At 37.8% G+C, this 72089-nt stretch overlaps 4 protein-coding genes and 1 long non-coding RNA gene across 6 annotated transcripts; 4 read left to right on the plus strand and 1 right to left on the minus strand.

Moving 5' to 3' along the window:
* Positions 1-917: 917 nt before the first annotated feature.
* LOC121654956 (four and a half LIM domains protein 1-like) lies at positions 918-14119 on the plus strand. The gene is made up of 6 exons (XM_042009339.1): positions 918-1045; positions 11229-11405; positions 11517-11691; positions 11924-12093; positions 12286-12472; positions 13485-14119. The coding sequence occupies exons 2-6, from the start codon at positions 11250-11252 to the stop codon at positions 13637-13639; spliced, it is 843 nt and encodes a 280-aa protein (XP_041865273.1). The 5' UTR covers positions 918-1045; positions 11229-11249; the 3' UTR covers positions 13640-14119.
* A 1936-nt stretch (positions 14120-16055) lies between these two features.
* On the plus strand, positions 16056-19924 carry LOC121654619. The gene is made up of 6 exons (XM_042008834.1): positions 16056-16263; positions 16393-16677; positions 17393-17510; positions 19272-19426; positions 19512-19712; positions 19797-19924. The coding sequence occupies exons 1-6, from the start codon at positions 16056-16058 to the stop codon at positions 19922-19924; spliced, it is 1095 nt and encodes a 364-aa protein (XP_041864768.1).
* A 1242-nt stretch (positions 19925-21166) lies between these two features.
* LOC121654418 (adhesion G-protein coupled receptor G4-like) lies at positions 21167-29903 on the plus strand. Of its 2 annotated transcripts, none has more exons than XM_042008548.1 (19): positions 21167-21274; positions 21722-21744; positions 21947-22092; positions 22190-22319; positions 23196-23296; positions 23817-24021; positions 24090-24255; positions 24428-24574; positions 24681-24806; positions 24927-24963; positions 25050-25153; positions 26005-26126; positions 26339-26607; positions 26710-26824; positions 27051-27129; positions 27450-27651; positions 28507-28608; positions 28712-28876; positions 29417-29903. In XM_042008548.1, exons 3-19 carry the CDS (start codon positions 21975-21977, stop codon positions 29545-29547), a joined length of 2319 nt encoding a protein of 772 aa, XP_041864482.1. In that variant the 5' UTR covers positions 21167-21274; positions 21722-21744; positions 21947-21974; the 3' UTR covers positions 29548-29903. The 2 variants fall into 2 exon arrangements, with proteins under 2 accessions (XP_041864482.1, XP_041864481.1); XM_042008547.1 differs by having other exon boundaries at positions 21966-22092.
* Positions 29904-31362: 1459 nt separating this feature from the next.
* On the minus strand, positions 31363-43292 carry adad2 (adenosine deaminase domain containing 2). The gene is made up of 11 exons (XM_042007482.1): positions 43189-43292; positions 39403-39571; positions 37104-37248; positions 36670-36802; positions 35870-35998; positions 34907-35057; positions 34536-34700; positions 33963-34174; positions 33455-33689; positions 31740-31872; positions 31363-31660 (listed from the first exon to the last, which is right to left on the minus strand). Exons 2-11 carry the CDS (start codon positions 39555-39557, stop codon positions 31550-31552), a joined length of 1569 nt encoding a protein of 522 aa, XP_041863416.1. The 5' UTR covers positions 39558-39571; positions 43189-43292; the 3' UTR covers positions 31363-31549.
* LOC121653820 lies at positions 43255-46221 on the plus strand. The gene is made up of 3 exons (XR_006012872.1): positions 43255-43342; positions 44020-44124; positions 44843-46221. It is a non-coding gene; the product is annotated as an uncharacterized LOC121653820 (long non-coding RNA).
* The last annotated feature ends 25868 nt before the right edge of the window (positions 46222-72089 follow it).

The raw sequence follows: 72089 nt of genomic DNA on the forward strand, positions 1-72089 counted from the left end.
AATCCAAAAGGCAAAAATAAAAAAGGAATTACATTAATTATTCCAGAGATACATTTCTGTAAAAGATGACAAAACTTAGATTAATATCTATTTTCACAGTTTTGTCCAGGTGTTTTAATTAATTACTACACTTTTTTTTTTTTTTTTTTGCCAATGGTTGTGGGCATTATTTTTGAGTTTGAAGGTCTATTTGTAAAATCATCCCTAACCACTCAAGAATCCTTTTTTAAAATTTCCTGGGTCCAGGTGAGCCAGATCACCCCCAAAATCTAATCACTCGTTCTTTATTCCATTTTCTGTCCATAACATTTTGAGTTATATTTCTAACAGACAGACAGACAAAACAACTCCGCCGAATACGTGATCTCCACCCTGGCGGATGTAATAAGCATCACATCTCCTTTCCTGTTAGAAGGTTTCTCTTCTGGAGCGTCACATCTGGTGTTATGTCGAGAACTGCATGCCTGCCGAGAAACAGGCGGAAACTCCTTGTCAGTGATCCCTGCATCACAGGAATGCACTGAGTGCACTGAGTAAAACTGTTACTGTATTTAATCACTTGACTTAGAAATTTAAAGGATTAACTTTTTTTAAAAAATGTAATCTGTGGTTTTTGGCATAGTTTTCAGCCGTTTATGGGCAACTTGCTCGCAAGACTCCACAGCTGTGACTTCACGGCAGAGTGTCGCTGATAAATTCTGTTTAATAAGCTTAAATGTAAGTTACTAAGCTCACACTCATAGGTCACAACAAGCTAATACTGACGTACAAAACACGTTTTACTCTCATGTGTCTGTATTTCAACACAAGAAGGGGGCTGCATTATTTGACCCTTCTAATTCTAACATTTAAATAGATTCCACTCGAGAAGCTGTGCGCGTTCTCGCGATAGGCACGCTCGGTTGTAATTCCATTATTCGACATAACACCGGCTGCTTGGGCTGGGTTTTTGCTACAGATGACTGTATTTATAACGTGTGGCGGTGCTGGTAAAGTGGAGTTTCACCGCCTCCAGACTGCCGCTCATCCGCCGCTGCAGACACCGGTAAGCAGACTGAAAAGAACCGCCGTTTCGCTGCGGTTCTGGTCCTCCTCTGCTTTAGCTCGTTTAACAGAACTGGCCACTTGGTGTTTTGCACAGGGGTATGAGTGTTTTTTCAATCTACGTGATGCACTTATTGACTTTTCTTTAATTTGAAGTTGATAGTGATGTGAAGTCACTGATGTAGCCTATATTGTTTTTGTTTTTCTTTCCCCAAATTATTTTATTTATTTATTCATTTTGACCAGAAAGCCCGATTAGAGTCAGAACAACTTATTTGTAGTAAACTCAGTCTGTACTTGTTCTAATTTCAGACACACTTGATTCGCACTGCAGGGTTTTGATATCCAGAGAGGAACTATAAAGCCTTGAACTTGTCTGGGGCGTTGGTTGTCTGTCATTCTTTGTAAGTGTGTGAAAGTGTGTGAAAGCTACAGTTACATGCTGACATATGGAAGCCTGGGCTGCTCCTGAAATCTGGTTCCAGTTAGTCTCTCCTGTTGTTTTTTCATCCAATGATGGAACCACTGAGGCCAAAAAATGCTTCACACAGGTCAATTAAAATTCCTGTACTGCTATTTTTCATCGTTTTCGTGTGTGTGTATTCATATCCATGTGCATGTAAGTGAAGCACATGGCTTCAGAGTAGAATCTCCAATCTGAATTCAGGATTTCTATCATTTAATAGATCACACTTTACACACTATACAAACATAAATACAACCCAGTGTTCTAAAGGTGAAACTAAGTATCAATATATAAAATAAAAAAGCTGAATAGTGAGATAATTTTACTAGTAAATTACAGACTAAAACATAATATTTGGCATTGTCAGATGACACTTAAGAGAAGTGTGGTGACACAGTGAAGCAAGTCTGACCTTTAACAGACAAAACACACTCGAAGGCTGCAGGGACTTTCTGTAGAAGTCAAGTTGTAGCCAGAGTCTGCATGTTAAAGAAATCACTATGAGCTCAGTCCTATAAAAGACAACAGCCTCATAAAACTTTATACAACTGGGCTGACTTCATGCTGTCTTGTTTCGCCAGTTGTTATTTTACACAATGTAAATATAACACAAACACTGGTTTTTTTCCAGTTGGATATCACAGCATCAAAGGACATGTTGTAGACTGACAACATGAAGGCTTTCTCTGAGAAACTTGACAGTTTGCTGTCTTTTTTCTTCATCCATTTAAATTGATGGTGATGCATTTGGGTGTGCTCACGTTAATAATGTGTTGTGTAACTCTTATTGCACTTTGTGTATTGCAAAAGCAAGGAAAAGATAGCTGAAAGGAGTTGAGATCAAAAGAGGAACTTGCTGTTTTACACATCATATGACTGTATGTCAAATTGAATTATGCTGTTTAGAGTTGGATAACAAATATGATAAATAAAAAAAAACTATAGCAGCCTGACATTAATTGGCATATCATAAAGACTAGATTCAGGTCGACTGACTGTGTAATGTTGAATCTCTATGTGACTTTTCCAAGGAAAGTTTCAAAGGGCTTTACAAAATTGCAGTTCTTAAAATGATTAAAATGATTTAGATAAATCTCTGTATGTTGGAGATGATACTTTAGACTTTAAATCTGACACACAAATATACAAATAACATCTCACATATGTTTTAGCATTTCCATTTGTAGAGAAAGTACTTTTTCTTTCTTCATTGATGACATCATGATGATGTTATGACTAATTGATTTTCATTGGCCCCACAAGTCAACTTCAAAATTCATCTGAAGTGCCCATCCCTTCTTCATACTTAAGAGACACAGACATAGACTCAGTCCAGCCAACTTTCTAAAAAGTTTTTATATTTCTAACTGAGAAAAATCAGATGCGTGTAAAACGAATGCTACAGTAAGTGGAGTGGAAAAACTTAAAAACACTGGTTAAGGGACATGCATAGGATCAAAACTTGATAAAGGAAGGGATTGTGTTCTCAAAGATGGTGGTTTCACCCCCTGAGGAATGAAAATCTGTGATGTAGTTTCTTGGCAACTCACCATGACGCTTAATTTTACTTTAATCATTAACCCATCTGTGAGTTCATTCAGCCTTGTGCTTTATGTTCCCATCAACCCTTAAATACCCTTTATATATGGACATGTCATTTCCATACAGACACGTTTTATATAGGTCTGGGCTTTATAGTAAAAATCTGGAAAAATGATTAGATAACTGAGATTTGCAGGGAGTTTTTGGTCGGAGATGTAGGAGGGAAAACTGGAACAATGTGGAATCAAATGAGCCCCTGAGACATCAAGAAAAGGTTTTACACAATTTTTTTACCATCAGTTCTGAATCTTCAAAAATCTTCCAACCTGGACTGCTCTGGTTTCAGTGTGGACAGGATCTAACTGAAAATGTCACAGACACCCATGGAAACTGGTTTTACATTAAGTTTTGTCAGCTGTTCCACTCTGAAATACATCCCAGTTACTGAATGGGAAAATCCTGTAAGTGCAGAAGAGGTGTGTAATTTCAGACAAAGAAATATGGGTTAAGTACAGCTTACCATCAGGTTCTGGTAAAGCCATTATGTCTGTCCTGTTGTAGCAGGACATGCTCTGTTTCTTTGCCTTTGGTTTATACAGCTGATCTGTGGTATCAGCTTTATTCTGCTGTCTGGAATGTGCTTCGCCAGAGCCAAATAAAACAATTATTCAGCCTCTCACTGAAAGGCTGATATGGTGCACAAATGTTTAGATGAACTTGCTGCTGAATTTTGAACATTAATGTGTATTTATATTTTTGTTAGCATGATTGGAATCAGGGTTGGGAACATTTTTCTTGATGATTTTAGGTGGATAAGGTAATGCTGCAAACTGTTAAGGGTTCTTTGTGTTTTAGCTCATTATTTTTAAACTTTCAGCGAGAAAGGCTTGTTTCACATGTCTGGTAACTTCAGAGCATCAGAAAACAGTGAGACGAGGCTCTTTAGTTTGGAGTGAGCACAGTGGAGATGGACATTGTTCAAAGGAATTTAAAAAGAATTAATATTGTTGTAACTTTTGAGACACATCAGTACCTGCAGTAGATGTTATTTTCCACTTGGGGATCATAACATGGGAACATTTTTTATTGTTTCTAATGTTAAGGTCCTTCTCTTTTTTCATAATAGTGAACGGATAACTATTTCCCATTAGTAAAAAAATAAAAAAATAAACATTGGATTGATATCAGCAGCCTGTAGCAGTACTTAAAAACCTTGTAATAAAATCTGCACTTGGTTATTTACCATTTGAAGCCAATCTTTCAGCTAATGTTGTTGAATGTAGGACCATATGCAAGTAAAACTGCATTTATAATCTGACTGGAAAATAATGCTACAGTACCTGAAACACAGTCATAGCCAGTGTGTTGTTTTGGCCAGTTGTATACCGTAAAGTTTTTGTAACCTTTTGTTTTGTGCTACACAAGTTGTAGGTTTTGAAACATTGGTAAACCTGAAAGGAAAATGTGTTTGTGACAGTGTGTGGAGATGAGGACCCATATGCCGGGTAAAGTGGCAGTAGACAATGCCTAATGATAATAACTGAGGGTAACAAGCCTGGAAAAACTAAAACAGAGACTGTGAGTCTGCTGATGAATAAATGGTAAATAAACAGAAAAAAAGAAGGGGATAAACCTACATATAAAACAGAAAACTGGACAGGACCGGGACAATGAAAAGCAAAAAGACAGCAGACAAACCAAAAACCCACAGATCATGTCAGTGTTAGCATGTCCATCTCTATTGCATTAAGAAGGTACTGTGTATCAACTTCACATGTTACAAAAACACCTAGCCAAATTATGAGTCTTACTTCCTGTAAGACGTCAAATGCTGTTTTTATATAGAAGCTGTGTTATTTTCTCAGTAGCGGCTGCTGTGAGTCCAGCGTGTATGATTGGTAACTATGGCACTATATTGACATCATTATTTGCAGCCGCCATAACCACCTTATCAAGCATAATTAGCACCTAAAGTTAGGAGGCAAACACAACCAACAAAAAGAAAAAAGCCAACAGCCCCTGCTTTATTTTACATCTGCTAGCGATGAAAAGAGCACCACAAAGGCCGGGAAAAAGGCAAAAAACCTCTGTCCAGTTTGCTGAAGCGGCCTAGTTTTAGATTTCCAACAATAGTGCAAAGGACCCTTAACCTGTAGCAAGTTTAGAGAAAATCTAAGTTATTTAAAATCACTGTTTTAATAAGAGCACAATGCAAACTCTAAAATATCATTACCAGTACTAACAAAGTCATTTTTTGTCACATATTTAACATGCTTCTTTTGTTTTCACCCGGATTTTAAACATTTCATCACAACATCATGGCTTTGTGCCTTCTTAAAAACTAAAGTACTGTTAGTTACTTAAAAAAAGCATCACACTGATGTGTCACAAGAACACATATGTGGATTATTTTACCTTTACTTGTAAAGCTTGCAAGATCAATTACCAAATTACGACCACAAACCTCCAGACTCAAACAGTTTAAGTCAACTATTATTTCATATCTAGATATTTAAACAATAAGCCACTCCTTATGATTGCTGACTTCATGAAGCACAATGATAAGGTATTAACATTAGAATAGTTTTAAAAATCAACACAGCTCTGAGTTGGTTTGCACCTGGAGGTTTAGATAAGATTAATTTTCTTTACTTTCAAGTTGGAAGCCCTTTACTGTTTGTAAATCACCAGGAAATCTGAGATTAAAGATTATCTACACAGAGCACTCAGCACTGAGGTTACACCTGCAGCATAGACTGAACGGTCCAAGTTCAGTCAGGTTTCCAGCTACGTGAAGCTGCATTAATGACACCTGGATGCAAACTGTAGGAACCAGCATGTTAAACAGTTTACTGTGTGTGTGTGTGTGCGTGTGTGTGTGTGGCTGGACTGTACCAGCTTCACAGTTCCGACTTCCTGTTTCTCAGTTTTCCACAACATTCTTCAGCGATAAGCTCATGCCAACACACACACACACACACACACACACACACACACACACACACACACACACACACAGACTGCATTTACTAATCGTGCACACACACAAACACGCAGAATTGATAAATGCTGTTAGTCCACTTGTGTTTGTTTATTTTTCTGTCGTGTGTGCCACTTTTAAAAATGTACACTTCACTCACATGATATGGTGTCACATCTCTGCACTTTGACTTTCACTAACACACACACACACACACACACACACACACACACACACACACACACACACACACACACACACACACACACACACACACACACACACACACACTTAGTTTATCATCTAAGGACTTAACCCAACGTTAAAGGATAAGGTTGATCATTACTTATTTTTCACAAATGCCACAAAAAAACACTAAAACTTACAATGAATCCTCTGAATCCTGATGTTTTTTATTCCTCAGGACCTCAAAACATCAAAAACGACATGATGTGTTTTAGAAACCACACAGTAACAGCAATGTGGGCAGAGCAGAGTCACACACCGATGTTTAGAAAAACAATGGGATGACATAAGCTTTCACCACTGCTGCTATACCCAAAGTCTTACCCATAAAATGCAAAGTTTACACTGCGTGGGTTAAAATAATGGGAGCTTCTGGACATATTCATGAGTTTTCTTTGGCTGCAGCATTGCCATCGGCTCATTCTGTGCAGCACAGCTTAATGTTTAACTTCACTGTTTCCATGGTGAGCAAACACAGAGCTGTGTATCGGCAGGTTGGATGGAAGGAAATGATGTAAACGTGTCACTGTGCCATTACATGGCAAGCATATTTATTACTAAAGACATGCAGCGACAGCCCTCGTAGAGTTGCCTGACGTCAGCGAGACTTTATTTTGTACCAAGTTGAGTTGATACTGGCGGGCTTCCTGGCAGCCATTGTTCAGCTCCCATCAGATAACATCTTCATGGTGCTGATAGCGAACTTTTATTTCTGCTCCACCTGCAGGATTTCAAACTACACAGTGCTTCATAGAGCTCTAGTACCTCCTCTCTTTCATACTGTTTTGGGCTTAAACTGAAAAAAAGAGTGCAGAAAGAAGAAATAATTTAAAATAAATTATTACTCAAAGCAGGAAGCAAATAGCAAAATGTAGAGTGAAAAGAGAAGAAAAGCAAATACAGGATGTGGCTTCTAGCTAATCTGAAGCTGGAAGGATGTGCTGTTTTCCAGTGGAGATGGATGAGTAGCCTCACCCAGTCAACAAATAATCCCCCTGCTTATTTTTACCATTAATAAGTAATGACTAAACAGCTGAAAGGAAGATTTATGTCCACTACCCAAAATGTCAGTGTCAGTTTATCTCTAAAGGAGTTGAGAACACAAAAGAAGGTATTTAACTTCCTCCACATACTCCTGTCAAACAGCTCTCTGGGCAACTAACTGAAAACTGGGTGGACTGGTAAGATCTGGCTAAGGGGATGTTGTATTGCCAGCTACACACATTACGTTGTGCCCTCCCTGACCACAGCTAAATGTTGTTTTCTGCTATTATGTGATTATATCAGAGTTTGATGATGCTGAATAGAAAAAAAAAGATTAAAGTGGTAATTTGGTGATGGCTCCATCCACATATACTTTGATAAAAGTATGAAGGGCATGCCTACAAAAGTTACAAAAACACATTGTTTAACAAAAATGTTGCCAATCCCTCAATGTTAACACTCAGCTAAAAGCATGACAGGACAGCAATAAACTCTCTTCTATTTATTTTCTGCAAAAGCTACCTGATGTGGCTTACAGTCTAATACTTCAGTTACAAAAGTATGACTTTTATTTATTTATGTGTTTTATTGGAATGTAGTTAGGATGCTTTTTGTTGCTATAAAAGTAAAGGATTTCTTTTCCAGTAGTCCAGTAGTTTTAAAATGCCTTTAAATGATCAATCATACATTAAAATCTCATTGAACCACCTGAAAGACAGTAAACAATGTCCACCAGCTGCTGGAAAAGATAAAAATGAATTTGCATCCTAGTCGTTTTAGGAGCGTATTATAAGTTACTCACTTACAAACCACCGTCTGTCAGTCCCTAAACCTATAAACCAATTCCTAAATCCATCTTAGTATTTCTCTGAAAAGGAGAAAGAGCTGGTTTTAGTGTTGGTCAATGTGGTCCAAATGTCCTCAAACTTCCTCATGAATCTGCTGACATGCCGCTCCATGCAGGAGAACTCTGTAGTTTGTGGTTTGTAAGGGAGTGGTTCGTTTAAGATGTGAAGTATGTGCATGAAGGCTGTGTCAAAGAAATGTCAGCATTCCAGATCTCACCACATTTGTCATGCCAGGCATTCCTCGATGCGTTCACCATGCTGTGCCGACACTCACACAGCTCACCCTCAGCGGCCTGGGAGAACTCGTAGTCAGCCAGTGTGAACTGGTTGCAGGAAATAACTAAGTGAACTGGTTGCAGCCGATCACTTCCTCCACATTCCTGTTACTGTGACTGATTTTTGCCATAATGCTTTGTTTTTATTTGTGCTTTTTATTCACCATCTCAAATCCGATCCTGTAATCACAGCTCTGTGATTTAAGTTATGGTGCCCAACATGGTGATTTTGGTTCTGTTTATAGAAAGTTTATACGCACTTTTTTTAAAGACATATCAATTATTGCACTTAAAATAACTTGTCTTGATTTTAAACGCCACCGGGAGAAGTAAAAATAAATAAAATCATGAGAATATTTCAGTTTCTCATAGTATGAAACAGGAGGACATGAGTAAAAAAAAGACTGACCATTTGGAGAAAAAATGAAGGACAAGACAGAATCACACAGTAAACAAATAAACCAAACATGAAATTATACGAGGGTGATGATACCCCTTCTTCTCTTACTTGGAGGGGCTTGAAAGACATTATTTAAGTGTTTCGACTGTGATAGTGACTGTCAAACTACTCCACAGTATTGTGGATGCAAAGAAAATGAAAAGCAGTGATTGGTGAGCAGGACGGAGGGGCTGTGGCGTTTAATGCAAACCAGTCAGGGCTTTAAAAACTTCAAGCACCTTAACAATAGATCTGTACTTTGCTGACAGTCATGAATAGAAGCCAGTAAAAATATGGCAGCACATATGGTTTAAAATTTCAAGTGTTTCTTGGAAATAAGGCAGTCCAAATTCAATAAATAATCCTTAAAATCCATTTATGTTATTCTTAGGTAAATAAAAAACCTAGAAGCGAAGACAAATTTTACAAAAAACAGGCCTTAATCCTTAATCCTTAGGGATTAAAACTGGTTTCTTTGCAGGATTTCTTTACCAATGCCAGTAAATTAGGTCTAAAATCCAAAACAAGGTGCAGGTGCCCTAAATTTGATGATTACGCACAAAACAACTACAGACAGTGCTGAAGCAAACTATAACCAGATCCTTTTATTAGGACCATGTTGCACTACATGAAGTGATTCAACGAACTACTACCAGGAAAAAGACAGCAAGTAACAAACAAAGAGGATAGTGAACAAAAACAGAGCTGGGTGCTATGCTTTTAATGATAGACGATCAGTGTCTACAATCAGCTGTTTGGGTTAAAGCTTTGGGCAACAGAATTAGGTGATTGACATTACTTTTAAGGTTTAAGTAAGTAATTTACGACAGGAAAATTTTGTAACATGTATTACAGCAGTAAAGAAATCACTGGTAAATAGTCCACTATCCGCTTCAGGAGCTTATATTTTATCTCATAATCCCATCCGGCTACATCTGATCATAGGGCACAAAGCTGTCCTACTGGCCATTTATGTGACTGTCACATCATCCAGAAACATTATTGTCAGCTTATATGAGTCTCATTATCAAGAAAAGAAGCTGCATGAAAGCTAGCAAAACTCAGACAGAGCTGAAAAGCACACTGACATGAAAGCTGTGTGCATAAACACTGATATGAACATCTGCGTTTGTGTTTTACTTGATACTTTTCTTGTGAGCTAGAATCAGAGTAATGAAAGACGCCACATCTGCAAACTGCTTGGAAAGCTTCTTCTCCCACATCAGCTGTAAAGTGTATCAACAGCACCCCCATGTGGTGTTCTAAGGTAACTACAACTGGAAGCAGTGGTGGAGCTAGACTTCTGTACATGGGATGGTAAGAGAGTGGGGAAGATTTTGTGATAACTGTAGCCACATTAGAATTAAAACATATTTTCATTACTAATCTGGATCACCAAATGGAAATATTAGCAACAAGTAAATCAAGTTCATAAATGTTTATAGAAAGGTTAGTTGGTTGTTTTGGGGGTGCAGGTTGTGTCAGTTTATGTAGTAATAGGAGGATCATGGTAAATGTACTTGTATAGCACTTTAACACTCACTTTCATCCATTCACACACACACACTCTACAAAGTGCTTTTCCTCTCACACACATTAATGATGAGCATCAGTGTGGGATTCAGTACATCGGTTCAGTATCCTACCAAGGATACTTCAACATGTAGCCCCGGGAAGCCGGGATCGACCCACAAATCTTTGTGGGACAGCCGCTCTTCACCCGAGCCACAGTCGCGCCTCAGTAGCTGTTCTGGCTTACTGTCTGGTGGTGGCAGTGCTAGACTGGACCCTTGTGTAGCTAGCTCCATGTATGAAGCTGTCTGGCTGCTGATAGTGGGTCTGGGGTCTGTCTGGGCCTGATCTGTGTCCTTCATCTCAAGTCAGAAATATCTCCCCTTCGCTTCATTCTTTTATCTTCTTATATAAAATCAGACTGGTTACAGGCTTTTTAGTCAACATTTTCATGCTGTAGCCTATACTTCAAAATCAGCTGCTAGCCTTCCTAGCCTTACATTTAGATAAAATAATATTTACTTTATTAAACCCAGTTGAGAAATTTGCCTCTGCATTTGACTCTAGATCTCTAGATTCATTAGAAAGCAGTGGGCTGCCATGTTTAGCTTAGTCAGGACTAACTTGTATACTGAGGTACTCTTTGAGCATCTTTATAGTTCATTTTCAGCTCCAATGTGAAAATCTTGATTATCTAAGTTGATATGTAGTCTCTAAATGCACTCACTGAAAACAAATATGATGTGGTTTCCCCACATCATGTTAAAACTAATCTAGTGCTAACATATAACTACATTAGCACTGATAAGAAGCTTCATGCTAACTTCTTTGATCTCACGATGTTAATCTAATGATAGCATGATTTAACTTCACCTGTTTTCTTGCTCCTTAGTGAGTCTATGTTGATGTGACGATGGCAGACAGCTCACACTGTTTCTACTGTCGTGAGGACCTTGGGGGGAAGAGGTTCGTTCGTAGTGAGGGTAAACCAGTGTGTGTTCGCTGCCACACCAAGTTCTGCGCCAACTCCTGTGCAGAGTGCCATCGACCCATCTCTGTGGAGACAAAGGTGTGTTCTCAAGCAACATTTCTGGGTTTGTGCTCAGAACAAGTGTGGCATATGAGGTATGTATTTCCTGTCTTCCACATACCTCTGAGGAATCCTTTCTTTCTTTATTAGGAGCTCAGCCACAAAGGCCGCTACTGGCATGAAGAGTGCTTTCGTTGTGCAAAGTGTTACAAGCCTTTGGCCAAGGAACCATTCAGCACCAAGGATGACCGCATCATGTGTGGGAAGTGTTGCTCCAGAGAGGTTGCTCCACGCTGCCATGGCTGCTACAAACCCATACTGGCTGGTATGACCTAAGTTTTATATAATTAACAAACAAGCATAGCACCAAATAGTTTTATGAAAAAGGTGGCCTGGTAGGTGGTGATAAAAAGAATAGAAACCCATTTGTAAAATGCAAACTGAGATAAAAGAATGAAAGACTTTTTATATCTAGTGTTGGAATCACTGAGAAGCATTCATATGCTGACTCTAGTTCTGCAGCTTAGACTTATTAATCCACTTCTTGTCTCTTGCAGGAGTAGAGAGTGTCGAGTACAAAGGGAACTCATGGCATGACGAGTGCTTCACCTGTTGTAACTGTAAAAAACCAATAGGATCACAGAGTTTCCTCTCCAAGGGAACCGACATTTACTGCAGCCCCTGCCATGATAAGAAATTTGCCAAACAATGTGTCAGCTGCAAAAAGGTAATTAATTTTTCAGATTAAAAAGATCTGATTAAATTATCACCTGAAAATGTTGCTCAGACAGAATGTTCACATTTAAATACAATCACAGACTTCGCCCCTTTTTTTTCCCACTGATAGTTTATCTCTTTATATAAAATGTAAATTTGGATTTATTTTAATAGTAGAACTGCTTTTCACTTCTGTCTATAGCCGATAACCTCTGGAGGAGTGAACTACCAGGACCAGCCGTGGCACAGCCATTGCTTTGTGTGCAGCTCTTGCTCAAAGCCACTGGCAGGGACCAGCTTCACCAACCACCAGGACCAGGCCTTTTGTGTTGATTGCTACAAGAACTCTGTGGCCAAAAAATGCAGTGGCTGCCAGAACCCCATCACAGGTTGCTTCAAGATTTACCTGTTTTATGTCATGCTTTCCACTATATTTAGACAATATATATTTTGGAAAATTGGCTGATTTGATGAATAGACTGACACCATTCATACTTCTACCCATAAGGGTAGTCGCAAGAGATTATTGGTTTAATTATTGGAGTAAAAACAAGAGGAAACCAGTTCATTCTGTACTACCACAGTAAAAATCTGCACTTCTATGTCTTTACAGTACACAATATCTGCAAACCAAACAGTTAAATTATTAGTTCACCTGACATCCTGGACAACTAGACAAAGCTAAGAAATAGTCCTTGGTGAAATCTATTGCTCCTCCCTAAATAAGACAGTTTAGCCTCACAGACACACTCTTTACAGTGGGTCAGAGGGTACAAATAAACAGATAAACAACAGGCAAGTTGCAAAATTGAATAAGCAGGATTTAGTGACATCTAGTGTTAAGAACACAAATTGCAACACATTGAGCATATCCCATAATTCCTTTAATCACAAACACAACAAACTCATAGAGGAAGAAGTGTTTACAGCATGGCTATATCTGAGGTGCTGAAAACAATTTCTGTGTGATTTTACATGAATAAAATCAAGGTCTGTCCTTGTCATATGTTTCCCAGTATGACGAGAGGTCATTTCTGAATTGAATAAAAACAAAGTTTTGTTTTTTATGCCTAAAGCAGTTCCAGTCTTGGAGGGCCGCAGTCCTGCAAGATTTAGATGTTTCCCATTTTTAACATGCCCGATTTAAATTAAGTTCTAAATATTAGGCTTGTGTAGGACTGAACTTTTTGTTGAGATCCATTTCATTTGAATCAGGTGTGTTGAAGCAGGAAAAGATCTAAAACCTGCTGGACAGCAGCAGTCTAGGACATCCTTGGAATAAAGTTTGAACCTGCTTTACTTTTACACCTTTAAAACTGAACTCAGACCAGGAGAGGACACACAGGCAAACCAAAGCTACAGATCACCTCAGTCTAACACTCTGCTCTTCTCTCCCTAAAGGTTTTGGTAAAGGTGTGAACGTTGTGAACTATGAGGGCAGCTCCTGGCATGAATACTGCTTCAACTGTAAGAGATGTTCCCTCAGTCTGTCCAACAAGCGCTTCGTGGCCAAGGGAAAAGACATCCTCTGCACTGACTGCAGCAACAAACAGTGATGGACGACTCAATTGTTGTCATTTAAAGGGATTTATGTATAGATTAGGGTTTATTTTTTTCTTTTTTGCATAAAGGCCAGTGTCTCCATTTCAGTATCTTGGTAATTATTCAGCTAGAATTGTGGATATTAAAAGTAAGTTTTGGCTACCATTATTATTATCAACTATTGACAGTTTACTCTGATGCTGTATGCTAGCACTCTAAGCTTTGTGCAAGCTTTAGTTAGTGCCTTTAATGTCTTCTTGTTTGTCTACATTTCAATGGTATCATCATTCTGGTGCCAAATAATCAATATATATTCATATTTTATTTTCTTTATACTAAATAATTATGCTTAATGCAAATAAATAAAGTTTTATTACATATTCTCCAGAGGTTTGTCTCAGTAGACAGACAAAAATAATTATCTAATCAAAATATGCTTAAAACCAGCATGCCTTGATGTGTTGCTAAAATGAAATAAATTGACTACAAAACTGGGTGTTGCATTTTGTTTTAGCTGGTTTTATGGAAGTGAAGGCAAATAAGTAAAAGGAACTCGGATCACACGGTTGCATAACACATTTAGACAAACTCCTTTATTGTTTTGTCCCTCAAACATGTACGATCTGTCACGTCACGTAAAACATAAGAAAAATAAAACAAAGTAGAGGTTATGAGCAGCTAATTAAAACAGGCGTGCTCAGTCTATATAATCTAAAAATAAGGTACATATTAAAGAAATAAATAACCAATAAATAGAGGTGCAAAAGATCTGCAGCAGAGGAGTTACCTCTTCCTCTCTGTGGTGTTTACAGACCAGACGGAGACACAAAGGAAAACTTGAATCTGCTTTTAAGTAGCTGGAGGAACAGACACCAGAAGGAAGTCGCTTGTATTCATGGTTCATGCGTTTTGTCTATAAAAATAGCTTCTGAGTGACTTTAAAGCAGTGATCAAACTGTTCATGTGTAGATGGTGAATGTTTGCATGTCCATGTTTGTCAAAACTAATTACATTTAACTGCTTTTTTTTAACCTGAAACTATTGAGTCCATAGAGGACATTCAGTTTGTACACATGCTCCTCGGGTCTCCATATTTGCCTTGTCTCCTTCACACACATAATTAAACAACTGGACCAATCACAGGCAGACGCCACTCATCTCCACTTCTAACAAACAGTCATACAGCGTGAGGTCTGAGATGAACTAACACTCTGCAGCTCTTCCTCTGGAGTGTGAGGTGTCGCTGTTGTGGGGAATCTGGATCAGGATATTTGTTTTTCTTTTTTGTTTTAATTAAAGGTAAGTGGAGAATGAAATAAGGTCTGCAGAATATTTAGATCATTTTATTAACCATACAGAATTGTAGTTTTTGTTTTATAATGTTGATGCTAAAAAATCTATCAGCCTGATGAACACTAAAAAGATTTATATTCTTTTTTTTCCTTTCAGCTTTGTGATGATTTTCCTTCGCAAATTCCCAAATGTGATGATGATTCTGTTTCTGCTGAACAGTCCATCCTCTGCTAAGGAGCGAGGTAGAAAACATGAAGCAGAAAGAAGCCACATTTTATTTTTTTAAAAAAAAAGAAATATTTAGAGTTGTAAAAAATGAACCCAAAATAACAGATAAAGGGTAGCTTAAGCAAGAATGATTGCCTCAAAAATATTATCGCACTTTAAACTTACCTTTAACTTACCAAATGTCAGAAATCTCCTGCAAATCAGAAACTCAAACCCAACAATGCAACCACTTATAAAATAACATTGAACTGTTTTACAAAAGGAAAAAGTCTTTACACAATAAAAAATTGAGTTTTATTAGTTACCATTTGATATAATATGCTTTGATAGCAACACATAGTTACCTAGTGAGCAAAGATCAGAACTGGGTTGGAAGTGACACAAAATGCTCCCCACTGAGCAAAACAGGAAAATGAAAATTGATGACAAATTAAGCCGATGAAGAAATCACTTAAAACTACATATTATCTAGTGGAAAGTGAAACTGCAAATGACTCATTGAAACAGTTATGGTTCCCAGGTAGGAAAATTGTACATATCTTTAAAAATAAAAAAATTAAAAAAAAAAAGCCGAAATACAGAGCTTCTGAAAAGAAAAAAAGGTTTCCTGCTGCAGAAAACACCTTTTTTTGACATTTGATCTTTTTCTGACAGTGCCTTGGGTCAGTCTGTGGGGTGAGGTGGCTGACTTCACTTCTGGATGCACACACTGGAGAATAAAACCTCAGGTCTCCATTCCTGCTCTGCAGGAGTTCACAGTCTGTCTAAACCTGAAGCTTGAGGTACTGATGAGAAATTATACACTGGTTGGAATTCAGTAGAATTAAATACCAGGACTGATGTAAAAGATGTTAGAAACTTTAAATCATTCTTGTCCAGGTTCAACTTTCCCCTACATGGACAGTCTTCATGTATCGCCATCCTACGGTTCAGTATGCGGAGCTGGGTCTGGGGGGAAAGTGGGGACGTTTAGTGGTTTGGCTGTTTGGTATAGAGTGGACGACCCCACAGATCAGCCTCCAGCTGTCACAGTGGTACTCACTGTGCCTGACCTGGTCTCATACAAACAACAAACCTGCCCTATATGTTAATGGGAAACCAATGGCGGTTACGCCAGGTGAGTTTTGGTTTGTTCTAAAGTCCACAATTTGTATCCAATAAACAATTTCTGAGTTTCCTTGATAAACAGCTGATCATGTTACTGTGTACCTATTCCTTTCTACCCTCTAACTTTCTTCTGATCCAGCTTATTACACAGACACATCCTTCACTTCCCCTTCATGCTGTAAACTGTCTCCCAACGGATCGCTCACGCTGGGCGCGGGACACACCCTCATACAAGGAGAGATCCAGATCATTCCCTTTAGTACCATGTTGGGCAAAATATCCTTGTTTCGGATTTGGGGAAGAGAGCGCAGCAAACAAGAACTGACATCACTGTACTGTACAGAGGGAGACCTAGTGAAATGGGAGAGGGACCACTGGGACACATGGTCATGTGACCCCCTCACTGACTCCAGCTTGCAATGTGGTGAGTTTGCTTTGTTTAAAATTTTGTAAGGAATGACATCTAATGTTTTCCCCCCTTTTTCTGCTTACCTCAGTGGTTAAACAACAACCAGCAACAGGTTAACCTGTTAATGGTTGTCATGTTCATTGTTAATTTTACTGCTTTTTCCAACCTAAGAAGCAGCTTCACTAGAGCCATTAACATAAACCTCCAGCCCTAAAATTAAATACTGAACTGGATAGTTCGGCTAATATAAAATCTATTTTATGATCAGTCACCTCAGAAACAACAATTTAACAACTGTCAGAGTTTTTCTCTTTGAATGAAATAACCTGCTGTAATATTCAGTAAACTAATATAAATATAATAATATAAATAAATTCATTATTTGCTAAGACAGGACTAAAAAAAATGTTTAGGAAATGGTTGAACATCAAAAAAGCATCTGAGGTATTCACAAACAGCAAACCTGGCCTCATAACACCCCGATATTCCAATTTGACCAAAAGTCCCTGTGTGTTGCCAGACTCCACAAAACCTCAGATGTCTGATCCCTGAGTAGTCTGAGCCCTTTTGGCCGCATGAGAAGGATTAACTCCTTATTAGTCATAACTGGAAATTATTATTATGGTTTAATAGTATACGTTGGTCATAAGTTCACAAAAGTTGAATAAGGTCACCATTTTTTCTTTAACTTACGGTTGTACCTAAGGCTGGTTTATGTCCTCGTTGGCAGAATGGTCCATCTACAAAGTGAGACTGCTGTTTGCGATCATCCGCCATGATAAGAACACCACTGAACTCTACATAGCCAGAGACATCGCACATCACTGGGTAAAACTAACAAATGTCAAGTCTGACTTGAATTTTTCAGGGGAGAACATTGTGGTTACTTGAAGCCTTTTTTTATGTTAAAAAGTAATTCCCAAAATCTTAAAGCACAAGGACGTCTCATGGAGACATCTGTAGAATCTGTTGAAAAAACCCTGCTTTTCCACCTCATTTTCAGTCCTCATGAGACAAAGCTAAATAAATTTAATTTATATAGCATATATAAGCTGTAAAGGCTTCGCGTATAAATACCTTATTGAATCCTTGTACCACTGATGAAGGGTGTGTTGGACTGCATTATTTTTACTTGCATGCTGTAATAACACAGCTCTCTGATGTCTGATGTCCCCCCCCAGCTCAGAAAGGTTTTGCCAACCGACATCTATTTATTCAGTGTGTCTGTGTTTGAAGAAACCAGGTATGACACTCGTGTGTCGTGTACTTTGTCATAAAATCCCTTTGTTACATTAATTAAACCTTGTTTTATAGATAATGTCAGAGAGGGAGCAACCAATGAGCCATAAATGATTAAGATTTCTCTGATCTCTTTAGCGGACCCAGTAAAGAGGACAGTTTAAAAACATCATCTGAAGACAGCCTGGTAAGCATGTTGGAGCTGGACTGACAAATTAAACAGGTCCATGTCAGCTTCAAGCAAATGGAGTGTGCATACTGGCTGATACAACACAAGACATATGAAAGGTCAAAATGTTGTGTGAGATAGTTGAGAAGTAACATATACATAAAACTATTTCCCCTTCAAATTCTACCTCACTGTTATTATTAGTGCAGGCACAATTAAAATTACAATTCTCTGGGATTTGTAATCCTAAGAAGAAGAAGAAGAAGAAGAAGAAGAAGAAAAGAATAACATCTAGAATAAAATAAAATCTTAACCATATTTACACACAGCCCTGAGTTATAATAGTTAACCCAGTATGTTAACTATCTGGATAAAATTTATTTCTAGTGCAACATTTTTTAATCTTGAATTCAATTTACAAATTGTCCTTCATTCTTTAGATGTGGTGGGCTGCCCCCAACATCAACAGGTAAATATGTGTATTGTTTCTTTTGTCTGATAGTCACTTGGCAACAAGATGGCCAACCTATAAAAAGCAGGATTATTTCTTTGAAATCTCAAGGTAATGTGCACGTGCTCAAATACTTTTCTGGGGACTAAATAAATAAATGAATATGTTATCATAAGAAAATGAGATCTCTTATGTTGAGCTTATGTGATATTCATTAAAAAATGTAAAAAGGTTCTGGTTTATGTGATGAAGAATTTCAGTTTTTAAGATTGTTGGGGTTGATAAACAATAAGACACAGTTACTGTGTACCTCTGTCTGCTGTAGCCACATTTTAGCCGACAATATTGTCTCACAGAGAGCAAAGATAAGACACCAACTTACTTCTTAAACTAGCAATTGGTAAAATGAATGCAGATATCAAACCTTTATCAAAGCTCTGTTATCTCAACAAAGAATAATTACCTTGTGATGTCGATATAAAGGCTTAACAGATTATTCGAGACATTGGCAAGCCAAAATAAATAAATTAAATAGAATAAATGAGCAGTACTGATATTCTTATTACTTTTATATTTCTTTTTTCCTCTAAAATGCTTTAAAATGAAGTAATGTGATAAAAAAGGAGGAGTAGGAGGAGAGTTATTATACTCACACAAAAGCCAAAATGTGTATGAGAAGCACTCCTGTAGCGAAGAACATAAAAACATACTGACCACATTTTTAACTTCCTTTCTTCCTTTCCTTTGCAGATTTTACTGCCTGGTTCATATTAATGTCATCCCCAGCTTAAACGTGGCAACTGTACAGGAGGAGACGTACATAGATCTTACAATCCCCTACTATCACCCCAGTGGTCTGCTGCAGCTTCTGGCCGACACCAGCAGCATACACACCACCCCTGTTGGTAGGAAGTCATTCTCAATAGTAATAACATATGTGTGCAAAACATGTGCATGGAGTCTAAACTTCCTGAAACTGTTTCTTTGCAGAAAGTTTCCCTGAAGCAACCACCAGCCCTCCCGGTGTAGAGATAGCAACCTCTCTTGTTTCAAACCCCACCTTTACGACCACAATAACGCCGTCTTCTTTCTCCCCTATCACCACATTTAACACCCCAAACACCAGCATGAAAACTTCTACTAGTGTGGCCACGGCCACCACCTTCACCACAACTCCTGCAAATGTATCTGGTCAGTCTGATTATTTAGTCTGCATGCCAGTTTTTCAGTGATGCCTCGAGGAAATGTTCTGATTTCTCTAAATCTTCCCTGCAGAACTGTATTTTGAGGTTAAGGTGAATGTATCCATAACAGGAGAATGTGACCCACAAGAGATCCTTCCCATCTGGGTGTGTCTCACAAAACAGCTAAACAGATCACAATTCAAGCTTTATGTGTCTTAAGTGTGACCAATGGAGGTGTAAGGACAGTAAAAGACTTCAAATTTTAATGTAAAGACAATTAATCCTCTTCACAGCTCAACACCTGTCTACCTGGCAATTTGATGGTGGTACTGGACCTTCAGCTGCTCTCTAAAGTTAAAAGGTATGGTATGAAATGAAGTAGGTAGATAATCAAGTCATCCATCTAAATCCAGAAATGTTACAGTCTGATGAGATTAAAGATTTTTTTTTTATTGTGAGCAGCTTAATAATTACTGATCTCACTCCCAGACATCAGCGTGACCTGCAGTCAAAATATTTCACATCTGACAAAGTAAGCAAACAAAGAGTTCTCAGTTTTTATGCGTCACAGACTAAATGATTATTTAATCCTGCATGAATTTGTCCAGATGTTTACTTGCACTACAACCTTTGTCGATAAATGATGGAATAATCAGTCTTGGAGAAGGTTTAGTTTTCTTTTAGAGAGAATAAACAAAATCAGAGATGGTACACAAACCCATTTAACTCAGCACTTAAAAAAAAGAAAAAAGAAAAGCTAAACAAAAAAGACAGTGCAAATGATGATTGAATGATCATTTACTGTTTGGTGCAGGTCCAATGGAACATTTTCAGATGATCAAAAGGATGGAGATACTATAGAGATATGTCCAGTAAATGACCAAAGTAGAGGGTAGTCATTACTTTTACAGTAAACGTGCAGGTGTATGTAATGAGTTATCACGGTGGACACGGAAATTCAGCCACACACACACACAGTGATGGAGATTAAAACAAGGGATGGTTTATTGACACCGGGGGAATGCAGGGAATAATCCAGATGAAGTCTGACAGAGACTGGCGGCAGGTTTCCTGAGCTGCAGTGGAACACAAACTCTTGAAACAACTCCAGACATAAACAGTGGGGATCCACAATCCAACGGTGTAGTACTCAGACAGGCAAGGGTCATTTACAAAGAGGCAGAGGTCAGACTACTTATCAGGGTCGGGCAGGGATCAGTGGTCTTTCCAAAACAGGGTCGATGTCCAGACAGGCAACGGCCAGGAAAAGTCCGATGTGGAATCAGGCACAAGGGAATCTGAGGGACAAAACAGGGTCATACACAGAAATCTAGAGGCAAGCGAAAACGCTGGATATCAACAAGAAGAACAATGCTCACCATCTGGCAGGGAAGCAGAGACGAGAGAGATTAAGTAGGAGAGCGAGCTGGTGGGAATGATGTTTAATCAAGGAGGCCCAGGTGGAGCAGATGAGCTTGATGAGGAAACGGAGGATCCTGCAGCAACGACCACGACAAGCGTATATTCGTAATTCTGGACACATTATTCTTGAAATTGAAAGTGTGTTTGGTGAGGATAAAGTCATTTAACAAGGATGCTTCTTACCACAAAGCAAAAATTGTTCAGACTCTCATTTTGAAAAAACAACAGCAGTTTCATTTAATTTCTTCTTGGCATGTTTTACAAAGCCTGAATGTTCAGCTGCTAAAGAAAAGAGTTGTGCCTCCCCTTATGAACATCCTTCATGAATGATCATTTTTGCTGGGGGTTTTATGAAAGCTTTGTGATGGGCTCTTTCTGATTAATATGATCAGTTTGTGGTTTGATAGCCTGTAAAATCATCACACAAAATCCTAGATTAATGTATATTGCTTTGTAATATTTAAAGCTTAAGAAAAGATATAATTGATGCTTGTTTATGGAACACACAAACATGTCTGAGATAACTGTAGACAGGACAAAAATCTTTTATGTTTGGTCTTGAACTGAAATGTGATCATTTTAATTGTTTTCCAGGTGTCCATATATGGAATAGTAAGGTATGGCTAATGTAGAATATATCACAGGCTCCACAGCAGCACATTTACATTTATTATAAATATTCTTGCTCACTGTGTCCTTCGTATGATAGATTTACCTTTTCTGAAACAATTTTTTAATCTTTAAAATTTGAAAAGCCTATTCATTTACAATTAAATCCATTAATTTTTGTGCAACCCATAACTCTGTTACTGTCTGCAGAGAGAGCTTTATTTTCCAGGTTCAAGTCATGTCAATGCCGTCAGACACACAGGAAATGGAAGAGCAGATACGGAGCATTCTACTGATGCCTTATAACAACAACTCCATCTCCATAGCAACTGAGGATGTACAGATAAGCCGCATATGTAAGTACAGTTATCAAAGATGTGCATGAAAATAGGATTAGTAATTTAAAACGGGTTCTTTACTTTCTCAACTTTTATCTCAATCTCATCTTTTCAGTGATTTATAATTGTAATGCAACAACCCAGCTGACTCTGAAAGGCCTTTTTACATGGCCTGACACTTTGGGAGGAAAAACCACTACTTGCACATGCCCAAAAAACCCTCAGCGCAATGCCACCCGACACTGGTGAGAGTTTTAGCTGAATTATATGATGTTTCTGTACATCCTGAGCATCACAGGGGATATTTGTAATATGGCAAGTACAAAAACATGTTATCATTATTAGAATTCAGCCTGTTACTGAAAGTAGAATAAAACACGAATCATAGTCAGGTTCTACAGAAATCAGTGTGTTCAAAAAGGCTCTGTCAAGTTATATTAAGGTCTTGCGTTTTATGTCTGAAGAGTTAAGACACAACTCAGAATTTAAATCATTGGTGGATGGGATCTGCATAAAACTCATGCAGCAAACCCTAATAACTATACCACAAATATTATGTTTGCAGCATCAACATAATCAGCAGGCTACATCTTGAAGGCATCATTAATATCTGCACAAACACTTCTATTAGTACACCGGCAGCATAACTGTAATAAATCACACATACCACCTTGTATCTTTCTGATATTTACAGGTGAAATCAGGCGATTCTTCTATGTATTTGACTGCATGACAGCCAATAAAAATTTTATGCATTGATAAGTACAGTATTGGTCTGAGGAGTATTGATTACATCCATTGGTTCATATTTGCATAGCTTTCTCACTATGGTGACTCTGTGTTTAAGTAATTAATAATAGTGCTATAAAAGCATTAATCAGGATCTCAGTGTCACTGATCAATGTTAAGCAAAACAATTCCCAGAATCAGCCCAGTAAAAGGTCTCATAAATGTCATCAATTCATCACCAGCTCATTTTCTGCTTTACAAATAAAAGCTGATATGGCTTCTTCTTTTCCTTGCTAGATTTAGACGGTTGGAAGCAAAGGCTGGCATTAAGATTTTTAGTTAAAAAAGTTATTTTAAAAATATATAAATCTGTGTTTGTATTTGTTTGACAGCAAACTGTGCCTCGAGACCTATTGGATGGATCCAGATCTGGAGGACTGCAATCCCGTGGTAGAAACTATCCTTGACCTGGACCATGTTGACGTCACTGCTGGTCTGTGAACCACCCCTTTCCTTCCTTTGTCACTCAGTAAAAAGCCATTTTCATTACTGAATCTCAAATGTTATGTTTAAATTTAACATTAAACATTCACACAAATCTTTTTTCTCCATTTAAAGATCATACTTTCTGCTTCTCAACATTTAGTTAATTTGATTAAAATCCCATGCTGGGTGTTCAATATGGTAATAAGATAATAAACACAATAATAAACACAAATAAGATGAAGAAAACTTTTAAACAGCAATTTATTTCAACTCAAAACGTAATATTAGGGATTAAAAACATTCTGATTATTCTATAAGGACAACAGTCAGATTTTATTTTTTAATATTTGAGTAGGATAAATGATTATTTTAGGTTGTGGCTGCAAAAATAATCTTAAGATTTCTTCTATCTGTTCTTAATCCTCTCAGGGAAAAGTTGGCTTCCTCTGCATACATATCTAAACCTGCTATAAACAAAAAATACTCAATGAGTATCATTATTTTCATGCTGTGTCTTTTATCCGCAGATAATGCATTGGATGTGGTGAAAATGATTGAAGACTTACTAAAAAACCACTCCATTCTCATCTACAAGGAGCTGGTCACAGTCCTCAACAAGCTGAAGGACATTATTAACGTCAGCGTGGTCACACCCAACCTGGGCCAAGCTCTAATCAACATCATTTCAAACATACTGGAATCTCAAAGTGACCTTGTGCCTTTTACTAACAGGTAAGTATGGATAGTTGAATTAAAAATGCAAGTAAAACGTGTGCTAACTCCTTCTTCTTTCTCTTTAGTATCCTAAATATTACAGAAGCAGTCGGAGACAGGATGGTAGGCTATGAGGGGTCTTCCACCCTGGTTGCTCCAGCAATTGGTATCTCAGTGGTGGATGTGGTTCCTGGGGAGTTTGAGAGCTTAAGTTTTGGAGTGACGTCTGATTGGACTGGCACAATGCCGGAGGTTGGACCAGAACTGTTTTTAACCTGCTTCATCTGCCTACTGAAAACAAGCCACCTTTAGACTAAATAGGGCTACGGCATGAATAGCATTTTTAAAATGAACAATGTATTAAATCTAAAACATTCCTGCTGCTGTTAAAGTTAAATATTATTTTTTTATATATATGTTGTAGATTTTTATTAACAGGTGCCCCTTCAATGGAACAGTGGCTTTCATCTCCCTGCCATCGGCCCTGCAGAACAGCTTCCCACAACAGGGTGTGAACCAGAACAAATCCAGAATCCAGTTTCAGTTCTACGGCAACCAATTCCTCTTTAAGGTACTACTTCTCATTGCATTTAAAGTCGCACAAAACTTCTTAAATACTTGGGTAGAAACAAACTGATGTGAAACTTGTGATTCATATGTTCTGTCTTTAATTTCAGAGCAACCACAAGGGTCAGATCCTCAACACGTTTGTGGTGTCGGCCAGCGTGACCAACGCCAGCTCTCCAATCAAAGACCTAGATGAAGACATTAAAATCACACTCCACCATCTTAAGCCCAATAAAGTAGGAGAGTCTGTCTTTTAATCATGAGCTGCTCACACTTCTGCCAACATAATGACTGAATAAGTAAATGATACATTTAATGACAGTATTTCATTTTAATCTCGGTTGAAACTTTAAAAGAAGGTACAGTGTGTGTACTGGAACTTCAATAAAAACAGTAAGTCCTGATTGAACTTATCGTTGTTATAATTATGTAAATGCTGGATGAGCCATGTGATTTTAAATGTTAACATGACCACACAGATGGACATGGAGGCTGGGATGATTATGGGTGCCGAATATACAACAGCAGCTCTGACGATACAACCTGCCTGTGTGATCATCTCACACACTTTGGAGCTCTTCTGGTATGAACCAAATTGTTCAGATTAATATTTCACTAGAAAGCACTTTTAGTGCCAATCCCACTTCCTCCCCATGGCCTTACCCCTCTTTATTCAAAGGTAAGATGTCTTCTTTTCTTTTAGGGATCAAAGAGTAGCAGTCATCGAGCCTTTTAATCAAGTCCTTTGGATGGCATGAAGAGAACTACTCCTTTATCCCTAAAAAATGGGGAAACTTACTTCTGCAAAAAGGAGGAGGGGCTAAATGACGGGAAAAATTTAAACGGTTGTGGCATTGTTGTTATTACTAGTAGGATTAATGACAATTGTTGTGGTTAGAATATATGGTCTTCAGGTAAAAGAAAGTGGTTCTACTAGCATTTGAGCAGCAGAGGGTGCTCAAGGTCTTCTCTCTCAAGCAAAGTCGGACAAATTAATATTTGTGCACCTGTGCTGTTTTTACAGGTGAGAAAAATAAGATACAAGATAATCTGTGCTAAACATGAACTTTAAATAGCAGCTTTTTGGGTGCAGGTTAAATACACTTTCACAAATTTGTTGTGTAGGTTTTAAATATAAATTTATAAAAACTGACAAATGCATATAATTCACATGTATAATTCACATTCAAACAACAGAATGTGACTTATACTACATGTGGTGTGTTTTCTACGAAAGCCACAAACACAATCGTTCAATACAAAAGCCCTTCCCTCCATATGTGATGGCAAAATTATTAACCTTTATAGTTTTCCACTCAAGTTCTTCATACTAGCTTAAACTTGGTTGTAGAAACAGGAGAAGTTGAGAGTTGCTTGTGGGTGAATGTACACATTCAGTCCTGTTGACAAAGCAGTGTGTGTGTGTGTGTCTAGGATGTCTCCAGGACTCCGCTGGACCCAGCTAATGAACAGATCCTGACCATTATTACTTATGTCGGATGCGGAGTCTCCTCGCTGTTCTTGGGAATCACCGTCCTCACTTACACAGCTTTAGAGTAAGACTCTACGTATGAATTGTTCAAGCTTTTCTACAGCCCTGCAAACACAAACACATTTGAAAAATATTTATATCTTTAGATCTCTAACTTACACTGTCTCACCAACTGTTACTCTGCTAGTGATTGCATATGTGTAAATATCTGCCATTACTTTTTTACAATATCAAATAAGTTTCATGCCTAACGTTTTAACTCCATCTTCAACCCAGAAAGCTTCGTCGCGACTATCCCTCCCAGATCCTCATCAACCTCTCTCTGGCCTTGCTGTGTTTGAACCTGGTATTTCTGGTCAACTCTTGGCTGTCCTCTTGGGGTATCTATGGCCTGTGTGTGGCCGTGGCATCCATGCTGCATTACTTCCTCCTGGCATCATTCACCTGGATGGGATTAGAAGCTGTTAACATGTACTTTGCTCTTGTCAAAGTATTCAATGTCTATGTGCCATCATACATCCTGAAGTTCTGTGTTCTGGGATGGGGTGAGTCATGGTGGCTCATAAAAGTTTTAAACACTAACATTAGAAGTTAATGTTTTCTAAAATTATGGCAGGCACTGTAGATTTGTGTTTGAACTCCTACAGGGGTTCCTCTGGTGATATGCATCGTGGTGCAAATTGTGAACCAAGAGGCATACGGCAGTCACCTCTACACAGATACTCGGTCCACTTTGGAGTCACTGGACAACTCTGACAACTTGTGAGTCCTTGTTTCATCCTCTATTCCTTTTCATGACTAGATACATTAAAGACACAAGGATTTTAAAAAAGCGAGACTAAATTAGCCCTAAGTGGCTGAAGTTAAGTTGTTATAAATACATTGTGTGTTTTACTAATTTGTGGCCAACTTTAAATGTTTCGTGTTCCTACTCTGTTTTACGCTCACTCTTCCCTGTCTCTGCGTTGTTTTTGTCTTCCCCCCTCAGCTGCTGGATCCAGGACAATGTGACATTTTATGTATCTGTGGTTGCCTACGCTGTGCTGATCTTTCTCTTTAATACTGGGGTAAATTAGATCATTGAAGCACCTCATTCAAGTAAATATGTCCAAACAACTTCTACTACAATATTTTAGTAATTAAATTTAAGGTAGATCACGTTTTAGACAAGCTATATTAATTAAACCAAACTATCAGACAGTACCATACATCTTATTTTACAATATTTAAAAAGAAAGACAAGCCCTATGATTAAGGTAACTTGGCACATCACTGTTTAATTAAATTAACCTTTTTATATATTTAAAATGTAATTATCCTGCTTATTTTTTATTTCTTAACCCTTGTGATTTGACTTACACAAGTCATTTTTTGGATCTTCTTTTAGGTTTTTGTGGTGGTTCTGATTCAGATTCGCCAAATGCGATTCAATAGTCCAGCAGGGATGCACAGAGGACTTCTGCATGACCTCAAAGGCGTTGCCAGTCTCACCTTATTGCTTGGACTAACATGGACTGTGGGCTTCTTTACCTGGGGACCTGCAAGGATGTTTATGCTATACCTGTTCTCTGTACTGAACTCCCTGCAAGGTTGCAATTACTTTTTATTTCTGAAATGTATATAAGGTCCAACAAGTCTATAAAGCATAGAGATTGCATTGAAGCATATAACAAATAGCAATTTTCTAGCATTTAGGATTTTATTTTCAGTAACAAAAACTTGTCCAGCATGTCTTCATATCAAGCCCTTAACCCTTAATCTGACGAGGTTTAACAGCTGTATTTGGTGCTTTCTGACAGCTTTGGGTCATCCAAGGTGATTAAGAACTAATCTTATACTCTGCTGTTTTTAAAGGCTGATTTGGATGGCTTATGGACAGTTTTTAACTCTATTCAGTTCCTCTTTTTAACCAAACAGAGCTTTAAGTTTTGCAGTTCAAATCATCCTGATTTGCTTAAGAAACACACCAAAGTTCTACAATAATACAGTGAATATTTTCCTAAAAGCATCTACACACACACACACACACACACACAAAAAAAACTGCCAAGATAGAATCTGCTCACTGGGCATGCTCAGAATGTTCTTCTCTTGTTCTCTGACATTATGTAGACATTATCGCCACCTACAGGCCAGGCATGTGTACTGCACGGTTAAGGATTTCTGCATTCTGTGCTGGATGAAGATACGTTGAAAAATTAGGGTCATGGATGTCATTTTTTTTTTTTTTTTTTGTGGGTGGGTGGGGCCTTTTTTTCCATAACTCTACTTCACAACTACTTGTACATCTGGTTTTATCTTTGAATGATGCAGCCACATTATTAAGTTAAATATCTTGCTCAAATACAAGATAAAAATAGTCTGTTAGGGTAAGAGAACAATGTACAAGATTCAACATAATTCCCCAAATGCTCATGCCATTTTAAAACTTTTGTTTACTCCAGGCCTTTTTATCTTCCTCTTCCACTGTCTGATGAAGGAGAATGTGAGAAAACAGTGGAGGATTCACCTATGCTTCGGCCGCTTTAGACTTGAGGAGCACTCTGGTACAAACAAATAAATATACAAGCATCAGACTTCACAGAAACAGTAATCTAATATAACTCCTGGCTTGATTTCTATTACTTTTTGTCTGGGATCTTTCTCTAGAGTGGAGCAACTCTGCATCGGTTGGAGCCCAAGTGAAACCCAGAGAAAATCCTCCAAGGGCAGCAGTACCATCAGTCCGCTCAGTCAAGTCCAGCTCCACAGACAGCACATCAGCATCTTCTGATTCCAGTCAGAGAGACTCATCGTGCAGGAGACCAAACCTGGGTGAGAAAACACAGCCCAAAACATCACCCAATGATGAGCTTGTCTATGATGCAGCTGCAGTTTCAGTAGTATTAAAAGGAAACAATGATGCAAGCAAAAAATGTTTTTAATTATAATTTTTTTTTTAAATGATATGCTTCACAACACAAACATTTTAAAAAGACATGCATCAGGTAATGCCATTAAACTCATTTATCTATTAAAGACATTAAAGGTTACCACTAAAAGTTTGAATTTAGCCAGTGTACATTCTCACAGACTCGGATATCTCAGTCTCTCTGCTGCTAGAATCCCAGTGAAGGTCACTGCTTACATTAATGAGTCTGCACTGACGTTTAATAATTACATGACTTTGTAATTAAGCGGCCTTAAATGCAACTTAAAGGACAGAACTGTTATTTCTTAAAAGGTTTCATTCACCATCTGACAGTTCAATTTAGGTTTGACCCCAAACTCCCAGGCATACAATTTGCACCCCCCATAAAAATGATTACTTTTTCACACCTCTAAAATGCTCACAGATGTTTAATTATCTTGCAGGTCTTTTTGTGAATAGCCTAGCTCTTCCTCGAGCCCAGAGAGACCCCTCAGATACAGCAGGTTTGCCTTCCTACAGGGGAATGAATCCATCACGTGGCTGGAGAAATCATCTGCTAGATGAGCAGGAATAGTAAAAAGACCAATGTATATCTGCACACCCATACATGCACTATGAAAAAGCTAGACATTTCAAACAGTAGTCTAATCATCCTGTCCTTCAGTACAAGACAGAGATGTGTAATAAAAGCAGAGTAGTGCCAAATGTATCTGGAAGTTGTCAGCTTCATGAGATAATTTTTCTTCATGCAGTTCTATTGTTAATTTTGTTTTTACTAAATATTGTAAAAGAGCCTGTAATTATAAAGACATGAGCAGTTGCATCAGCTCCTAGGAGGAGTTGGTTGCCAAGCAACTGGTGAGTGGAGCTATGGTAACAACGGACTGTGGTACAACACAGTTTGTATAAGATATTTAATAAAATAAAATACCCCCCCCACAAATTTAAGATAAAGTCTCTCTGGTGTGCATAAAAATGTGTTCTTCAGATTTGATGTCGTGTAACATTGTTTATGTGCAGTTTTGTTCTGTAAAATCTGACATGTTCAATGTGATCAGTACATATTGGTCTTCTTTTTCCTAGCTGTCATTTCTGGTGCTCCTTTTACACACATGAAGTGTTACCAAACTAATGCGGTCTTGGGTGTATACACTGAATGTTTTAAATTTGTGCTGGCAGCACTGACCAAGGTCTGTGTTACAGAGTATGACCTTGAGATCTGACAGATTTATGGGAACACTTCTGCTGGTGCTTTCACTAAATATTGTGAGGTGTTATTGTTTGCACAAGAGGTAGTTTCATCCTATTACACAAAACTATTTGAGTACACAGAGTAAGACATGGTTACCTGCAATACTTCAGTTAGCTTTTTAGGAACACCACAGCCCAAGTTAGTTCTGAGAAGCCCATAGTGTACTAATAAAGTATCCCTCATTCCATTACACCACCAGCAGCAGTCTGAACATGATGGACCCAGTGGTAATGTTTTTCCAGTCTTCAATTTGATAAACCAAATTTAATGAACCCATATGAACTGTAGCCTCAGTTTCCTGTCCTGACATGAGGTGACAGGCATTAGGTGTGGTCTTCTGCCGCTGTAGCCCATCTACTTACTTTTAATGTTGAGCATTCAGAGATGGTATTCTGCATGTTTGTTGTAGCCAGCTGCTATTTGAATTACTATTGTATTTTTTAATCTACTTAATGCATATTTTCTTTTTTTAGGACCTTTTTTAATACCAAAAAGATTGTGTGTAAAAATCCCAGTAGATCAGCAGTTTCTGAAATAGTCTGGCTCATCTGGCACCAAAAACTATGCCACATTCAGCCGCTTAAATCCGTCTTCTTCATTCTGATGCTCAGTTCCAACTTTTGCAAGTCACCTTGACCAAGTCTACTTGCTTAAATGCATTAGCTATTTGTTTTAAAAAGTAACTGAATAAGTAAAATGCTGGGAAAACAAGGGTCATTATTAACATACTAAAAACAGGAGGTGAAAAGAACATCATAGAGGCATCAACCATATGGTTGGAACTGATAATTTAACATCCTGTACATTACCCATGCAGGCATATCTGTGGGTGCAACCATAAAAACAAGTTTAAAATATCTTGGTGTTTTTAGAATCTTGTGATATCAAATGAAAACAACAACTACAAGCTGCAAATACTCCTGTTCATTGCATGCTCTTTATGTTCATGACTTGCTGAATATTTTTTGATCCATTACAGCAAACTTAGATGTTTTCCAAGCTACTGGCCACAAGACTGCAGCACGATAATGTTGCTCTCTTCTACTTGACACAGCAGGGAAAATGTTCCCCATTTAATACGCCAAGCCTTTAACCAAAGTATTTCCACCCACAACTCATTCAAACAGACTCTTTCAGTGTGGTGCACAACAGTTTGAGTCTTGTTTATTTTTCCTCAAACACCTACACAAACAGAAAACTCCAGTGTTATACATGAAACTAAATAATCACCACTGTTAAAACTAAAACGCAAAGTGCACTGAAGAATGCTGAATGAAATCTCTAGGGGAACTTAGATAAACTCTGAATGTTTGCGGTGGAGGGTTCAAGCACTGAAGCAATCCACCATCTTTTTTGAATTCCAGGGTCCTGCGTGGATGCTCAGGAACTTTTGTTTGACCACTTCTTTTACTGTCTGGTACACAGTGGCTTCCATCTGTAAAACAATAAACAACTTCAAGCAACACATATGTGAGGCCAAACTACTTCCACTTGAACACTGAGAGGCCGCATACCTTGAGACTGTGGTAGGTGGGAAGCTCCAGCAGGTAGTTGTGCCCACCCAGCTGTGCAACTTGGCGGAAATAGCTGTAGAGGGCTCTCTTGCAAAGCCTGCTTGAGAAGCCAGGCCCACTCACTGAGGGAGAGCTGCATTAAAAACAAAATGACATTTTAAAAGGCACCTTTCTACATTCAAAGAAACTTTTCCTGCCTAAATGTTTGTAACATAATGCATGAGTTTTCAAAGTTTTCTAACCCAGTGATTAGTGTTTTAAATACACAAACTGTCTTGCATTAACACAGAATGCTGTTTAGAGTACAAGACACTCATTTGCTTCATTGTTTGTTTTTTTTTTTTTTTTTTTTTTTTTTTTTTTAAATACAAGCATATATAAATATATATTGGATATAAATATATATCATACTACATATACTGAACAATTACATTTATTTGTCATGTTTTTGTTTAGTGGCTTGTTAGCAAGCAGCAGTGACAGATTGTGCTCAGCTGATGTCTCTTCAAGTAACCGGCTGGAACATCAAAAAAATGTAAATGTGCATTTATTAATGCTCAGCGTTCTCCACTGCTTGTGAGGACAAAGTGTCTGCTTCAGAGCTTAGCTAAGCGAAACATAAAAATGTCTTTGGCCAGACAATTCTTCCACACTGCAGGAGCAATGTGTGATTGTTTTGCCTGAATGAGAGGACGGAGGGTTCCCTGCAGGCAGCACTTACTACTGCCACTTACACATTTCTCGGGAAAAACCCTGGAGTGGACCCTTGGGAGCGGAACAGTGGTGTCTATACAGATAAGGTTTGGAGGACATGTTGAGTGTGACAGCACTAACAGAAGCTGACATTAGCAGATGCTCATCTCAAATCCAGACCAAGACACTGCCGACAGCCCATGATATTCCTCATCCTAATACATGCTTTTGTTTTTACTTTTTTCCAATGCTAAGTATAATCTGAATAAAAGAAAAATGTGAGTACTGGCCAAATCTTTTAAAGACTACTTCAGTACTAAAAACCAGTGTAGCTAGCTGTAATTGGCATCCTACTTCTTTATCAGTAAATTAAAGCAATCTCAAGTGATACTAGAAGCAGACAATTTTATCTCCACACTATAATTATTTTAGTGGGCGTTTCTACCATTCCTTTATTAGTCATCACCTCTCTTGCACTCTATTGCCTGTAATCCCCCTTCAAATTCCCTCTTTTTTTTAGCATCTATACAGAATGTGGCACAGATCTCATCCTAACATCTAAAGCTGGGGTACTGCCCAAAACTAATAGTTCAAGCTGCAGGAGAGAAGCTGAAACCGCTAGCAACACAAGAGATGAGCAGGATGTCAGATCTATTTTTGTCAGTAATCTCTGCTCAAGGACGACACAGCCTCTAGAGAGAGCTGTGTCTGTGCCTTACTCTTGCAAGTGGACATCAACAGTTGTCTGCATTTCCAAAGCCAAGAGATGGCAGGAGCCCCAGGTCATACTGGGGTTGTCAAAATGGCAGCCACATAAAACTGGCCAATAGTTCTGCTTTAGTATATCACTGGAACTTGCTGTAAGAGCGTAAACAAGGAAAGTTACAGCTAGTTTAAGCCTGTCTAGAATAGTACAGGATGTTATACTGGCCACACATTTTTTGGAGGGAGGAAGATTATATATAACTTTACTCCTTCCAAGTTAAAAAGAAAATTCTCAATTATTGTACAAAGCAACGTACCCCTCAACAATGGTGCCCTGGCTGCTATCTAAAACTTCAATGTCCTTGTCTCCAAGACACCAGTTGATGCTGAGACTTTTGTGCAATGGGGACGTCACAGAAGGCCCCACGTAGCCGCCACAAAGAAGGACGATATCTTGTTTCTTGTAAGATGGCGGCAGAAAGTCCTCCCACCCATCTCCTAATTGCTTGTTGGTAATATCAGTCACTTCCTTGTTAAATATCTTCTGGCCTCCTGTATAAAAGTCAATTCACAAATAAAAGTTATATAAATAACCTTTTAATCATTACATTATAAGCTAATAAAAATGGCTGTTGAAATCGCCACTCAGTATAACATTCAAGTGTTAATCTGAATATAAAGTACAAGTCTTTACTGTGTTATCATTACACCACCCTCATCAAATTATGACTTCAAATAATCAACACAAAACTACAGTGAATCCTTCTCATAATGAATAACGTGTTTCTAGCAGTGTGGAATATGAACAGTTTGACAATTCTTTACCTAGCACCATACTGGTGATGTAAAGTGGCTGAATAAAGTGGGTCAGTAATGCACCCTGAACCCCAGTGGTAGTCCAGCGACACAGCTTGTCGCTTGCAGACATGCAGCAGACTTTAGAACCCCACAAACTTGGGTCAAGGTAGGTCACAGGGACCAGCAAGCCCTTGGTGTGATACTGCAGTTTCGTAGGGTTCCAACTGTTTGCAGAGCCCCTAAACAGGAAATGGCACATTTTGATCAGTGAGTCTCTTTTAACAAAATTCTTTCAAAATGACAAGAATATGAACTGTATTTGTCAAAAGAAAAACAAACTATACATATTGAGACAACTGTTTTAAAATATATATTAAAAAATTCCAAAACAAAACAAAACAAAAAAAAAATCAATTTATTGATTTTTGTTGTTCCCTTAATTTCAACTGTTCAATATCATATTTTCAGAAGCCAAAAAGATTAAATAAAAACCTGCACATATATTACTCCAAGGAATATTTGCGTTCAAAATCTGGCTCTGAGCAAATACATATATTAAAAGGATCAAAACAAGGAACTGATAAAAACAAACTGCTGTACTTGAAGTTTTCCCGTGCTCCCTCAGGGGAATGATTGGTGTAAAGATGCAGGCTGATTTTGGGTTTGAGCTGCAGCTGGTGATTGTTTGTGCAATTCTCAAAAATACACTTCTCCTTGGCCTTTGGATCAGCATCAAAAAACAGCAAAAGCTGTTTGTACAGAAACCTGAAAATAAGCCAGGAAAAATCATTTTGAATGTGAAGCTTAATGATCCAGAAGCACATATCAATAGTACAATGAGTTACTCAATTTAGCCTGTGTTCAAGGATTTTATTCTAGTTATTCAAGAGACAAAAACATTTAAATTAATTTATGAGCATTATTCAGTTTTGTATGAGGTGACTGTCTATTGGCTAAAGAGTATTTTGTACCTTAGGAGAGCCCTTCTGGCTATGATGATGGCATGGCAGTCATGGACCATCGTTCCATTGTAGCAAAGCCATTTGCTGCAGCTTGAATGTCCAGTGCCCACAGACACCACCCTGTAATGCTCATATGGACGACCCTGTGTATCCAACACTTCTGAGAGAAAATCAAATCATTTTTCTTTCAAGCATGTTAAAAACTTTTCTGTTAAATGCCAGAGACATGATCACAGAAATACAGCTGGTTTGGGGAATCACCAGTATTGCAGTATTCACAATAAATTGGCTTTTATTAAAACAGAAAATATTGTCAATTCAACTAGTAAAACATAAAAAAAAGAAAAGCCTTTTCAACTATCTTTATTAGGAACCTTTTATCTCTGCATCTTGAACAGATTGTTTTTACATGACAGTTCTGAATGAACTTTGTTATCTACAAAATTTATTTATCTATAAAATTTTTTTTATAGTTTTCCTACTTGTACCTGGCTCTACTAAAAAGAGTAAATTATTTTTGATATCTTACTCATGTTGTGACTTTTGGCACTGGTACTACGGCTTCCTTTGTTTCATTGAAAAAGAAAACTAAGTACTTATGGTCTGAAACATACAAGTTCTTAATATATTTGCAATTGCTTTCTTTGTATTTAACTGTAAATACAAAGTAAATACAATGTAACTGTAATCCCATATCACCATCATCTAAAAGATGCACCATTAAATAAAATAAAACTTCATAAGTGTGATTTTCAAACACACACATCTCAAAAACTAAGGCTTGTGACTAAAAGGAAACATTATTTAATATTGTATTACAATAAGACTTGTCATAAATTTCTTTACACTAAAAATACTGTGTTTTTTTTAATCAGTGCTGAGATACTGTAATATAAAAACTTAATCAAATTAAATGAGTAATTAATAGATATATCATTTTAACAGCAAACCTAACATGTTGGGAAAACTTACCTCTTATCAAGACAAACGCTGCCATGTGGCTTTTACAGTCATGAAAATCTGGACACATTTTAAGAAGGCTGTCAAACGTCTCGCTGCTTATAGCTGCCATGTGATTCTTGTGCCAGTCAGTCTGCCAAACTGCAAGAGACCAAAGCTAAATGAAGTGAGAATAATAATAATAGTAATAGTTTTTATTCTTCAACAAATGTGTTTAAAATGGGAATATTTACTGCAACAAGAAGGGTTGCCCATCCATCACGCATTTAAGGCACCACTGCATTGTGTCCATTTTTGTACAAAATGTTTGGTCATTCTTTGAACAGCTTATGTAGCCATCACAGTATTATCTGTGTTATACATATAGATCATGAAAATTTGGTTTTACCTATGTGTCTACCTCATTACTGTTAAGAGGGAGGGCATCATCAGTGCTATTTTTTCTTGGACTTAAGTCTGTGCAGTCTAAAATAAAGTTTAAAAAAAACCCTTACAGATCCAACAGAAAGATGGCTCTGCTTTGCCTTTTTCTACACTCATCTTCTACCACTGTGTGGTTCACATTTTTAAATTTGACCAGAGCAGAAATCAGCTGAAAGCAACTGCGACTGCAGCTTTTAGGCAGAGGAAAGCAGTTCTTCACTGCCCTGCAGGCTGACCGGGGAAAAATGAACTCAAAAGAACCAGCAGTATTTTTCATCAACAGCAGATATCTGATGGTAAATGAAGGGGCAACAGTAACCATTAATAACAGATCCTTCATGCAAGGCAGGCACTGTTTTTTTTTATATTAAATTTCCTTCTGACTGCACCTTCAGACTTTGGGTTTTTAGGTGGATTGTCGCAGTCCTTGATGGGGCTGTTCAGAAGCTCATCATCTAAGGGTATGCTTTTAGGAGGTGATATACCATAGAGACAAACTGTAGCTTGATCAGACTCTTTATCCTGAGAAAGAGAAAAAAAAAGTACCAATTACAAATGTGTTATCAACCTTTACCCTACTTTTCTAGCATTTACTGTCCTTATCACAAGATGATGAAAACCTTTTATTATGTGATAGAAACTGAGAATGTCTACTTTTCAGTTTCAACAAGCTTGGTAGAAATGATAGAAGAAAAAAAAATTAAAAAGAAGAAATAGAAATGTGCAGTCTGACAGATATCAACATCTTAGGGAAAAACTCCAAACATAAACAAAATGCCCTGAACACAAAGCCTACTCTAAGAAATTCCTTCTTATTTATTACCTCTTCTCCTAACAGCATGTCACCAGAATCAAGTTGATCATTACAGATAGGAACAGAAGGCCTCTTCAACCTCGGTCTGTCACCTCCTTCACAGAGTAAAGTGTTCTGTGTGTGGTCATGGTCTCCAGCAGGATGTGCACTTTGTCTAGGAGGATAAACAGAAACCACTGGATCATCCAACATACAGCTGAAAAAGTGCACTCTCTACAGTGTGAGGACTGCCTCGATGATACCCCTCTGTGCTGATATAGATACGATATCCTATATAATAATGTCTGTTCTGACTCTTCAGTGTTACTTTCATACATGTAACTTACAAACAGCCTTAACAAACAGGATATTAATATTAGCAACCTTAAAATCAGCTCTGCTGAATCATGTATTCATGAACTCTGCAGCTGCAACAGCTAACCTAGCCATTATAGCATTGTGGTGTAAATATGACATGATAATGACAAAAGAAAATTTTAAACATCATCTGACAGCTACACTCAGTTGTGAAGTGAAAACAAAGCCACAAGTTTGAACTTTTTAAATGCCCTGAAAAACACCATTTTATTCAGTGTATTAAAAGTTCAGATCTCAGATAACATTGACATTAATAAAATCCACAAATACTGAATCCATTTAAGCCTTTAAAAAAATCTCAGATTACTACAATGACAATGAATTTAGCTTGTTTAGCAGTGTGTGTTCCGGTGATACATGAGAAGTTCTTGCCGTAACACCAGAGCAAGAGAAATAGTTTGGCTGCTCCTCACTGGGGGGCGAGTGCCTCTACCTTCACCGCCTTGGGAGAGTTTTAAAAACATTGATAGTTGTATCTGATTTTCAGGTAGTTGACATAGTTACAAAATCTGGTGGTGGAAGTGTGTCATGTGTGTGCAGATCAGAGCAGAATGCCACCGTGAACACAAAGAGCAGCTATAACATGCATGGTGAGTCTCGTATATATTCGTAGGGGAAACACTGCTCCATAACATAACTGTAGGTAGATAATCAAGCAACATCTCTATGTAAACATGACTTCTTAACAGCATTTTTTAATAAAAGCTATAAGATTATAAAACTAATTTTGGCTATATTTTCCCCTCAGTGACATGACCCTTTGGATGCCAGTTGGCAGCAAGTCAAGGTTAAAGCTGGAGAGTGATGCTCTATAGAAAGGCATCATGGCATGTCTCACTAGGGCCTAATAAACCAATTTATCCCCCTACATGCTTGACTTGAGGTGTGAAAAAGCCTGTGGGCTTAGAAACACTCACACTGCTTCATTTACATATCATGTTTTCAGGTGGCACAACTTTTTGGAGGCATCTCTGGTTTGATTTTGGACAATTTCATGAAAGACATGGTCTTTTTTTCTTTTAATGGTGAAAGAAAAGGATTAAGCTCGCAAAGGTTCATAACAGATTCAACCACTGAGCCACCAGCTTGTTCAGTTAGCTGAAACTGTGGGTACATTCATTAGTGAAACTCTCCAACCGACAGTGAACATACCACATCAGAAGTGGCCACACTCATTAGCAAGCTGCTCACCCTCCTTCTTTGAGACCTTAGCGATGACACAATAAAAGACAAATTACTGCTGACAAAGAAACACAGTTTGATTTTTCTTTAATTCATCTCCTGACTGCCATCCCTTGGTGAGACAAAGTCAATTAGGTACATCTGCCTTAATGCAAGCAAAAGAAAGGTGACACATTTTCACCAAAAACTCATTCAGTACTTTTAGCCCCAGGGAACTAAATAATTGCATCAGACCCCCAGTTGTTTGTGTTTCCACTGAAGGCTGAAGTACCAGTAAGATTAGGCAAATTAGTCAACTAATTCACTGCTGGACATCTGTCTGGGGAGAATGGGACTGTGCTTGGGATGAGAAAGTGCGTAACAGCTGCTATGACATGAACAGTCATTACTGTACCTGCATACAGTGTTGTTCTGAGGTATGTTTTTTTTCAAGCTTTTTAAGATAGCCACTATGAAGAAATTACAGGGTAATGATCCATTTCTATAATTCACTCCTGTGTTTTCACAATTCTTCATTCATTCATACACCTCTCTTCTACTCACTGAACAAATCCAAACAATGCTTATATTATTTTACTTTTTGTCTTTATTTTTTTAAAAGTTTGTTTTAATTTACTTTTACATTTAAACTTTTACAAAAGAGTGTTTGCAATTTTCATTAATTTTAACTATTTGTTTATTCAATGGTAAAGGCTAAACATAAGAGTAATAAGCAATCATAGTACTGAAAGTAGTTGTACTACTTTCTCTTCATGAAGAGGATTATTACCTCAGCCCAGCAGCGCTGCCAAAAACCGATGAATCGTCTGTCAGAGGGACTTGAGGATAGCGAAGGTGCACACTTTGCTCACACTCAGTTTGAACACACTGAAAAGTAACAGCATTTCTTCTTGGACTGTTTTTAAAAACTTCCTGGTCTCCCATGCTTGTTAAACAATCTGTAGAAAAATTAAATGAAGTCAGGCTGATGAATAAAACATAAAAGTCATAAAGCAACACCTGCTGAGAATCTCATTTATTTATTTATCTTCATTTAGAATGTATTCATGATTATTTACAGATACACACACAGATAGACAACTGTTAACTTAAGTGCTCATGACACGATTTAGACTTCCTGTAATTTTGTAATACAGTAATACAACATGATGAAATAGAAAGTTCTGCGCAGGTGTAAGTCAAACAGGCTTTTTTTTCTTCACGTGAATATCCGACGTTCAGAAGAGCGCTGTACCAGGGGCTGGAAACCGAGCTGCCATGTTGTGACGTAAGTGAGAAAACAGTTTGCGGCTGGCTGATCATTCTACACGGCTGATAGAAACATTTGAAAACATGGATGATGGTGCCAGTACAACAAATCTGATTTGTGTGACCAAACTGTCCTCCACCATATTTGGAGAAGTGGACTTCCTCAGACAGAGTTGGAGAGTGACGGTGGAGAGGCCAACATAGCCGCTGCAGCAGCAGCAAATAGACAGCAGAGGAACACAGATTGGTATGCCTGTCTTATATGTTACAAACAAATTGTTTTTAAATGTAATTTATTTAAATGAAGTATATTTGTACTAAAATGAAAATATTTAGCCTACCTGATACTGTGACAAGGATAGTCAACCTGTAAATAATTAAATTTGAGATTATTGTAGTTGAATTGTTATAATATAGACTTTAAATGGCTGTACATTTGCTATTAATCTGACCAGACTTTTTTTAACACTAGAAAGAACAAGGTGGATATTTTGACTATTTTGAAATTAGCACAGGCCTATTTTATAACTTCGTCAAATAAAATTATAAAGACTTGCTGGTCCCTTAGTTTTCCCCAAAACTACATGACTATTAAAACTACTCTTAATGTTAGTATGTAGAGAATAGAGGAAATAAGATAACGTCTACCTGTGTCGGCCAAATGATTGATGTAGACACATAGGATTTTGCGCTGTCCTATTTTTAGATTCCCAGAGTTCTGGACCATAGGGAAGTGTTCTGTAAAGGGTGGTATGCAGAGATGGATTGATGCTGTATTTTACAACGTACTGGACTTTGTAGGAATGAATGTCCAAATAATGTTCAAGAAGTGCAATGAAACCCAAACAGCTCACAGGGGTTTCTGCAGCAGATGACAGTGGAATCCAAAGTTGCGGCAGATTCCTGGAAGGAGGTGGTCCGATGTACCAAAACTCCAACGCAGGCAGCAAGCAAAGTCGGTGTGGATGCTGCAGCAGAAGCAGAATCTTGATCTGAGCTGCTGTGACTTCTATATAGCTGTTTTAGTCTTACAGTTATTAGTGTAAATTTTCATGACAGTATCAGCTAGCCTCACTCTTACTTTTGTCATGTTGTTTGGGTGTTCTCTATCACTTAAGGTGTATCCACCCCGCTCCATATATATATATATATATATATATATATATATATATATATATATATATATATATATATATATATATATATATATATATATATATAATATATATATATGGCAATATATGCGCAAATTGAAGTTTAGCTTATGTTTCTGTTAAAAACAAGGCTACAATTGTTGTTTCATACTTCGTTTTGTAAAATATTACTTGATTAGGGCTATAAGCTATTATTATAAGCTATCTGTTATTTTAGCTGTTTAGATGGCTAAGTTAGCTATAAGTGGAACTGAAGTTTAAATGTCTCGGTCAAAATTACCTCTGCTGGCCGTTTTAGTAGTCTAGTTATAAAATCGGACCTTTCTACTATTAAAATAAAAAGATAGCCTTCTATTTTTAATTTTCGTAGGTGCCAGTGTAATCTGTGTGTGAGCATGACAACACAGGACTGGTGTATTTGCTGTCAGAAGCAGGACAAGAAGAAGCAAAAAATTCAGGATCTGTCACTGGTCATCACAACTTCCCCATGGTGTGCCTGAATGAATCAGCTCAATCTGCAATACAACACGAAGGCATTGCCATAATTTTTCATCAGTAAAACTATTTAAAATTAGAAACTGTCTGCTACAAAGCTGTTGGGCTTCCTGTCAACAGAGCTGGCAGGATTTCTCAAGCTGACATCATTTCCGCCTTCTTCCCCAGTGCGAGCAGCGCCCACAATCCAGTCAAATTGGCCGGAATAGCGGGACTTAGTGATGTGCTATGTGCGAAAGAGCCGGCTCCCATCGAGTGAGAGCTGGCTCCTAGTTTTTTTTTTTTTTGCTGCCTGCTTAGCTCTCAGTGCTCAGCCCCAGCTCTGCCCATGGCACTGCTTTGTTTGGATTGGCCCGCATGGACAGGCGGGCAACCACGTGAGGATATAGGATCATACCATTATAAGGGGATGGAGACTGACCGCGCTACACTGCGAGTAAGACAGCAGACAGCCATTAGGAAGAGTACGTGAGTAAGTGTGTTGTGTCATCAAACCTTACTCACAGAGGAGAAACCGGATCAGCCATTCAAGATGAGGCATTTTATTTTTCTGAATGCCAACCTGCATTGAGGACATTAATGCTGCTTTTTTGAGTTTGGTTCTCATTCTGTTTTGTGGATTTGTTTGCTGTTCTTTGTTCATTTGTGCAATATAAGATTTTTGTTGAAATAGTAAACAAAAGTAAGTGGTTTGTATCAGAATAAACGCACAAAAGGAGGCAAATATAAGGCTTCTCGTAACAATGCTGAACACAAAAGGGTTTTCAAAACACCATTCTTTAATTTTTGATAAGTTAAGGTAAATTATGGGGGTAAAAAAGATGCTAAATTAAGAGCCGTTCGGGAGCCAAAAACCGGCTCTTCTTTGGGAGCTGAGACAAAAGAGCCGGTTCTCTGAAAAGAGCCGAACATCCCATCACTTGAGGGGTTTTGTGGTTTAACTATTTTATGCAGGCACACTCGCAACTCTTATAAAAAATAGTCAGGAGTGACTTTTTTGTTTATAAAACGTGGCAAAAAAAATTGTCAAAATCGTGTCATGAGCACTTTAAACTACAGGCTAATAACTGTAACCTCTCCGGACTTGTGATCTTCTAGCAGTTCTTAGCTAAGCAACATGTTATTGCTTTGCTGTTTTCAGTTCAACAGAAAGAATTCCATGCTCGTCCGTTTCTGCAACAAAAGTGGATTCGTGCAATACATACTCCAGTTTAGGATATGATTTTTACTCAAAACTGTATTGTAATTTAGAGAGAGCGAAAGCGTGAAAGAAAGAAAACTTAACATTACAACCGTAGCTTGCGTTGTTAGCCCAGGTTTTGACCAATATCGCCCTCAATTAAATCGGTTAACAACTAGCATCACATTGCCAACGGCTTGTTAACTAATTTCTAATTTATCCAGTGTAACTAAACGACTTTTTAAATACTTCAAAATCAGAGGACAAATCTTGCCGTGCCAGGTCTTTGAAAGAAAACGGTTGATGTGCTAACAAACGCATCTTCCGTGGCTAAAACGTCTGTGATGCTAACGTGACATGCTAAGCAATATCGGTATGTTTCTGCTCTAACAGGCACGTTGCGTTGTCTAACGCTTAATTTTGCCTAGTGTCAACAAAACAGAGACTATAAAACGACCATATTTCGCTGTGAACTTACCTTATTACAAGTTTCTCAACTGGAAGAGAAGAGTCCGTCGTCGTCGCGTGCGGCCGTTTGCGTAACGAAGCAAGATGAAGTTCACAGCAACTGCAACTGCCATCTAATGAAGCTAATAGGAAGTGGTTGAAGATCTGTCAATAATAATTTTGAGGTAGTTACCTGTTCTGTATTCATTGCTGCCTCGGAGGTCACTGGAGCCACTTGTAGATGAAAACATGTCAAGTCAGATTCGTTTATATAAGCACATTTTCAACAGGTCATGCTGCCCAAAGTCCTTTACAACGTAAAATACATCTAAAATAAAATAACGTGCACAATAGTAGAGGGACAAAATAAAACAATACAACAAGGTAATTAAAACAAAAAACTAATCAAAAACAGAAACAACAATGACTAGTTATATATATGTATATATATATATATATATATATATATATATATATATATATATATATATCTATAAGTCAACTTGAGGTCAACTTGTGATAAAAGCCAGTCGATAAAAAGAGGGATTTAAAATGCTCCAGTGATTGTGCAGATCTAACATTTACAGGGAGGTTGTTGTAGAGTCTTGGATCTGCCACAAAAAAGGCTCTGTCACCTTGAGACTTAAACCCCGTCCTTGGAAAGGAAAACATAAGCTGGGAGCTGGATCTCATGTTTCTTGCTGGAGCATGGATAAATAGAAGCTCATACGGGTATGAAGGAGCTCAGCTGTTTAGTGCTTTAAAGACAAAAAGTAGGATTTTGAATTGGATCCCGTAAGAAATAGGAAGCCAACGTTGCAAAGCCAAAACTGGTGTTATGGGCTCCCTCTGTTTTGTACAGTCAGCAGATGAGCAGCTGCATTCTGGACCAGCTGAAGATGATGGACAGAAGATTGATCCAAGCAACAGGAAGATGGATTACATGTTCAAAGACATTTGCTGGAAGGTATGGCTCGATCTTAGCTAGCTTGTCTCAGATGGAAAAAGCTTGATTGGACTACTGCTCTCACCTGCCTACACATGTTCATGTCTGGAAGAATTTGGCCACCGACAATTGCCATCCATTCAAAACTGCATTTGGCATTTAAAGTAATCTATGCCTATTTTTACTCCCAAATGTCAATAATTCTTACATACTACACGTCAAACTATGTATGGTGAAATCATATCAGAAATTTCCCCTCAAGTCTCTACAATGTCTGAATACCATAAACTCAAGTCTGTATTTACACAATGATATCTATGTGGATGTCACCTTTGTTGATGGAATTTATATAGAGCGTTAAAATGAAAGGATGGCTCCGTCATGTTTTATGTATGGACACAGTAAATAACCAAATAGGTACAGAATGGTTTGGTAATTTCTATGAATTTAAAATGTGTCCCTGCTCACATGCATACTTTCTCATTCATACCAATACAAACACATATGCTAAATCTCCCAAGATGAAATGAGTTGTTAAAATTAGACCTCCTCATCTCCCTTATACACATTTCACCCAAGTATGTGGCATATTTGCTGTAGAGAAACATCCCCCTGATCATTGTGAAACTCAAGACTGAACTCTATTTTCCTTTGCCTCACCTCTAGAGAATGCCCTCATATGTGATCTCCTCCAAATGAGGCTTTTTTTATGACAATATGTGTGTGTCTTGTGTTTCAGTGTGACTGTGTTTCACACAAGACTGTGAAATGCAAAGTCAAACGCATCTCAGGAGATCCTGCTGAGGCGAAGAGGAAACAATCCCATGTGCCATCTTCATTTTAAATACCACCTATTCCCTCCATGACTCTGTTCTCTTTTGTCTCTGCCTAGTCCCAGTTATCTCCATATGTCCTCCTTTCTCTCCTCATTTTTTTCCCTTTCACACCCACACATTTGCTTGCAAAGATTTCCCTGTTTACTTTTTAATGGGAACTGTGGTGGCATCCAGAGAACCACAGAGCTTGATTCAATATTTTATTTTTTTTTTCTCTTCAGGGACACTATTTCCAGAATACATTGTCACAGTTTTTGTGTTGGAATATGGACAAGTCAAACTGTGAAATACTGAGAGTGCTTGACAATTTTTCTTAGCATATGTCATTGTGTTCATGTTTGTGAAGGTGTGATTGTGCTGGTATGCTTGCATATGTGTGTGCGTGCTGTTGATGAGCTTCCTAGCTGATGGCTGGCTGTCAGTGATAACACTGTTATGTATTATGCTAATTAACACTGGAATTGAAAACCTCAATTTAAAACTGCAAATTTTTACTTAAATTATTGTCATTCATTAAGCCACATATACTCATCCAGATGCTCAGGCTGAATATACATACTTAGGATGTCTGTTTGGAGTCTAACACTAAATCAGCATCGTGAGATGGTTTAATGCACAATTTTTTAGGCGTAATAGTTCCCTTTAAGTAGAATATCCCAGTAAGCAATTGGCATGAAATGTGACCCACGCTTTTAAGCACTTTGACTTATCATCTTTTACCGTGAGCATCATGCCAGTGCCAGCATAAGGCTAATAGGGGTGCTTTCATGGCATTGAATTCAACATAGGGATGTTTCTTTAAAAAAATAAAGAGAAAACACTGTATTTTATAACAAATACTGGCCATTCTGACCTTTTCCTCTCAACTTAGCCACATTGTTATATTTATAGACTTCATAAAAGAGAGTGTTCCTCATTTATCTGATTAAGTAAATACTGCAGAGTGTGTCATTGTGTTCTTCTCACCAGTTGACCTTTGCAGTCTCTGATTGCACATTTTCACAAACACAAAACATGGGACCGGAAGAAATATTCTGGCAAAAAGAAAAATGGCTGCAGGATTATTTTTGTTTCATTCAGATTTATATGTTTAAGCTATGACACCAGTCCCTCCACGGAAAGGTCATGTTTGTTACTGCTATGAGGCGCCTGTTTGTTAAATAAATAAACTGTTAATAAAAAAACAACCATGAATCTTGAGAAGGGTAAACATTTTAATAGCATGTTAAAAAGGAAATGTGAATTTATCTTTTCTTCTAAGTGTGTTATGTTTTCCTGCTTGCTATGGGGAGTGGAATCACAGTGGGTGATTGCACATCGCAAATAAAGCTAATTACATTGTCTGCATCGTTTTCTCATCCGCAGATAACTGCATCTGACGTGCTTATGAATGAAATATGAAATCTGTACAACTGTTTCCAACTGGGCCACTGTCTCCATGCACAACTGAGCAGATGCATTCAGAAAGGACATTTATAATTTTCTTTCTCTTAAACAAAATTGACAGGCTTTTCCCCGGGCTCACCACTAGAGGGTAAAAGTCTTTTTCTCATCCACCCTCTGTTTTTTTCTGATACTCTCACATGACCTACAAATCATCAGTACACTGAGAGGGAGCAGAGGAAAAGATAGTGCAAGGGCTTATAATCCAGCTTCAGCCTCCAAATGAAACACTGTTGATCCAGAATCCTGCAATTTTCTTCCCTTTTGTAGCAGCAGAGGAAGTACTTTATGGTGGTTATTCTGCACTAAACAATCTGCTGAGCTTGAATGTTGGGTGTCTGATCACATATCCAAAAAGAGCTGTCAAATAGGAAATTGGTCTTTTAGTAGAGGACAATAAGAGACAGCACTGTGACTAGTGATTACTTTATATTATACTTAGTAAATGGCAAAATGCTATGGCCATAAATGGCACTACTCTACTTGATTAATGATAATCAGATTTTAAGTCAAAATCCCATGTGTGTGTTTATTGGAAAATATGCAAACTGGCTTAAGCTGGAGGAATAAAAAAAAATGCATTTAGTTACCAAACAAAAATACTCTCAGTGAAAATGTCTTTTTTGGATGGATTACAGTGAATTTTAGTACACATGATTTATATCTAAAGACAGAGACCTTTTTATTTCTTTTGCACCATTTTCAAGGCTGACTCCAAAAGCATGCTAATATTTGCATCTAGCTCAAAACCACTGTTGTTCCTGTTGTAGACTCAAAATGCTGCTACTTTTCTTGATTTCATTTCACAATTTTACATAATCTTTCCAAAAACAGGAATACTTGGTCATGCTGTGTAAAATAATAAATGACTGCAAAAGCAGAAAGGTGGGCAACATGTAAGAAGAGATCATTTACGGCTTTCAGAAATCTTTCAGTGGTGGTACAGTTCACTAGTTGAATTAGTTTCTTACACAGGTTGTAAAGAGATTAAAAGTATAACAGATATGACAGGTTACTAGGAGCCTACAGTAACCTCTGACACGTCAGGAGATAAGAGTATACGTGTATGGTGTGTATGCATTTAGATTGTGAACATGTGTGTTAAGGATTTGTGTGAACAAAAAGCAAAATGGTTATATCAGGAGTGCCCAGCTCCGGTTCTCAAGCGCCACAATCCTGCAGGTTTTTGATGTATCCCTGCTCCAAAACCACCTGACTCAAATTGATGAGTCATTGTGCAAAACTTAATAGGCTGTTGGATCTTTTTCATTTGAGTCAGGTGTTTTGAAGCAGGAAACATTGGAAAATCTGCAGGACAGCGGCCCTCGAGGACCGACTTTGGGCACCCCTGTATTTTTATTTCCAGAATATGGACTTGATTGCAAAGGGACTTCAATTACCCTCTTTCAAGACATGCACCGTTTATGAGGTGCTGCCATCCAGCATGCACTGTATTTCTAACATCAGCTAGTGTACATTAAGCACAGAGGATGATTGTTGATATAAATGACCAGAGGAGGAGCACAGAGCCACAGCAAAAAGACAATTACTGTATGTCTTTATTTTTATTGTCTTTACTTAGATTAAAAAAAAAAAAGTTTGGGAGTGTATGCATGTGTTTTATAGAGTAAAAGAAAAATTCTGCTCAGTTCTCCTGTCATCATCACCTATACAATACAGTCTCCCCCTCACTCACTGTAGTTGCTGCTTCATGCATCTTTTAAAAGATGAGAGGGAGGCTCTATTTTCTCACGCCATGTATGACGAGGAGGGAGAAAACATGAGCCAGATGAAAGGAAAACAGTGGGTAGCAGCATGCCAAGCCCACATAATGTATACACTCACTGTACAAGAGGGTATTTATATTAAAAATGAATCATCTCTCGTCTCTTTTTCTGTTCTGTGTCGTGAGGTCTTCCCCAAATCCTGCCTTCTCTCCTCCGCATTTCATGCCACTCTCGGTAAATCTCATCAGGATAATTATTCGCACATAGGCCTCCGAAGCACAAGCATCTGCCTCTCCTTCTGTTGACCTCCCCCTGCCTCCCTCTCATATTTTTTACATCCTCTCCTCTCCTCTCCTCTCCTCTCCTCTCCTCTCCTCTCCTCTCCTCTCCTCTCCCTCATCATTCTGCTTTTCGATCTCTTCTTTTATTTGTTTACTAGAGCAATTTTCTCATTTATTAGCAACTTCACTGTCTTTGCAAACAGCTAATATGCTTAATCATGGTGCAAGCGAAGAACAAGGCGTATCTATAAACAGTATCCTAGTAAATTTGCATTAAACATTTAGATAGAATCTACGCATATTTAATAGGTCATACTCAAAATACTGTAATGGCCACATTTCTAACTGCTGCAACACAGACCTAAGAGAGCGGGAATGGCTATGGGACTTGCATCAACCTAATTCGAATATGATTGTGCATGGTCTGAATATCTGGCTGAAAAATGCAGTTGAATAATTTTACTTTTATTCACTGACTGGTGAAAACTCTGATTTCCAAAATTAAATTTTTTAGGAACTATGAAGAGTAGATTTCTTTTTTCCTTGATTTAAAAATTTCCTTTGAGAGACTTTCCATCATTTAGAGAAAAAAAAAACATATTGTCCATCTTCTAAAGGGAAATTGAATATAAAAGGTTGCATATCAATGCTACTGTTGTAGTACAAGTAGCACAAAAAGTAAGACAGTTTTTGTTTGGTGAATTATTTCTTTGTTGTAATAATGCTTCATGGCAATTAATATTATACTGTTGGAAACCCTGTTCATTTCCCTTTTAAATGGTGCCACATTTGTATGTAAAAATGAATTTGTGGGATTAGCAACAGAGTTGAGAATGTGGGTTACTCCCATGAAAAACTTTCCAAATCTTTTCTGCAAATGCCATCTAGCAGCTGGAGGCTGGGTACACTTTAGACTTCAGACAACTTAATTAATCCTTTCAGGAAGTTCCTTCAGAGAAACTGAAGTTCTGTTCTACCCTGTACTGTTATACTATTAGGAAATAAAAATAAGAATATAATAATATGAAAGTATAGAAGTATATCAAAAGTATAACATACCAATTAACCTAGGAAGCATGTATTTGGACTGTGGGAGGGAGCTGGCATACCCGGACAGAACCCACACATACACAGGAAGAACATGCAAACTCCACCCAGCTGAGGTTTGAACAAGGAACCTTATTGCTGTGAGACAATGGTTAGCTTATACTGCTTTTGACTCTTAAGAAACAAAACATACTGACTGTTTAACAATTTGCTAATTAGCATGTGGAAGAACCATGCAGAGTCCCAACAGGACCAAACTCTTTTCTCCAAGATGACAATGCTCACTTCCACAGAGTGGAGTTTATTAGCGACTACCTCCAGAATTCAGGAGCTGAGAGGATTAAATGACCCTGCAGTCCTAACCTTAACCTCACTGAACACTTATGGGATCAGCTCAGCCTGCTGTTTGTGCCAGAGTGACCAAAACAACCTCATTGGCTGTCTTGCAACAAAGGTTGGCTGAAGAATGGGATGTCATCCCACAGCAGTATGTGACCAAGCTGGTGACCAACATGAGGAGGTGGCAGGTTGTTCTGACCATGTATGGTTCTTCCACATCCTACTGAAGCCATGTTAAAATGCCAAAATGACTTGTTTCATCAAAGTTCAATTATCTAATCCAGTAAATGACACCAAACAATAGTCAATAGCAGAAAAGGTTGTTTTTGGTTGTGAGTTTTTTTTTTAACCCTTTAATGTTCCCACTAAGAAAAAACAAAACAAAACAAAACAAACAAACAAAAGCAAACAAACAAACAAACAAACAAACAAACAAACAAACAAACAAACAAACAAACAAACAAACAAACAAACAAACAAACAAAACAAAACAAAACAAAACAAACAAACAAAAAAAAACAAACAAACAAAAAAAAAACAAGAGAAAAATGTTTCTTTGCATTCTTTATTTCCCTTCGGACAATGATGATAAGACCCAGTGTTGGTTGAGATAACAGTTGATAATATAGAGACAATAGTGAAATGGTCAAAACAGTAATAGGATCACAATCAACTATTTTTGGTATTAGTCTTTAATAAGATTAATCATAGTCACTGAAAAATGTGTTCAGTAGGCAAAGGGTTATGGGCACAAGCCACATTCTCATTTCTGCTGCTCATACCACAGCATTTTCTTTACAAATGTGACCTCATTTGAAAGGGAAATCAACAGGCTCTCTTAGAGCATAATATTTACTTCCAAAAAGTATTTTTCTAATATAGAAATAATCCACCAAACACAAATTGTTTTACTGTTTTTTTAAAAAATATAACTAAATGGATAGATACATATGGAATCCAGCTTAGAAGTGAGAGCACAGCAACAGATGCTGACCTAATTTCATCACATTTAAGATGATAGATGTGTCTGTGGTGGTAGGACCAACACATTACCAACTAGAGGCACTGCCAGGAATCCAGGAATCATATTAAGGTGAAGTGATTCCCTCATATGATACACATGTGCTTTTTTTTCTTGCTTGAGATGAAGGCCAACCCACTCTGTTACCATCTTCAATGTGTCTGTATATAGAGATGAAGTACTGCTTTGGTGCTACTCAGATTCAGAGCTGTCCAAACTTGTCAACCTTTTATGCTGTCCGTTGGGCAAAATCTCAAAATTCCCCACATTCTAAATGGCTTGATGTGGTGATTTCAGTGGCTTTGTTTTTCACTTGTCATCCGAAAGACAAAAGTCAGTGGAAAAAGAACATTTTCATATTGAAACTAGTAAAAATATTAACAAACTTTTGGGGAGCAGTATGGCCGGCATGCATGCCTACTGCAGAAGCAGCAGCCTGTTGTGATTGTTGCTTTTCTGGTTTAAACCGAAACTTCACCCAAACAGCATTTGACCTGACAATAGTATCACCGCTAAAGGCTGAAGTAATATTAGTTTACCGGAGAACGTCATTGTCTCCTAAGTCTTAGTTTATTTCAATTTCCACAGTCTTGCTGGTAAAGAGCTATGCAAATGGACACCAACAACCAACCATGTGTAGCCGTAAGAAACTGCAAATAATGGCACTTAACAGCAAACCGTGACACCCAAGGAAGCAAATACTTGGTTAATCATCTGCTTCTCACTAATTCTGTTGATTCATGGTTGCTCATCAACCTCTTTGGTTGAAGTGGACAAACATTTGATGATTAACTGTATTATGATTAAGTGATAATTAAATTAATTATGAAATGTTGTGCAGACATTGTTTTCTTATGAGGAAATGTCTGATGAAATTTCCTTTTGGACCACTGGCAACTGCAGACTTCCTTAGAAGTCCCCTGAGAAAGACAGCAGTTGCCAGTCAAAACGTGTCAAGGTAAAACAACAAACATCTCCGACCTTAACCTTTGTCTGAATAAAGAAACATTTAATATAAAATACAACAACATATCATTACAAAGCCTGTCCCAAAGCATTACTGTCTTCACCTTCTGTTTCCTGTTATGCTTTTGTTGCACCCTTTGCATGTGTTAGCAAGTTTCTCTGTCACATTCTGTGCTATGAATAGAGCAATGGCTTCTGTTTTTAATGAGCTTTTCTTTTCTATCACGTTTAAAAAACTGCACTTTAATGTTGGAAACAAATCCTTTGAAGAAAAATTTAAATTTGGGCTTTAACTAAACCAAATACATCATTGGAAAGGTCGTCATTTAGAGAATAGTATGTCAGTATGAACTCTCATATGACTTCTTTGAAAAACTGAGCTCTTGACCTCAGCTGTCATGTGTTATACTCACCAACTGGGGGCGTTGTCAAATATGGATAAAATACATTTCCACTCATTAGATTATTAAGATCTGAATAATGAGTTGTGTTCACTGTCCATGTAATCCCCCTGATGTGTTGTAAATTCAATGTTTGCAACTTTAAATTAGATGCAAAATGCTCCTATTATGTAAAAACTAAAATTCCTTAAAGCAGCACATTGCAGCTGAAAGCAAATCAGTGTCATGACTGTAGTTCTTCTGTTGTTGAAAACAACCTCAAAACATAGTGTTACAAAACTACACATTTGTTACGCAGATCAGAAAGTTACTTCTAGATGATTTATTTTATTAAAATATTAATATGATGGTTTGTTTGAGAAATATAATGTTTTATTGAGGAAATCTGAATGTACTATAGAGTACACTGCTACATAAAATTACATTTAAATGACACACCACCTGACACCAGTGCTGGTTTTGAATCAAACCAAAGCAGACATTGAGTTTTATTTATTTTGCTGATCCCTGTGAAATTTGACAGAGCTGCTTCACCTTTCATTTGAAGCATAGGAAACTTTTCCCACCTCACCTGTGAGTCCTGTGACAAAACAAGGCATTCACATTTTGTAAACAGTGCAGTTTGGATGTTTTTTCTTTCTTTTCTTTTCTTTCTTTTTTTTTCTTTTTTTTTTTTTTTTTTGGAAACAGAGAAGGAAATACCCAATTTTTAAAAATACCTATGTTCGTGCATACTTAGCCACAGTATGTGTGACTATTTAGGTGGAATGACAATAACTATGAAAAATAGCAATAATGATAAATTGTCATAATAATGACCAAAAAAAAAAAAAAAAAAACACTTTTTTCATCCTTACACATTTTTGTCTCAAACAAAGGCAACATGATCAAAAGGAGGGAGAATGAAAAGAGAAATATAAGAGTTAGCTAGTGTAAGGCCAAGCTAATCAAGCATCTAATTATACACCCATAAAACGAATAGAATAGAAGATAACATTACAGAATGTGGTAATATTTCATGCCTAAGTGGAACTGATTTACTTTACACTTTGAATGAAATATGGGGGGGATGGGAACTGTTCCTCACTGCCACAGCAGGGAGTTATATGCATATTCAGATGGCAAGAACAGCATACAGTGTGGCATACTGTAAAGAGACTTTTCAAGGGCAGGTACTGCACTGTGGTCTCCAGTTTAAAACACAAATTCTCATTATAGGAAACTGCAATCATACAAATTTTATGTTGCCATGATCCACGTGACGCAGGCTTTGTAAAAGGATTTGAATTGTGCATTAAAGAGCAACAGTGGTAACAGCGACACTTGCAGGCAGGGGCATCTGCATGACATTATGTGGTTCAGACATATCAATAAAAAAATCACTGTTGTGCGTCCTTTCAACTGCACTCAAACTTTTATATAAATCACACAAAATATTTCATGTTCAGTGAGACTTCACACCCAAAAATAGAGCTGCGTAAATTAAACATGAATGAGTACGTGATTTCATGAGTTTCCTTGTGTGTGTGTGTGTGTGTGTGTGTGTGTGTGTGTGCATTCTGGGTCTTTCCCCAGAGCGGTTCTGTTCTGTTCTTCTCCAAGGTGATGCCAGTTACCATGGCAGCAAAACCAGCTCTGAATCTCTCCCTCTTCTTTTTCCTCCCCATCATCCCCCTATCTTTTACTCTCTCTCCCATCCCTTTTTCCTTTTTCTGGCTCACTGTCTCTGCAGCCTCCATCACACACCACAGTAAGCAGGCCAGCCATCATTTGCATGGCACAGTTGGTCCTGATCCCAGGCTTGCTTATTACTGGCAGGGAGTTGCTGTATGTGGAAATTATTGAAACATTACGCATATCACCAAAATGGTATCCAACAAGTGGCCCATACTGTAAATATGAAAAATATTTCCATATTCCCAGCCATTATTTAGCTATTTTGTTTCCCTGCTTTGTTGTATTAAAATGGTAGATACAGTTTGATAAATGTCAATTTCCATAAACTGTGTTTTACATGGAAGGCTTCACTTTAATTTATTTGTTTTCTTCTGTATTTCCATGGATCCTGCCTGAGGTTCTTATACCATGCTGCCAAACCTGCAGCCTTGTAAATGTAGCTTCTCTTGCTATTTTGTTGTTTTTGTTAGAAAGGACATTGTATTGCATATTTTCGCCCTTGTCCATGCATGCATAGTCTCTTTCTTCTTACTAGTTTGCACATTTAGTTGGCATGCATCAGAATGAAGATGCTGAACAAAGAACAAGACAGAAACTGCAATGAGGAGGAGTGATTTCAGTTCCCAGTGGAAATCAACATCCTGAGGCTTAAAATTTTTAGAAAATGTGTCTAATTGTCAACTCAGTGTGGGTTTGGATATATGCACTCATGGGTGTCTATCAAAATATGTATTTACATTGTCCTTGAGAGAGAGTGTGTGTGTGTGATACAGTCACAATGCTTACTGCAAATGATGACTGTTATGGGGCCTAGTCTGTGGTAGGACGTTGCAGTATAGTGATATGGATGGAGTCTGTGTGAGTGTGTGTGGAGCGCCTGTAGCACTGATATTTAATACTGTGTGTGTGTGTGGATGTGTGTGTGTGTCCTCCATTGCGGAGCAAGCAAAGAGGGTGTGGTTGGTGTGCAGACAAGGTCCCAGTCTCAGTTCTGGGTGTACGATAACAGTAATTCAATTGAGCTGGTGAGCCCTGGCCTGTGGGATTTACAGCCTGTGGGCATATGTGTGTGTGTGTGTGTGTGTGTGTGTGTGTGTGTGTGTGTGAGTGAGTGAGTGAGTGTGTGTTTAAGTCATTAGGCAACCTGATCCTACTGACTCCCTCCTCAGGTCTGAATGAATAAGTGATCAAGGTCCATACCACTGAGTATATGTGTGTGTTTATATGTGTGTCTTTGTGGTTCTACTTTTATCCTACTTCCCTTCCTTTATCCTTCCCTCTGTCCTGCTTCTCTTCCTTCCGTCGTTTCTTTACTGTTCTTCCCACTGTTTGGCGATTGTATGATCTTCCCTTTCATTTTTGTCCTATTTGTCATCTTTTTCCATATTAATGTTAATTTATTACTTTATTTACATGTTCATGTTAGCTGTTCTTTTGTTCCCTGACTTTACTCTTAATTGTTTAAACATCCTTCTAAACAGCAAGAAAGAGTTTATCTTCTCAAATCTCATGTAAACCAACTTTTTCTTAACCATATATCCTGTGATCACTTCATGTTAACCCTCTAAAGGTCTTGCTCACTCAGATGTCCGTCTGTTAGTCCATCAAAAATGGTACAAAGAAAACAGCAGAAGTTGAACCTAGAAAGTGTTTTTGTGTTTTGGTAAATAATATGCACATCTTAAATTTGATTCCCACAACACTGGCAAGCCAGTTCATCATCTGGATGTTCACTGCAGTCAAGCTGTTCTTTATGAAATGCTGACAGTGAGCTGGAGTGTCCCTCTCCCCTTCACCTTGGATGATGCAATGTCCTCAGCTCGTGATAAATGAGCTTCGGTCTGAAGAAGATTACAGTGTTTCTGGGTATTCATTTTTCCTATGCATAGCACAGTTTTGCCATATCTTGAATTTATGTCTTATCCCAGATTTTTTTAGATTGTCTGAAACTTTTAATGACACTATGCTCTGTAGGTGTTTAAATCCTTAGATTCTTTGTATTATTATGTTGAGAAACCTTAAAACGTTGATCTATTTGTTAAAGGATTTGTTTTAAGAGCGGTGAACCACTCACCTTTTAAACCCAGTTAAGTTGCTGTTCTACTTGTACCAGTTATTTCAGAGTTTCAACATTTGAGAAAATTGTAGTGTTACAGCTCAAATTGAAGAACAGACAGGGATAAAATTTCTACAGACCAAGGTGCCTGAAGAATTTTACTATAAATATTCAATATAAGTTGAAAAATATAAAAATTTAAAAGTGTAAGAATGAAAAAGCAGCAAAGCTACGGAGGCTTGTGTGAAGAGGCAGAAAATAGTGAACCAAGTGCAAATGAGTTTGTTTGTTAAGAAATTCTTATTCACATTCATACTTAATAGAAAGTTTAAAAATGTGTATTTCATTGCATTGTGTTTATTTGCGCAACTTTAGTTAAAATTAATAATAATAATAAAAAAGAACTGAAACAGGAAGGCTAATGGTGGCACATTATTTTGCTTAAATCAGGTTTAGGTAGAATTATATGGTTTCATACCATTTATATGAATGACTTTACTTTTGCTTTTCATTTTTATAATTTAGGTGACACGGCATATTAAAATGCAATTTACCTGAAAGAAAGCTACTTAACAGAACAGTATCATCCTTCTTATCAGTGTTGTGATTCCCCATCAACTCCTTCATGCATCTTTCTCCACCCTGCTGAGCTAGTTCTTGGCAACTAGTTGTCCTCTACAGGCCAACTAGAAACAAATGGCAGCCCTCACTGCAACAGCACGATGCTCTGACACACACATGCATAAGCATGGCTGGACATAGTCCTATCACACACCCATGGGTAAGCAGAGGGAGGCGCATACAGAACTGTAGATGCAGTGTGCCCGCACATATGAACCAGCATGAATGAAAGCTTATATGAGCAACCATCCATGTATGTGTATGGTAGTATCATGGCCACAAGCAGAGAAACAGACGTGCTGTATGGACACAAATTTGCACTTCATTGCCCAATCCTGTGGTGCTATTTTGGCAGAATTTTTGATTTGATGTGAATGTTGACCTGTTTTCAAGGGTGGGGCCAAGGGGTGGCCAAAGGTGGTCATGCCCACCACCCTACACCAGCTCTGAAGTACATTAAAGAGTTACTAATGTAGCCATAGAACTGAAGTTGCATCTGGGATCTACTGGTTCCTCAGCCAATCACTTTTCATTTAAACTGGATGCAACACAAATTATAATGTGCAAAACCAAAAACTCCCCACCCTACCCTACCCCAGTTCCAGCCCACGTGCAAGCTTAAATTTCTGAAGGATTGTGTTCTGAATGTAAAAACAAGGAAACAAAATAACAAAACCTCAAGACATGACAGTAATGATCTTGGGCACTGAGAAACATGATCATATATAAAAAGATTTTGCACTGAAAAATTCAAAGCTAGTCATTCTGGCCTCCCCTAAAAAAACATCCCTGGCTAGTTTTTCATTATGAAGCCTGCTTTTAGGAAAATATAGTTTGACCAAGAAACATACAAAATATGTTTCAGGGTGGGGTCAGACAATTCATGCCAAGTCTTTCCAAACTGGGTGCTCATGGTGACAGTGTAAGGTTTGGAAATCAATATGTTGTCCTCCTGCCTTGCTGTGTTTTTTGCCATGGAGCATCTGACACACTCCTGCTGTGCCCACTTACTGCCTCCTTCTTCTGTCATACAGTATCTGTCTGACATGTCGCTTGTCTGTGCAGTGTACTAATCACAAAAACCTTCTGTATGTCAAAAGTGATGTACATGTAATATACATGTTATGTATTTGCATTTACTAGTTCTGAGTTTGAATATGATCTAATTTGAATTTGCAACAGGGTAACGGCAGTTCAGTCTCATTAATTTACTGGCTTTTGCTTACACCAGTAACTGAATTTCCACACAACCACCCTGCTTGGTAAACATTTCTACAAACAGCAGACAAGATTTATTGCTCCTTTTATTTATTTAGGCTAAAGGTGCCCTTATACCAGCTGTGTGTTATTCTCCTCTTCAACATTATGCACATGCTGTCTGCACATTTTATCTTTGGGAATGGCCATAAATACACAGAGGTTTGTGTAATTCTTGGTTAATATGATTAGAAAAATGGAGACTGGAGAGTGCACTATTTGTGTCCAGGCAGTCACGTGGGATTTTAATTTTTAGTCAAGGAGGGAGAAACCTTATATTTAATTTTGTCAACATACCAAGATAATTATAACTCACACCGAGTATCTGTTGTACCTTTAGGCTTACTTGGAAAGCCACACTTTTCTATTTAATACCATAAAAATGCTAAATCAAAGAGAAAATATCTTTATAACACCAGACATCTTATATTCACACACCTTTGACTTTAGTGTGTAAGCAATACATATATTGTATATTATATATGTATACTTTGAAAAAATACAGTAATTGTATGTTTAGGAGCACCAAGAATTGTAACTGAGGTGGTACATGTAAAGGTACAACTGCCACCCCGGTAAAAAATCATTTCTATGATCTCATTCACTGTTGTCATCATGTTGACATCTACTCTGCTAACAAGTATAAGTTTGGAAAAATATCTACATGATAATATTGCTTTCAACTCAGTTGTGTTTAATAACAACTTAAGAATTTAAGAATTCTTTTTTTTTAACCTCTTTAATGGGATATAGGTTGGACAAGCTTGTCACTTTGGTAAGCAGGATCGCTCAAAATGTACTGATGAATACAAAATTTTAAAGGGCTTAAGCCCAGTCCCTCCACTTTGTTTTTCAGTATCTTTGTGAATTCAACGATCTTTGTGATCATGTAGCCCTTCACTTTGGGCTTTTGGGCCATTTAGATGCTTTGAAGATTAAACACACATTAAATTAATTCATTAAACTAATGAATGAAGCACTGAGACTCAGTGTTGCACACCCCTTCTGTTACTGTTAGCATCTACGTTACCATTTTTTTTTTTCAAATTCTCATGCAGGTGAAACTGTTTCATCCACTATTTTCCAAACCTCTCCCTTTCAGCTACCATTTAATTGAGCTATTTCTCATTGTAATTACTGACATAGCAGCCTTGGGATGACCTCTTCCGCTATTTCATTACTTGAGATCAATGAAGCCTAAGTGACTGATTAGGTCCCAGTATGTCAGGGCCATTTTTGATTGTAATTATTGCCTTAAATATTGAGACATTTCAATCCAGAGAAATGTCTGTGGTATTGAAGGTATATTTCATTATACCTTTTCATGGGACAACACTATAGAAATTTAACTTTTACATACAGAATATCAAAGTTTAGTTTTTATAGTTTGGTGTCCTTTATATCAAAGTTTCATTCTTATAGTGTTGTCCCATGAAAAGATTCTACAGTCATTTAGCAGACACTTTTATCCAAAAATATAATGAAATATTTGTATATTATTATTATTATATATTTCATATTTATATATATATATATATATATATATATATATATATAGATAGATAGATAGATAGATAGATAGATAGATAGATAGATAGATAGATAGATAGATAGATAGATAGATAGAAAGATAGATAGATAGATAGATAGATAGATAGATAGATAGATAGATAGATAGATAGATAGATAGGCAGGCAGGCAGGCAGGCAGGCAGGCAGGCAGGCAGGCAGGCAGACAGACAGACAGACAGACAGACAGACAGACAGACAGATATATAGATAGATAGATAGATAGATAGATAGATAGATAGATAGATAGATAGATAGATAGGCAGGCAGGCAGGCAGGCAGGCAGGCAGGCAGGCAGGCAGACAGACAGACAGACAGACAGACAGACAGACAGACAGATAGATATATAGATAGATATATAGATAGATAGATAGATAGATAGATAGATAGATAGATAGATAGATAGATAGATAGATAGATAGATAGACAGATAGATAGATAGATCAAGACCCTCTTCATAAACCTGCATAGCTTTCAAAATCAAGATAATCTGTCTAAAAGATTAATGGCTAATGTTCTTCAGTCAGACACACCTGCAGCAAGAGTGCAAGAATAACAAGGTTAAAGCACACTTACATACACACACATACACACACACACACACATACACACACACACACACACCTTTTCTCAGTCCACACTGATTCACACCCCTTTTGTCCTCCTCTCTCTCCATTTCACTTTGTTTCATGAATCTGTCTGATGTGGCTTTCACACTGAGGCAGATTATTGCTTTCCAACTAATACCAGAGACATTTCATGCTCAAGTATGAGAAGGGATTTAAGAACAAAAATCTAATCTACTATAGAGTGCAATGATGAAATATCAGTGTAATATCTTGTGAGAAGCTAGGAAAACCTCAATAGAAATCAGGACTAGATATGATGGAGCATTTATAATCCTATCTTAGTTTTTCTTCTGCTTTCTTTTGTGCTCCTTTTCTTCTTTACTTTCTTTTTTCTTCCTTTCCTTTTCTGCCATCCCCTACATGATTCATAACCATCCTGAAACCTTGGCTGCATGGGCGCCTGCAGTAGCAGGTGCAATCTGTGGGTCATGCATCTCTCATTTGCAGATCTCCCTCTGCAGCTTCTCTGTTGCTATTTATAGCACATATGCACATGCAGGAGCATGGCTGAGAATAAGGGAGGGATTGGGAGAGCCTTGGAGGAAGAAAGGGAGGGGTGAGAAGTGGTTGCCTGCGATAGAAAGCTGTAGTCCATAACCTGGTTGCACAAGGCAATTGATGCTTGAACTTGGACAAAGCTGTCATGAGCTATTGGTTAAATGTGTTCTGATGGATTTGCATGGAATGCACAAGAGGTTTCGATATTTGCATCAGGCTGAAAGAAATCAGGCTGAGGCTGGTCTTGAAAAACTGAACAGGGCGTGACAACATTCCTCTGCACCACCAGTAGGACTGTCTACTGCCTAGCATGCCACATTATCTTCACAGCTCCAGCCATCCATGCATGTGCCTTCACCAATACTGGAATGGGAACAGCCCTATCAGCACTTTGTCTCCACTCAGTTGTGGTGTGTGTGTTTCAGTGGGTGTGCTGTGGTGCTGGTGGGGGGGGGGGGGGGTTGATTGTGGGTCGACGTGTTAACAAAACACTGTGCATCCCCCTCTCTCTGCTTCTCTGTCTTTGTCTCCACTCCTCTGCTGCCCTGTTAGTGAGTTTGTTTGTGTCCAGCCAGCAGTCCAGAGTGAAAAGCTTTATCAGCTGAATTACTGGAAGTTAGCTGTCTCAATCAATTAGGTTTTGCTGGCCAGGATGCATAGCTAGAGCTGCAGTTCCCTTTCATGCCCTCTTCCATCCTGCCATCTTGTCGTCCTTCATTTAGTCTCCCTTCTCCTTTTACCTCCCTTCTTCTGTAGCACATCTCCCTTCCAAACCCTGTGCCCTCTAGTAAGCCATGATAATCCACATACATATGCAGGAAATTACATTATCTTTACAACATACATGCCTGCTTTCGCTCATCCGTCCTGTAATAAAACAGTTGTCCACAAAGACAAACTCCAGGTAAATTTGCATTCACTCATCTTAGCAAGCTTTAGCTTCCAATGGGGAAAGAGAGAAGAGAAGGAGAAGAAGGGAAAAAAGGGGGTATGAGGACAAGGAGACCCTGAAGTCCTGAGATAAGCAGTGATCCTTTTCTCTAATTGTTCCTCTAAAAGTGCTCAGAGGCTCCACACAAGGGCAGCGTCCTGAACACTATCTCACACATGCACACAAAACACATACGCAGTCCTGCAGCTGCACCCTTGGCTGAAGTCCTCTATTAAATGAAACCACGCTCCTCCTGAGTTGTAGTTTCTCAAACCAAATGTAAAAATAGAAGTATTTTGCTAAACAAATCTGGCAAAAGCTGCATAAACTATTATTGAGGCATTTGAATGTTAGGCCTTCACCTGACTCTGCATGAGGTGCTGTGAGGTTTGATCCGTCTTCCACAAAATTATTTTTTTTTTTTTTCCTGACCAGCAGAATTTAATTTTAACTTGATCTCTCTTTTGGTGTTGCATGTTTAGTGAGATGCACAAAGATGTTCATCATGCTAACAAGCTAACAGTTGTTGATTTACTCCCGAGGCAGCTATGTCTCACCAGGAACCATTTAATAGGTTGGTCCACATGTCCAAATCATTGGAGTATTGCAATCCACTGTTTTAAATTATGTGATGACAATGTATTACGCTACTTTTTTCTGTCTGGCAGTATGTAAGTGACTGGAATGGCCACCCATGAATGATAAAACTTAGTCAGTTTAAAATGAGGTCATTCCTAAAACTGTCAAATCATATATTTTTGTGACATCAAGATCTAACCATGTCCATTTATTTAATCCAAACCACTTATTTAACTCTAAGTATTTGAGAATGAGAGTACGATAGAAACTTTAGGAATCTTAAATGAGAGAAAAGTAAAAAAGTGCAATGGCTATAGATAGCCATTTGAGCTATTCTCGCACTATCTTTTTACATCAAGGTCCATTGATTAGCACCTTTCCTCTTGGATAAAACCCCCAACCATTGATAACAGTGGCTGTCAGAGATTTTCACTGAACAAAAGTGTGTTGTGTAGAAAGGTTCATGTGCATTTTATGAAACTGTAGAAAAAAACAATGATTTCGTGAAACAGTGCACTTTTCAATTGTATGAATTGCTGACTGCATTTGAAAAAGCTACATATCTTACTGCACATTCAGTCAGTGAGGATCATAACAAGCAAGCAGAATGTGCCATTAAAGTCCTTTAAAATGACTTGAGAAGACAGGATGTCATTGATTTAACTGAAGACATTGAATATAAGAATACATCTTTGTTCAGCAGCTGCACCATCAGGAGTAAAGGAGTATCCTATCTTTTAGAAAAAGTGCTAAATGTGTGACTCTTTTTCTTTCTCAGCAGGTGTTCCTTCCAGCATTGCCTGCCACCCCGTGCATGCTCAGGATTGGGGAATGAATGGAATAAAGGTCTTCTGTTGGTTTCCTTGGCTACGCAATTATTTTCTTACTGACTTAAATTAACAAAGTTAATATAAATTGAACTAATGTAGATTATGTATTTGTTTAAATGGGATAATGAATTAAATTTCGTCTTTGTTGTGAATTAATCCTATAGAAATAAAGTTGAACTGACCTCAATTTAATAAAAGGAAAAAAAGTAGAATGAATCAATTATACTTTTCAATTAAATAAATAAAAGAAACCCAATCGAAATAAAAATAATCAAACTATTAAAGGTGATCAGCTTTTATTTCATGTCAGTTTTTAGGATATTGATTTGAAATAACATTTACTTAACTTGGTTTGTTTATTCTGATGTTCGGATTATAAAAAATATTCAATTAAAGATAAATTTGATTGTGAGCATCAAACACTAAATAACAATGTTTCCACCTCTGTGCATAAATAAAATGAAAATCAATTAATTTTAACTTGAATTTTTTAGATTAAAAACAAAACAAAACATAGAATTAGATAAATTAGCATTATTTATAGAACATAACTGACTGTTAACTGAAAGATTTTTGTGTAAGTAACGACACTATTTGCGTAGGGTAACCCATCAACCCAATAACCAAACCAGCACACATCTGGTGAAATGGGTCCTCATAGGAATTATTGTTCTTTTTTTCAACAATATATTCCTATACATAAGACGTCAACAATCACCATACAACATCAGAGTGAAACAGCGCAGAAGGTGTCCATCTCCCCACTACCACATCCTGCTATATAATCCTATTTCTGTTTAACATTGCAGCTGTAAAACCATATAAGGTGCATCAGTAAATCCCTGCACACAGAAACTACCCCAATGTTCTTCACTGCTTGTAAAAATGTAAATGAATTCATGTGTGAATTCAGCTCCTGATAATCGTTGCTGCCTCAGTCTCTTCCGCTAGATTGCTATGTTCCTCTGATGCTGCTTGTACATATTAACACATAAACACTCATCCATATCACTTTGTAGCAAAACTAATTAGTCAGTCTCAATGTGGTTAAAATAAAGCAATAAAGCAAACAAACAGTTTTTTTCCCTGTTTTTTTTTAATCCAGCTTCTGAAAAATGCCTGCTGTGTCGAGGAAAGATGATAACTGCAAAGAACAAGCTTAATTTTGATAGCAAGAGAATGATCTGTGCAAAGATTTTAATGAGTTACTGATTCTAAACATCATGAATGGTCTTGTTATTGATCATACACAACAACACTGGCCAAATTGGATGTCAGAAAAAGGTATCAGTTCCTAAAAGACACAGATAGATGGAGAATTTATCTGGATGATTAGTAGTTTAGTAGTTAGACTCTGGTGATCCACCATTTTTGAGTACATTTTTTTTTAACATTGTTTTTGTTCATTTGCATTTCATGCTTGGGTGAAATTTACATGATTGAAATTCATTTCAGTGATTTAGCGCAATGTTTTTAACACAGCTGTGAAACTTCTAATCCCACCTGGCAGGTAGAGTGTTGATAAACCATAACATTTACCCTGGTTAGAAAGACAATAATTGGCTTGTCAAATGTTGTTTTGCAGGTGATCATCTGGCTCGTTTCTAAGATGACACACCATCATCTGGTCTTACTCAGTAAACCCACTTGGCGCTGCCTATGAGATTATTAAGTTCAATGTTCACAAGAATAAAATGGAGTTGGGAGCTTCACTGGGATGTGAACGTTGGTCATGTGATCAGTGTCACAAGTGGAAATGTGTTTGCAGTTCAAAGATTAAACTGGGCAAGTTGTTCTATGTGTTTGTACTACATGTGCTAGTTTATGTGTTGCACTGTAAGGCTTGTGTGTGTGTTTTTCCCATTTGTGTGTGTCTGTGTGTCAGATTTTCTGTATCCTCATGCTTGCAGTGATGCAGATGTGCCCCAGAGACAAAAACAGAAAGAGAGGCTCACATGGAAGAGGTCACATGGGTTCACCATGTGCTGCTGCTGGAGGCACCAGTCAGTTCATTATGTGTGTATGTGTGTGTGTGTATGCTTTTTTTACTAACAGTGCAGTCTTATTGCTATATATATATTGTATAAGTGACTGTGAGCTTTTTGTGAAAGTTAGGGTGTCTGGCACTGATCATTAACTGATTATAGGAAATTATTTTTCCATTAGGTCTTTTCGGACTTTTTCTCTTTTTTAAATATTCCAGATGCCATTTTAATTATCAGAAAATCACCTGACAAATCTGCAAATGTAAATTAGTCTGGAACCTCTGGGTTAATTTTTAATTTCTAAAGTGTCTTATCACGGATTGCAGAGCAGAATGCCTTTGGAGGCAGTTTTACTGATCTGTTACCAAGTCATGCAACAAAATATGTGACTTACTGCTGAGCAACATAAAGATGTAAATAGACTGTTTACTAAAGCATGCAAACAGAAAGCATAGAACAATGTATACATATATATACATATATATATATGTGTGTGTGTGTGTGTAACTTACTCATAACATCACAGATGTGAGATGTAATTTACTGTTATACCAAGCTTTCTTGGTTTAACCTTCTTTCATCCCAGTTACCTGTTTCTCCATATTACTCTTTTTCTTTTCTCTCTTGGATGTCTTCTTCTTCTTCTTCTTCTTCTTCTTCTTCTTCTTCTTCTTCTTCTTCTTCTTCATTGTTGGTGGTTGGTGAAACCTAATTTGTGTATTATTGCTACCAAGTGGTCTGCAGTGTAGACAAGAACATTTCCAAAAGCCCAAGTTGCCAAAACAGTTTGTCTGCTACATTTTTGAGAACCACTGGGTTAACCCAACATTAACACAACAGCAGATGGATCCGTTGTCTTAGTTTTGACCTCCTCTTAACCACCTTTCAATAAAAACTCTCCTAAGATATTAAAAGTAAAGCAACTCTTTTTTGGGTTGGTGCAGCATATGTTCATTTAGCTTTGCCCAGTAATGGAAAAGAAGAAAATTGTTGTAGTCAGAAGAGTTTCTTAGTGATGGAGTAAATCTAAGTTTTAAAAGTGATCAAGCTCTTCCAGTGAGGTTGTTGTTCTGCTTTTATTCCTTGTTTCTTCCTCTTTCCTATGTTCTCTATTGGTGCCATCCCCCTTCTGCTTCAACATACCACATGCACATGCAAGGACTGCATGCAAGCATATCTAAATTAGCTGCACGACGGTCCTTCTCTCTGCATGGGGGTTAGAGTGGCACAAATGTATATGTCTGTATGTCCAGAAAAATCTGCTCAAGCTGTGACCACAGTCTTTCAGTCCACTATTAAACAAGAATAAAACAAGAACTAGTTGGAGAATGTATTTATCTGTGAAGCCAGTGATATACCTAGCAATTTTAAAGGTAATTCATTCTGATCTGCAGCAGAAACTAATAAGTTTTTCCTTTGCCCGTGCTCCGACTCGCCAACCAAGTGTCTCATAAATTAGCCAGGTAATTAACTAATGTAATCGTAATGACAAACATACAAGCAAATCTGTGTGAATAGAATGGCAGTGATGATCACTTCCTGCCTTGCAGATGTTTCAGAATGACAAGGATGACTGCAAAAACACTACTGCAAACAAAACCCGCACAATGTGATTATCATGAAATTGTCAGTGAGCCTAGAGGCGAAAGCCAGGTCTTTTAGAGTAGTGAGACGTGAACAAAGACGCAGCAACTGTAAGACATTTTTCGGGGGAAGAACCAAACCAACTGTGGAGAATGGCAAATCCAGGTCAGATACGGATTTATACAAAAATGTCTGTAGCTATAGGTTTACATTTTTCATTTATATGGACAAAACTGGAACACACGCCTAAAAAATACACGTTTTCCTAATTTAATGCAAGTTTTTCTTTCTTTTTCTTTTAATTTCTACTAGTGAAAAAAAGATTAAATAAGTTTTGCTTCAGATCAAAATTTCTTTGAGTGTGTCGTGAGATCTTCACATCTTTTCATATGTCTCAGGAGCAGAGTTCCTTCGTTTCTGTCTGCCAGTGTCTCTCTCTTTGCTCTTGCTTAGTATTAACTACTATGTCCAGAGATGACAGGGGGAGGACGATTGAGTGCAGAGAGATGAGAGAGGTGGGAAGACAGTCAAAGGCCAAGAGGGAAGGAGAAGAAGAGGAGGAGGCAAGTGAAAGGAGAGAAGGGAAGGTCAGGTGCCCCAAAAAAGATTCTGTGAACAACAAATCTGAGTCAGTGCAGGAGCTGAAAGAGACAGAAGGAGGTCAGTGGATATCAGAACAATGCAGCTCAGACTTGTAAAGGTGTATTATATTCTGTTACTCTGTTGCTTATTCAAGATTTCTCTCAAGAAAAAGGAAAATAAGCAACTTGATCTAAGTAATTAGTGTAATTTGTTAGGTATGTTCACGTGTCAGTATTGATGGTTTAACCACTGGATACTTTCTTTCCATCACTGAGTCACAATCCTGAAAAAAATGAAAATTAAATTAGTTTATCTGACTTCATGAGGTTTACAACCTATCACTGCTCTATGTAAATGTATATTTCTGCCTTTGTTTGTGCATTTGTGCCTGTCTTGTCCCTCTCAGCTGCTCTGTGGTACCCTAATGGTGCAGAAATAACAACATGAGATCATAAACAGCAGCTGTGCCCAGCCTGACCACACACTGCAATCTACCAACTGGCAGGTCTTATGAAACCTGCACTGAGGTGACAGAGTGCAGCAGGCAAAGGACAAAAAACATGATCAAAGACAGAAGTGTTTCATATATGTTTATGTTTTGTTTTTCTTTTAGAGATGGCGGTGTATGTTAGTTCGTGTGTCCCACTATTCATCATCCCCAGAGGAGTGATATTCTGAGCAGTTGGTTATATTTAACTCATAACTCTAGTTTCTTATACCTAAAAACAGTTTCTGATGTTTTCAGCTTGATCTGAACCTAAATTATGAAGCAAGCAGCTTAATCAAAGAAATGAAGTGGTCACAGTTTGAAATGATTTAGCTCATCTCTCATGTAAAAACCTTTTATTCAGTTGGTTCTGACTTGTTCACTAATTATAGAAAGATTCAACAGTTACAACTGGTTTTTAACTGGAGAACTCTGACATTAAAAGTCAGCTTCATACAACAAATCAAATCCCAAGAATGACAGACATGGGACAGATGAGGAGAGCACAGAGAGAGAGACCTTAAAGGCTTTTGCTACAAATGCTACAGTAGTAAAATTTTAGATCACAAAAAAACTAATGTGTTTTGTCATTAACCCCTTTTCAGACAAACAGTGATACAGCCACACATCCAACACAACAACAAAAAAACAGGTCTACAGAATCATCAGACTCAAATGAGACTCAGCTCACATACACACTAAGAAGTCAAAGGCAGGAAGACTGGAGGAAGAGTCTCAAAATGGTTGTTAGCTCCAGATGTACCTTAGCAGTGCATCTATTTTAATACTGTCTGTACATTTTAAAGAACATCTCTGCAGCTCAAAGACCACAAAATCCTCCCATTTCCCATGGGCTGAACTCAAAAAGCCAAGACTTTTTCTATGGACACAAGATCTGTTGTTTACAAATCTGTCTAAATCTGTGTTAGTGAGGACTTTTGCCGAGATGATCCATCCACCTCACAGATGTGACATATCAAGAAACTGATTAGACATCATGATTATTGCACAGGTGGGCCTTAGGCTGCCCATGTTAAAAGGCCACCCTAAAATATGCAGTTTAATCACACAGCACAATGCCATAGATGTCTCAAGTTTTAAGGAAGCATGCAATTGGCATGCCCACTGCAGGAATGTCCACCAAAGCTGTTGCCTGTGAACCGAATGTTCATTTCTCTACCATAAACCATCGACAAAGGCATTTGTGAATTTGGCAGTACATCCAACCTGCCTCACAACTACAGACCACATGTTACCACACCAGCCCAGGACCCCCACATCCAGCATCTTCACCTCCAAGATCGTCTGAGACCAACCCCCCAGACAGCTGCTGCAACAATTTATTTGCATAAGCAAAGAATTTCTGCACAAACAGTCAGAAACTGGCTCTGGGAAGTTTACCTTTATGCTCATCGTCCTCCTCGGGGTCTCAACCTGACTGCAGTTAATTGTAATACTTGAGTGGGCAAATGCTCCCATTTGATCCCATCTGGCACTTGGGAGATATATATATTATATTAATCATTATCTTACTTTAGTTTACTTATAAACTTCCACATGTCAAATCCGCTGGCTTTCTTGAATGTAGGCATAAGAAGAATAAGTGATTAAACAAGCAGTTGTGCATGTTGAACCATCCACAGCTACTAAAGTTAACACTAACTCTGACACCTTCAAGCAAGCAAGACTCAGTTTATGAGTAAGCCAGCTGAGAAAACACATGTATAAAAGATAACTTCAGAGCCAGGGAGGCACCTTCTTTTATTTTACCCCTTCCAGATGTTTCCTCTGTGTTATCTCAGGCTACAACTGCCTCCCCACACCTTCAGCTCCCTGACAGAAATGAAACAGAATCAATCCTCTCATCCAACTCCCATTAAGACAGCAAACAAGTCGATCCTCAAGTTGCTAGAATAATGGACTGATTTCAGCCTGATAACAAATGAGGGAACTGACTATTCTGCTCAGTGATGTTACCTGAAAAAGACTGAAAAAGATCTCAGAAAATCAAGATAAAATCACTGGCTTGTTAAATCTATTGAGAGCTGTATTTTAGTGTTGTCAGATTTTTTTTTGCCTCAAGGACAAAGTGTCATAATATCTTATGAAATGTAGTTATGATCTTAACAATTAGCCACTATAGATAACTTTAAAATCACTAGCACAGATAAAAAAAAAAAAAAAAAAACAACACATATATAATCTGTACTTATTTTAAACCCTTAGAAATATTTCAGTAAGTCTCATGGATGTCGAATGAGGAGTCCTGTCAGTAAAAAGCTGAGATGGAGTTACCAGATTAAAGAAGAAGAATGAGAAGTCAGAGGAGCCAAAAAAAGGGATTCTACTAATAGGATGGGATTAACTGTCCAAACCAGGCTGTCATCATCAACGCAGATCTGGGCACAGAACATTTGCAGTCGTTGCTACGACGACGGTAACCAGAGATACACTATTCATTCACACGGTGAGGTCATTTGATGCCCTCGGGAATCAGATCACTTATTACATCAAGACGCCTCCTGTGCTCCATATACGCATCAGACTGGACATATATATATATATATATATATATATATATATATATATATATATATATATATGTCTAAATTATTATAGTGTTTATGCAAAATTGATAATTAACTGGACTAACTGTGATAGTATACTTGCTAAAATAATGCAGGTGCTTGTAGTAAAATTTTCTATTATTCCCTCATGTTGCAAGCAATAACTTAATAAATGATTTTTTATTTTTTATTTTATTGTCTTCTTAGTTATAGTTAAGTTGTATATTACTAATCAAATATCTGCCAAGATTGGGGTGCAACTTGATGAAATTGTGACATATTTCCAGATATAAAAAGATGAGATAAAAGATGAGATAAAAACATTTCAAAGCCACTGATGAGGACTGTTTTCCCCTCCGTTTTCTTTTTACAGTGAAAGGCATTATTACAGTGTTTTACAAGAGCCCCAACAGATACATCCCATATATTCAGTTACATTACTGACATACATATAGTAATATATTAGTCCCTTGAGACATAGGTGCTGGTGAGAATGGGGTTAAAGTAATGACTGGGCCACCAGAAAGTGAGATTAAGGAAATGAGGGATAATACCAGCAGGGAAGGAGTTGTTTCATCATCAGTGAAATGAAAAGTGGCATTATAACACCCTATCAGGGCAAAGTAAGATACATTCAATCAGCAGAGACTGATGGTGACAAAGTGTGTCAGGCTGCACAGCGGTGCCCCAGAAATAGCAGGTGTTGTTCCTTAGAAAACAACGTATGTTATGGAACCAGGTGATTAAAGGAAGTTGTGTGTTGAGACTGGGGTCAAGACAAGATGGCTGGAAAAGATTACCTTGGAAGTTCATGAAAATTATATGCTCCTTTTTTAAATAACAGAATGGTAATTTCTCCTGTTCTGTATCAGCTATTTTAAACTGTGTCAAGTAGATGACAAAACCTTTGACCCATCCTAAAAAAAAACTGTAGGGTCCAGGTTTATAGAAGAACTTCACAAAATGAAACCTGGCTCATGTCTGCACAATCCCACAGCTGACCAAACAGCAGAGCTGTTTTCAGGTTTACTTAAGTGCTAAAAATATAAAGGAAAAATAGATATGTGGTATTTTATAAATAAATTCAGATAAAAAAAAATCATCCACAATAAAAGGTTGGGGCTTTGATTCATGTTGTCGTATAAAGGTACTCCAGATCAACATCAATTCATATTCTGAATCAGTGCTAAATGTGTAAGTCAGGAGGTCCCAGAGCACAGAGAAGGTTCTGTTCTGGAGAGAGAAAGTCGTGGTATGAGCCAAAAAAGAAAAAGAAAAAAACAAAATCAATGCCAGGAGCGAATGGAACAAAGCCTTGGTGTTTGCTGTTAAAACTAAACCAAACTAAACTGTTACCACAAACAAGGCATTTTGTTTTAGACAAATTTGTCAAACTAATGAGACAAATGGTGTCTTGTTTGCACACAAAAGCATTTTGTGCTTGCAAAGTAGTTTTTGAACTGTAGGGATATCCCTATATCATGAGCTCAAAATGCAAATATCTTTTTAAATTCTGCCTTTATAACCATATCTCTGTAAACATTTTTTCCCCTCCATCTCGTCTTCTCTCCTCTTCTTTCCAGATTTGACCTGTCACATCCCCCATCTGCCTATTGCACCTTTTATCTCCAAAATTGCCATCTTACTAACAAAATCAAGCCTCTCATGCTACACACATGCATGTGGTGATAAAATTTACCACTACTTCCTGGCTATCGACTGAATCTTGGCTCTCCTTTTAAATATCTGCTTCTTTGGGCTACATGAAAAACATCTGCCTCCATCACTGCACGTCTGTTCACCATGATGCTTTACAGTGATCGCGAGCCAGTGCTGCACTTGAACACAGACACAGGCCATAGTGCTGCACAGCAGGCTTTCATTTTTAGGAGGTTTTGCACAGCGGCAGTATTTTAACTGGGAAGCTGGCTTCATTATTTATTTAAATGCTAAACTCAACCCCAGATTAGGACTGACCTACTTATCTATTCAGCTAACAAAGCTTTGCATTTTCCCTCACTATCTTTCATCAAGCAGACCACTGTTTCTGCAACACTTTCTTCCATCTGTCCTC

Source organism: Melanotaenia boesemani, chromosome 15, assembly GCF_017639745.1.
Source record: "Melanotaenia boesemani isolate fMelBoe1 chromosome 15, fMelBoe1.pri, whole genome shotgun sequence".
In the NCBI taxonomy this organism is placed as follows: Eukaryota; Metazoa; Chordata; class Actinopteri; order Atheriniformes; family Melanotaeniidae; genus Melanotaenia; species Melanotaenia boesemani.

Coding starts and splice junctions, on each gene's coding strand:
- LOC121654956 (XM_042009339.1), top strand. CDS start 11,250: ATGGCAGACAGCTCACACTGTTTCTACTGTCGTGAGGACCTTGGGGGG. Junction 11,406..11,516: donor CCATCTCTGTGGAGACAAAG/GTGTGTTCTCAA, acceptor TTTCTTTATTAG/GAGCTCAGCCACAAAGGCCG. Junction 11,692..11,923: donor CTACAAACCCATACTGGCTG/GTATGACCTAAG, acceptor TGTCTCTTGCAG/GAGTAGAGAGTGTCGAGTAC.
- LOC121654418 (XM_042008547.1), top strand. CDS start 21,175: ATGAGCTTGATGAGGAAACGGAGGATCCTGCAGCAACGACCACGACAA. Junction 22,093..22,189: donor TGTACAGATAAGCCGCATAT/GTAAGTACAGTT, acceptor TCATCTTTTCAG/TGATTTATAATTGTAATGCA. Junction 28,609..28,711: donor TAGACTTGAGGAGCACTCTG/GTACAAACAAAT, acceptor ATCTTTCTCTAG/AGTGGAGCAACTCTGCATCG.
- LOC121654619 (XM_042008834.1), top strand. CDS start 16,056: ATGTATCGCCATCCTACGGTTCAGTATGCGGAGCTGGGTCTGGGGGGA. Junction 16,678..17,392: donor TGACTCCAGCTTGCAATGTG/GTGAGTTTGCTT, acceptor CCTCGTTGGCAG/AATGGTCCATCTACAAAGTG. Junction 19,713..19,796: donor AACTCCTGCAAATGTATCTG/GTCAGTCTGATT, acceptor TCTTCCCTGCAG/AACTGTATTTTGAGGTTAAG.
- adad2 (XM_042007482.1), bottom strand. CDS start 39,557: ATGGGAGACCAGGAAGTTTTTAAAAACAGTCCAAGAAGAAATGCTGTT. Junction 37,249..39,402: donor GGCAGCGCTGCTGGGCTGAG/GTAATAATCCTC, acceptor TTATCCTCCTAG/ACAAAGTGCACATCCTGCTG. Junction 36,803..37,103: donor ACATGCTGTTAGGAGAAGAG/GTAATAAATAAG, acceptor TCTCTTTCTCAG/GATAAAGAGTCTGATCAAGC.